Genomic DNA, 72,089 nt, shown 5'->3' with positions numbered 1-72,089 from the left:
CCGCTGCTGTGATGTCTATGGGACCCTCTTCTAGTGGGATTCCTCTGATGACTCCTTTGGCCGTCATGTCCGGCGCTGTCTCATAAGCATTTGTCTCGTAAAACTTGTCTTGAACTTTGATACGTGCTATTGCCTGATATTTGTTGACAGGCTCCTGATCCGGTGTACTGGCGGGGAGACTGCCATTGCCAACGAGATAAGGGAACTAAAACACGAGAACGCGCAGTTTAGGATTATGCTAGCACGCATGAGCGACGAAATCAGAAGTCTCAAGGAGGAAAAACGCCTAGTAAGTCAGGTAACTCCAGCTCCACATGCGAGCACGAAAGAGCCCATTGAAATCCCGGACAACAAGACAGACGAAGGGAATGATCCCCCTCCACTCAAACGCAAGGCCCAAGCCAGAAATGTTACACAAGATAACGTGACGGTAAATAAAGCGTTAGCGGATATACAAAAGTGCCTTGTGGAGATACAAAAATCAAATGAAAAAAAACATGGCTGATCCCTCCGTCATAGGAGTCGGTATAACACGAAAGTGAAACGTGTCTTCACAGAAGTAGTGCTTCTTGTGTAGCCATATATGAGAGCTTGTACAATGTGCATTCGTGTTTGGCAGCTATAACACCGTTTGACGTGGATGCACCCATGCTGACAGCATGTCTCTATCGCAACGACTAACGCCCATGATCATGATTAAGCCGTTGTGGTAGCTGATGGTGTGAACATATATTTGGACACAGCGAATCGGGAATCCCGCGTAAGGATGATATCAACAAGCTCATAATCAACACTGGCACCCGGTATGCACTTCTTCAAAGCGTCGTCAATTAAGGAGAGAAACGGCACGGTGTGCGCTTTTTAGTAATGGGTAGCCGACGCCTGTGCTCATGCATACATGACACACACTGCGCTTCAGCAACACGGGAGGTAGAGGTTCGTAGCCTGAGCCGCAAACGCGTGCGTCCCGCTGGCCTCTGTCTCGTAGGCGCTGCTCTCGCTCCACCAAGGCACGACATTCGCCCGTCGAAATCACGTCCTTTCTGCAACTCATATTGCCGCAGTTTTGTTAGTCGGTGCTCTCGCAATTGAAGCAGTCGGTGGCGGACAAATCCCGTTGGTGCACGTGGAAGCTGCACTACTCCGATGAGCCGACGCACGCTAACACGAAGCCAAAGGCAAAGAACGCAACTGCGTCAAGGGTGCCTCGGCGACGCCAGCGCGGCCATTCTACCTCTCTGGTATCGAGACGCTTTAACCATGACCTCCGATATCGCGTGCAATCTCGGAGTAAGCGCTAGTAAGTGTCGATCGTGAAGAATTACTGCTTTTCACATCTCACAGGCGGCAGCACCGCCCCGCTCCGCCCGCCGCGAAAGAGAATGTGTGAAAGATATAAGGCGCGTTCGCGCCGTGTCAGCATCCTCTGAGTTAGCTTAGTCGGTAGGATGTCCGGCGCTTGCCGTCGCGTCCGCAACGTCGTGGGTTCGATTCCCAGCGGGCTATCTTTTTCTTGGTTTTTTTCTTTCTCACCCGTTGGCGTGCTTTTTATCAACGTCATATCCGTGACTGATGTACTTGGTGGACCCCGGCATGAAACACTTTCGTGTTAAAAATCGACGAAATAATGAACAAAATGGCTAAGGCGATAGCAAAGATTGTGAATAGATTGGACGTCCTAGAAGCAAAGCAGTTGCCAGGCAGTGGACTCTCCTCTGGTGCAGAAGCACCACAATCTATACCAAATTCTCAACCACAGAGTTATATAAGATCAGCTTCTCTCCAACCTCCTGCTTCCACGCCATGGTCGCACCCGCAGCGACGCGGGCTAGCAGAGCGTTCAGAATGTGGCAATGGAACTGTAGAAGTTACGAAAACAAGAAAAGGCCTCCAGATCCCACGCATTGTGGGAATCGATGTAGTGCGAAGCAGCCAACAAAGAGCTGCATACATCGTCTTGTCTGTCATTGAGAAAAATGCGTGCCACTCATGTTAGTTATGTTCGTTACACAGTAACATCGTGCAATACCAATTTCGGGGTAGACCAAGCTAGCGAAATGGCCGCCTGCGCACCATGATCGTGGCACGTAAGTCATGCTGTACATAATTACATGCGTGTCATGATTTTCATATTAGTTAGTGTTATTTATTTTCGTCGCACAGTCACGTCGCAAGATACCAATTTTGGTTTATATCAAGCTAGCGAAGCGGCCGCCAGCGCACAATGAGCGCGGCACGTAAGTCACGCTGCACATGACATGCGTGTCACGATTTTCATGATAACTCACGTTATTTATGTTCGTTACACAGTAACGTCGCGCAGTACCAATTTTGGTATACATCGAGTTAACGAAACGGCCGTAAGAGTACCAAGACAGTGGCATGTATATCATGTCGTTCATGACATGCATGTCATGATTTTCATGTTATGACTCGTCATTCATGTTCGTCATACAGTCATATTATGCCATACCAATTTTGGTGTACATTCGATCAACGAAACGAGCAGGACAGCACAAAGTCGTAGGCGGATAGATAGATAGATAGATAGATAGATAGATAGATAAATAGATAGATAGATAGATAAATAGATAGATAGATAGATAGATAGATAGATAGATAGATAGATAGATAGATAGATAGATAGATAGATAGATAGATAGATAGATAGATAGATAGATAGATAGATAGATAGATAGATAGATAGATAGATAGATAGATAGATAGATAGATAGATAGCAGGATACAGATCATTTGGCTATGCCGAAGGGGAGACCAGGGCATTAACCACGCTGGTAAAAAGAAGCATCGCGTGCGTACAACACAACACAGGTATAGCGCACATAGACAACATTTTATTGGAACTCCTCCCACGAAAGAATACAGGGCGCAGCTTATTTATTCTGTACATTTATAGCAACCCCATGCAACATAAGCATACATTCAATAACCTATTCTAGAACGCACTTAGACTTGCTGGAGAAAGTCTGGTAGTTATAGCGGGAGATTTTAATGTACCGCACACCGCCTGGGAATATCTATATACGAGGCCAAAAGGAAGGGCCCTATGGAATGACTCGCAAGAATTAGGCCTAACGCTCGTCACCGACCCTGGCAGTCCAACTAGAATAGGCACGGCGCTAAACAGGGACACAACCCCAGACCTAACCTTCACCAAAAATATTGAACAGGCAACGTGACACAACACACTACAAGATTTGGGCAGCGATCACCGCATATCAGGGTTACACTTCGCAGATGGCCCAAGTAGCCCCAAAGAAAGAGAAATCAAATTAATAGACTGGCAACTGTTTCGTCGAAAGCGAGAGGCGACAGAGTAACGATCCATCACAGACATAGGACAATGCACTAAGGAGCTCAGTGATGACATCAAAGCTGCTACTAAAATAGTGCCGCCTGAATCTAACTTAAAGAAAGGTGACAGCAGACTTCTCCACATGTGGGAAGCTAAGCAGTCACTCCAACGTAGACTTAAAGGCCAGAAGCATAACAGGAAGCTGAGAAAGCGCATAGCGCTTCTTAACAAAGAAATAGAACAATATGCTAAGCAACCCAGCAAAACAACAGTGGGATGAGATTTGTAATTCTAAGAGCGGGAAATTAAGCACCGGTAGGACCTGGCACTTGCTCAGGTTTCTACTTGACCCTGACAATAACAAGAAAAACATTCAGGCCATTACTAAGCTAATACACGCTTAATTATGATGGCACAGAAAAGGAATTTCTCAAAGCATTAGAGCATAAATACATCACAGAGACACCCCCTTGCAACCATCCTAGCTACAACGGCAATGCAAATTCAAAACTAGACGACGAAACTACGGAGGCCGAAATCCGCACGGCCCTACAAAACTTAAACACCAAATCAGCCCCAGGACCAGACGGTAAACCTAACAAGACACTTAGAAACCTCGATGATGAATCAATTACCAAATTAACAGAATACATCAACGAGTACTGGATAAAAGGACAGGTACCAGCCCAGTGGCAGAAAGCGACGATAACGCTCATTCCAAAGCCTGGTAAGAAGCTTGAGATCGACAACATCCGACCGATCTCCCTAACGTCCTGCGTCCGAAAAAACTAGAACATGTAATTTTACACAGACTCATGTAAAAGCACTTATCTCTGTGTACGTATCGTTACATCGTTACAATATCTTTGTGCAGCTTTCAAGGCAGAGCCTGGTCCCCATGGCAGCGAGCTGCTATGCTCACTGTGCAAGGATTTTTTTACGAGCCACGTCCTTCTTTCGGCTGAAGCAGCAAAGGCAGTCTTCGAACATAGCCAAGGCAGTACTGAGTGGTTCCGTGAAAGATCCCTGGGGATCACAGCTAGGGAAGCGAGGAGCATCCCAGTGAGGGCACATCCTCAAAAGTGGGTTGAGCGACGCATTCACCCAACCTTCCGTGGCAGCACAAGCACACGGTAAAGTACATGCTATGTAAATGCATTTCATATTCTCCACTTTTCCCACTCAGACGCTTGAAGTGACATTTTAGTAATGCAATTCAAGCTAAATACGGCACAAACTAAATACGCCATCATCTCTCCTGTGACTCATACTTCTTGTTTAATTTTGTATGTTACAATTTACGTAAGCACTTTACTTGTTTCATTTCTTCGGCGTACAGGGCGTGTTGGTAAAGTAGCACGGTGACGTAAATTGACAAGCGCTAAAAAAAACACCATACAAGGAAGGTAGAAGGGGAAAGGGATGACTTTAAAGCAACATGTATTCATAACCACACATAATATACGCTCTTGCAATCCAACCTATGTGACAGGCACGCTATCTACAACCTCATCAAGCTGCTGAAGGCATGGGGGCATTGTAGTGTTTAACTTTAACGTAGCAATTATGACACGAACAGGAGGGAATTGAAGTGCACAAAAAAAGAAGAAATAAACAACTTGCTGCTTGTCACGACCGAACCTACAACCTTCGGATTATGCATTCGATTCTCTACCAGTTTATTCAACAGCGGTCATTGCCCCTCCCCTTTATTGGGTTTTCTGCATTCGTAATCCTTGCAGTGTTGGCCAGTGCCCCTCGTAGCCATGGCAGCGAGCATGCAACATTACTTTTGAGCAGCCTGCATAACGTAGCACGTGATAATTTTAAGAGCTGGCAGCGGATCAATCATCCCTTACATGCCACCTGAAAGCATCCAGTCTGCCGGGCTGACGACCGGGATTACAGGTTCAGAAATAACCAATAAAGAGGATGGTGGAACAATCGCCATCACAGCTGTACTGGTAGTGCATCAGATGCATTATGCAAAGGCTGTAGGTTGTATTTCTACCGACGACAAAGTTGTTTTTTGCAGGGTTTATTTCATTTCCGGTTGTCATAATTACTACACTAAATTGACCTACAAACAATGTCCTCTAGGAAATCCTTGGCTTCATTAGGCTGTGTCTGAAAAAGATAACTACAACACCATCCTCTTCAATAAATGCTGAAAATGTACACCCTGGCATGTAAAATTGGTTAATAATCGGCAAAAAGATGAATGCACAGGAAAGAATACAGCAGCGCGAAAGGTATCAACCGAAGCGCAAGGCAGCTGCGCAGTGTTTTGTCAAGTTTTAAAAATAATTCACTTTGCAGGGAGCTTTCAGGTTGCTGCGACATAAAGTAGTATAGGATAAAGCTTTGATGTCTGCGAGAGTTTCAGTGTGCCGTAAAGAACATTCGCAATTTACACGCAGAAAGGACCATTTTTTTGTAAATTTCTGTTCCAGCATTGCTTTCAGAGTGCCATGCATCAGCCTGCCATCCATTTACAGAATATGCCTGCTGCAGTTGTTCTCTTTTCCTTTTATGCGATTATCTCTGACGTAGATTTGAAAATATAACTGTGGTGTTAAAATTACAAAACCCAGCTGCAGCAAAACATATCAATGCAAGAAGAAATTGGTGGCTAACATTAATGCCAAGTTCAAGCAATGGCTGCTGAATGTGGTTGTTGGTGTTGTTCGTGCTTCCTTGCAGCCTTGCTGCTTGAACTGTTTGCATAGTGCCTAAGTCATGGATCCTACCTATTGTAAAAATCGAGCTGAGATGATAATGGTTAACACAGTCTTTCGTGCATGTGATACTTGCATGGTATGTTTACTAGGTTGAGCCCTGCACTTTGTACTGGATGGTGATCTTTGCACATTGGTATCGCATTACTGCTTCAGTTTTTCTGTCTCTGTTTAATCAAACTCTTCTTCTATTGCTACAGTTAGCGTGCTTGTAGCAATACGTTGAAATAAAAATGTGCCCATGGCATGATTTTTTGTGCAGGTATGGACAACAGAATGAGCCGGTGGCCCGTGCCTGGTACCAGCAGAGTACTTGCTGTCAAGTCACCGAGTGTGGACTTGTTGTCCGGCCAGGGACATCATGGCTGGGTGCAAGCCCTGATGAACTGGTTGAGGGCTCCGATAAAATTGTGGAAATCAAGTGCCCAGCACCGCAAACAATGTCCAAGTATGCGGCCTCACAGGACTGTTTTTGAGTAACACAGTATGACGTCAGGTATCAGGATGATCAGCTCATCTTGAGCAAAACAGGCAAAAACAGGTACTTTCTGCAGGCTCAACTACAGCTTTATTGTTGCCAAAAAATCTGTGTGATTTAGCTGTATGGTCGCCTTCAGAGGCTCATGATATAGAGGCGCCGTGTGATGCAGAATACGTAAACTCAGTCATTCCGAAACTCGAAAGCATTTATTTTATGCGCTTGCTCCCGGCTATTGTTGATTCTAGATCAACCTACTAAGCAAACGTGTGAGCCACCGGCACAGGGTGCTCTTAATACCTGTCAGAATGTTTCGGTTTTGCAAATGTATATATGTATGCACACATACAAACGCATGCACGATCACACGTGAAGTACAGTTGCGTGATGCTGTTCAAACCTCTCAGAATGTTTTGGTTTTGCAAGTGTATATATGTACGCACACATGCCAAGACACATACGAGCATACATCAAGTACGGTAAACCTTCCCCTACGAAAACTTATGGCTATTTAGTGGTATGAGCAGTTCTTCTGTACTACAAATGTTTGATGTGCACGATTATGGGGCCCTGCAACAATTTTTGAACGGTCAAAAACACTACCGTTTTCAAAGCTTCTTTGAACACGCAAACCAGTTCTTGTCCTATTGAGGCGCAAATGATGTTTGATCGTCCGCAAATGTCATATTCACATAGCATAATTCTGAGGTACTGGGTGTTACATTTCAATAAAGTCAAGTAATGCGGTGTTTTGTGCTAGTTTTAGGGATTATACATTCGTGTGCAACTAAATATCTAAATCTGCAGTGAGTCGTGTTCCATTTTTTGCATAAAAAGGACTGAATAGTACGAAGAAATATGCATGCAGAATTTGGTTTTGATTTTGCTAAGTTACAGCAAAAAATAATACTGTTGATGATGGTGCTGGACTGCAGCGAGCCTTCTGAGCTGTCGAACATCATAGTGCCTTCACCCAAGTGGTTGGCTGCCGTTATACGCAGCACAGTGAAGTTAAGTAAACACAGTGCTTATGCAGATAGTTTCATTCATCCTACGTGCATTGTATCTTGCTCTATCTTATGTCACTGGACCAAAGACGTGGTTAACACACGTGTCCGCATGCGTGGACGTTGCGCCTCAAGGGGTTATAGCACTGAACAAAGTAGGCAAATTGCAATAGTGTTTCAGACGGCTGTAAGTTACTGGCTCTTCTCTCGCCAAACTAAGCAAATGATGGGAAAGACGTGGCCATCGATTGTTTTCATGATCGCGAAAATATCCTAGCAAACACGTATGTCGTTCTTTCTGAGTGCAATAAATATCATCTATCTTTTTTTTTTGGAAACACCTAAAACATGACGGAATTTGTGCTTGCGGTGACGAGCAGTGGTTGGCTGCTTTTTTTTTTACATTCATGTGCTGTAGCACGTGACGTACTACGCCCAGACATGCACTTTGTGCCCGACACAGTCACTTGTATCACAACAGCCACTTGTTTTGAACTGAGCACACTGCAACACTACTTACTAGTGCACATCGCATCTCCCAAAACCACCAGTACCTTTGCCAGTGCACATTTGCTCCGTTACGCGCCGTAGTTGTTTAGTCAAATGAAACCACTTAAGATGTGCTATCAGTAGCTTCTCTCTCTCAGTTGGTCACATTAACGCTGGACAAAAACTATGAATCACGTACTCACTGAGCTTGGCCATGCTTTTGCAAAATAGCACTTGCGTTACGGTGTTGTCATGGCTGCCACAAGATCCCGCCATGCACAATAATCCTGGCACGCTTCATGCCAGGATGCGCTCCGATGTAAGCGCTACCCCTTGTCATGCCCCTTGTGGCTTTCAGCATGCTCGTCGGGTAGAAAGGGGAGAAAAAGCACTTTTAGCCAGACATCAGTACGTGCGACTCAGCAGACTCGAAACATTATTTCAGCAAGAGATTCATGAGGCAAGGAACTCCCAGAGAGCGGTTTTTGATTATTTGAAAGGTGTTGCAGGACTCCTTTCAAAGCAAAAATGTAAAAAATGCACCTCATTTTCAAATGAAATGCGCACAATATTGGTGCGGCTCAGCACCCGAGTGTTTTTTCATGTCTCCATCGATATTTCACCGCCGTGGCCTGGGCGGAACCTGATGCCATGTTGGCCACGAAGCCTCATCATCAGCGGCAGAGTACATTAGTCAGCAGAACAATTCAGGTAGCGTATTTGCAAAGTTCGCCTTTCTTGTCTCTGAAGCATGCTTCCATTATTGCCGCAAGCAGTGCGGTACATCTGGTATTGCTGTGCCACACAATTTTTATACTCTGCACAAATTGTAATGAATGCTGGAAACAAGCTGCATGTACTGCAGCTTGACTTGTCCGACCTCTCCTTCCACCCAAAAGAGGGTTAGGGACATAACTTCCTGAAACAACCACGCTACTACGTAAAGAGAATTCCAGTTAATGTTTAATGACCTTGAGTTATTACAATGCAATGACTCGCGGTCGGCCAGCTTCAGTAACCAAACTGTTTGTGCACACATGGCATGTGTAGGTATTTACTATTTTGCGATGAGAAAAAAGGCTAAACCTTGCCTAACGCTAACGAGAATTAATGTGCTAGTGACAGAAATACTTGTAAAGGAAAGCAAGTTTCATGTAAGCATCACTAGAATGAACTTCTGACAAACAGTGGCAAAAAGTAAGACAAAATGTCCACACTCCTACACACCATTCGGCGCAGTGACATGGAGAACTTTAGCTGTATTGTGGGTTTTATAGTGACTGAATGACCTGCTTTTGCGAAGCAGGTTGCCTGGCCTCTCAATAAATACTATAAAGCAATCGATTATGCAAGTAGCTGACGGAAAATCACTGAAGCTTTCAGAAAGAGTGTGCTGAATCACACCTCTGGGCAGCCAAAAGACAAGGTACTTGCGAGCAAATTTTGCTAGTTCTGACACCATGAAGCAGAAAATTTTGCTAACTGCAGATGTTTCGATACAAAATCGAAGGCTTAGATCAAAAAGCAAAAGTCCCAACCTCAGTCGCATCAATGTCAGCAGCAACTGATCTTCGAACACCATAGCAAATAGGGATTTCACAACTAGGCTGAGGGCCCTTTCCAGCTCATCAAACACATGTTTCGACACACCGGTGAAAAAAACGGTAGGAATGTGGTGCGAAACTTGAACAAACAGTGAATTCAGTCTGGCTAGCACTGTGTTGCGGACACAGATGACGCTGCATGTGAACCTTTGACTCTTCATAGTATGTGGTCCTGGTAAATTTCAGGTTGAGCTTCAATGGCCTTGTCCATTTTCCTGATGGCTTTGCAACTGCAGCCACACGATAAGCACTTTGGTGAAACCACGGCTCCTTTGTTGCCCTTGAGAAACAACAAAAAGCAGGCATAAGGGCCGCAGCTTCTATATATTGTTTTGGCCAGAATAATTTATGTGCACGTTATTCAAATTTGTTGACACTTTCACTTCTGAATGTAAGATTCAGACATTGTCGACTATTGCCATGCCAAATGCACAGTCGTGCATGGAAAACCTATATGAGAAAAACTTGGAAACATATGGGTACTGTGCGAGTGAAATTCTAAAATAGAGTAGACATCTGTTATCTTTCGACATTAAAACTAGATGAATGAATGTGATAACAACCTAAATGTAAGAGAAGTGGTTAATGAACGAAAACGGTAACTGGGGCAGTCATGCTGGAAAATGTTTTTTGCATCACACTCAAACCGCTTCAATACATACCTGCCATGTTGCTTAACTTAAACTTTACCATCCTTTAAATCATAGCAATTTCTTAAACAACTGTCTAGAGAAAGGGTATCTAGCTACAGGACCCACGCTTAGCGCTCCTACCTTTTTGAGGCAGGCACAGTACCACATTGTCGTAGTGGCTGTCGATGCTCATTTCGTGAACCCTTTCGCTCTTATTCCATTGTATTATTAGTTTGATTACATGCTAGCAATAGCTACTTTACCTTGTGAGCTAGCCGCCAGTCCTACACAATAACAAACCTGTCCTCACTGGTCAACCTTTTGAGCTGTCCAGGAAGCCTAGTGGCTGTTCTTTGTTGAAATTCTCTAAATCTGGCTGAATATCTGTTTTTTAATCAAATGAACATTTATTTCTTCTTGCCTCGCAGATGCGCTCGAGTGCTTGACAAGGACAAGTTCGGTGATAATCCACCAGGGAGGAGAAATTTGTTACTGTGTGTGTTCCTGTGCACCTTATGAGTTTTGAAGTCCCGAAGCAACTCCACATCGTAGAGACATCAAAGTGTAATGCTCCAAATAGTTTCGACCACCTGGCGTTGCTTGACGTGGAATGAAATCGCACAGCACACAGGCCTACACCATCGCCCCTACATTGAAATATGACAACCACGGCGATTGCCCTTAGGTGTTCTACATGAGTATTAAATTGTATTATTACATAATGTAGCATCAGTGATAACTGAAATGGGAGCCGCAGTGCAAAATAATAAACAACCTAGCATAAGGGCAAATTTAGCAGTCTCTTTTCTTAGCGAATCACACCCATTTCTAGCATGCTCGCAATGCCCACCTTTGAGGAACCCAAGCTATTACGCGAAAAGTAATAGCAAAGTAAGAAAAGGGAGGCGTTGTACAAAAAAACCTTATTTACTGTCAAAGTTGTACCGCTAAGCACCACACATCTGCCAATAAAACTAATTTGCATGGAACAAATACTGCAAAACAGACGCGTAAATCACAATCAATAGTGCTCACTGGATCACTTTCAGCTGTTCATTATTCACACATTCATGAGGTATTGAATCCTTGTGAGATAATGTAACCCATATTGAAGCAGCTCTCCTGCAGCAGTGATTGTGTTGTGATCTGTGAAGTCTCATCCTTGTTTGAGCATACCTGGAAGAATAGTAATTGAGGGTAACTGATCAAGGGTTCGCCACATGAGTGTAATCGCGTTAATTGTTTCATATGCAGTGTACAGTGTCGAGTTGGGCTTGTTGGTACATAATTCTGGCACACTGCAGCAGAAAAAATGCCAGGCCTGCGCTGAAACCGCAGCACAGTCACAGCGAAAGCTGGAAGAGCGGCGTTTCTAGAGCCCGTTAAGCTCTCTTGGGGCTACAATACAAGTACACTAGAAAGGCACCCACTACGCCATAAATCACAATTTTTGTAAATTTGGGAAGCACCTAGTAAGCCATTATTCGTCATTCTGCGGAGAAGCCAGGCACCAGCTACACGTCTGTAAGGAATTATGTGCACTTTGTTGACGCGACGACTGATGACGATGAAGAATTATGGCTCAGCCTTTTGTAATGGGTTGCAATCTTTAAACGGCCCACCAGTTATGTAATTTGCATTGGGTGAAACCCGGTCGCTATTTCCCGCTCCCGTCATGATGTATACCATACGTTGACGTGGAAGAGAGACGGAAGGGGGGGGGCGAAGAACTTTACTGAGGCCCCGAGGAAATGGTTCATGCGCTTATGGGCTCCTTTGGCAACCAATACAAGTGCACTTGCGAGGAACCCACTACGCTATAAATCATTGCAATTTTTTAGAAGTAGGGCAGCAGGCACTGTGCCATTTTTCGTCATTCTACGGAGAGCGTTGGTACCTGCTAAACGCATGTAAGGCATTATGCGCACTTTGTTGATCCTGTGTCTGATGACGATGAAGAATTATGGCAGAGCCCCTTGTAATGCGTTGGAAGCATTCAACAACCTACTCGTTGCGCAATTCGCATTGTGTGACGCCTAGTTACAGAATTCGCGTTCTGCGACGCTTGGTGCTTATTTTACTCTTCTACCACGCTACATTGCATATTCTAATGTGGTTCCTTCCCGAGATGATCCCTGTATAGGACCCTTTTGCAAAGCATGTTCAAGCACCGGCATGGCTCAGAGGTTGAATACTGGGCTTCCACGCAGAGGGCCCAGGTTCGAACCTCGTTCCATCCTGGAATTTTTGTCTTATTTCGTTTTTTTTCTTATTTCGAGCGATACTGGTTACGGACACAGGGTCTCAATAAAGTTCTTCCCTCTTCTCTCTGTGTCTCTTTCTCACGTCAATGTATGTTATATTGCATGGTGGGAGAGTTAAAGAGCGACCGGGCGTCACAAAATGCGAATTACGTAACTGGCGAGCCGTTTAAAGCTTCCAGCCCATTACAAAGGGCTGAGCCACAATTCTTCATCGTCATCAGTCGTCACGTAAACAAAGTGCACATAATGCCTTACATATGTGTAGCTGGAACCTCGCTTCTGCGCACAATTACGAATAATGGCGTTGTAGGTGCTTCCCAATTTCACAAATATTGTGATTTATGGCGTAGTGGGGACCTTGCTAGTGTACTTGTATTAGTAGCCCCAAGAGAGTTTACAAGGGCTCTAGAAATGCCGCTCTTCCAGCTTTCGTTGTGACTGTGCTGCGCTTTCCGCGCAGGCCTGCGCTGAAACCGCAGCACAGTCACAGCGAAAGCTGGAAGAGCGGCGTTTCAAGAGCCCGTTAAGCTCTCTTGGGGCTACAATACGAGTGCACTAGAAAGGTACCCACTACGCCATAAATCACAATTTTTGTGACGTTGGGAAGCACCTACTAAGCCATTATTCGTCATTTTGCGGATAAGCGAGGCACCAGCTACACGTCTATAAGGCATTATGTGCACTTTGTTGACGTGACGACCGATGACGATGAAGAATTATGGCTCAGCCCTTTGTAATGGGTTGGAATCTTTAAACGGCCCACCAGTTATGTAATTTGCATTGGGTGACGTCCGGTCACTATTTCCCTCTCCCGTCATGCTGTATAACATACGTTGACGTGGGAGAGAGACGGGGGGGGGGAAGAACTTTACTGAGACCCCAAGGAAGTGGATCACGCGCTTATGGGCTTCCTTGGCAACCAATACAAGTGCACTTGCGAGGAACCCACTACGCTATAAATCATTGTAATTTTACTGAGACCCCGAGGAAGTGGATCATGCACTTATGGGCTTCCTTGGCAACCAATACAAGTGCACTTGCGATGAACCCACTACGCTACAAACCACTGTAATTTTTGAGAAGTTGTGCAGCAGGCACTGTGCCATTTTTCGTCATTCTACGGAGAGCGTTGGTACCTGCTAAACGCATGTAAGGCATTATGCCCACTTTGTTGATGCTGTGCCTGATGACGATGAAGAATTATGGCAGAGCCCTTTGTAATGGGTTGGAAGCATTCAACAACCTACTCGTTGCGCAATTCGCATTGTGTGACGCCTGGTTACAGAATTCGCGTTGTGCGACGCTTGGTGCTTATTTTACTCTTCTACCACGCTATATCGCATATGCTAATGTGGTTCCTTCCCGACATGAAGCCTGTATAGGACCTTTTTGCAAAGCAGTTCCAAGCACCGGCATGGCTCAGAGGTTGAATACTGGGCTCCCACGCAGAGGGCCCAGGTTCGAACCTCGTTCCATCCTGGAATTTTTTTTCTTATTTCGTTTTTTTTCTTATTTCGAGCAATACTGGTTACGGACACCGGCGGCGGACAACTACGGCGCCAAAAATGGCCGGTGAAATGATCTCATAACAGCTTTCGCTGTAAAACACACAACGGGCGGAACACGAACGACGAAGACGAGCGCTGATAGTATTAGAAATGAACTTGAATAAAGTGTCGTGTTGGGCTTGTTGGTACATAAATCTGGCACACTGCAGCGCAAAAGAACACACAACGGACGGGACACGAATGACGAAGACGAGCGCTGATATTATTAGAGTGTTCTTGTCCGCCTTCTGGAGAGTCATGAATGGCTCGTAATATTTCTGATCGATAAGATTTAAGGACGACCAGCAAGTTAAGTTCTTCAGATCGGTCCTATTCGAGTGACGCCGGTACAATGCGGCATTGCGCATCACAAACATCGAGTCGTTTTTTTATCAGCAATACATGCAATAATTGATGCCAAGACTTTCTCCTCCTGTGGAGCTTTGGAGATGTCCAGCTTGGCAAAAAAAAATGTGGTTTTGCCTGGTTTGCGGCACGCAGTCAAGGAGGTTCCTTGAGAGGGCTTCAGCGACGTAATTTTAGCCCCACGGCGCGACGGCGCACGTCGAAATCGTATTCTTGCAGCGTGATTAGCCAACGGGCAAATTTGTGCTTTAGTTTGCTGCTTGGAGAACATCCATGCTATCGCAGCATTATCATTCACCACCGGAAATTCGCGCCCGAAAAGATAATGTCGGAATTTATCATCGACAACAGCTATATATATATATATATATATATATATATATATATATATATATATATATATATATATATATATATATATATATATATATATATATATATATATATAATACTGAGCTCTTTTCGAAACTATGGTTCCCAACACCTTACACATCACACTCAATTCAACTTCGCGATTCTCTACAGAAGAAACAAAAATTGAGTGCTGCTTCGTTGCCTTTGGTTGGCGCGTGCGCAAAAGGAGAAACACTGAACTGAGGAGCTGCTAACCATGATCGATTGGGTTTTCGCGAAAAGTGTTTCAAACACTTTTCGCCTCTCTTCTTTTGTCGCTGAACTTGGGGCCCGTAGAACAAGGGGCGAATGCCCAGGGCACTACTTGGCTACTTTTTATTTTCTGCTCTCCTCACGTAAGCGCTTCCGTCCAGGGAGCTCAGCCATGAATGCGTCCAAACAGGGCGCCCGTCCCCGAGCGGCATTTCCGCGGGACGGGGCGCCAGCCGGCCGCTCGTCTCGAGGGATTCCGAAGCAGGGCGAACGAGACCTCGGCGGCAAAAGCTTGAACCAATCAACCAAGTCTGCGAACGCGAGGGGAAGCGGCGCCCCACTGGCTCAGACCGTTGCAGTACATTCTGGCGAGCATCGGTAATAAAATGGACCGCGTTGTTTTCTGACCCGTAAAGATCAGAGAAGGCATCTTCTGAGCGTTTACCGTTTCTTGTAGCCTTTATACGTTCGCCCTCTTTCATCGTTCGCGCACCGATATGTGTCCGTCCAACAGTTCCTTTCGTTTGTCTTTCATACGACGACACATGTGGTCTTTTTGTGAAGAATTAGGGCTTATGACGAATGCACTTCGCGTCACTTTCTGACTTTTCGGCTTTTCACGAGATGATAACGGCGGGTGCATTTCGCTTTCCACTAAGACTCTGATTTCCATACTTCGGTTTTTGGGCCAGCTATCCTGCATGGAGCCGCAACGGGCCGTAAAAGCTCGGGGTGGACGCGATATGGAGAGGCAACCTAAGTTTCAGAAGTCAGGCGAAGTGCATTTCGGTCCTGTTTGTACTGATCAGCTCAGCCAGAGAGGATACGACAAATAAAATGGTGCCCCCTAACATGCGTTTCATTCTTTGCTCGGAAGTGTTTCCGTTTTGTCTACATCGGAAGAAATAACACTAGCTAAATATGGAAATATAAAAATATATGAAAATATATACCAATGAAATATGGAAGCAAGAAACATAGAAATAATGAAATACATCACTTTAAAGCTAACAAAGGATTACATGCAATTTGTATTGCAAAAGTGAAAAAGACGAAGCAGTCTACTCGTGGACCGATATTTTAGCGAGGCTTTCTCAACCAATAATCTTTCTTCAATTTTCATACGCATTCGACGGCTAGGAACAAATCTCAACGCTGCTGTCCTTTATGCCAACATACTGCGTAGGAGAAGCTTCGCACCAGCCGCGTACTGAGAATGACTGCAGCAGAATTAGTCACTGGGATAGGCTTGTGGAAATACCAAGAAGTGAGGAGAATTTATATTGATAAAGGCGAGAAACGGCCACTGGCAAGAAAATATACATGTTTACTCATTTCCTCTCAGTTAGATGCTTAAATTGTAAAGCAGCAGGCAGCATATGCATAACTAAGCTACAGTCACTGCACATAGTGCGTAAAACAAGGCCAATAAGCATACTGTTGAGCGAGAGTATGAAGTTAACTTCACACATAGAAAGGCATTGAACCGAAGCAAAGCTGAAACTATTGCTGTGTTATACGCACACTCCAGGCGCTATTTTACGGTCGCCATCGCCGCGAGGTCCCGTGTAATGTGCAAGGTCGATAGCAGCCCGTGCGAATGCTTTATTGCTTCAGGAGAAAATATTGTCACGTGGTCGTGACGTCGACGAAGACAGCAGTCAGCACGTCCGAGATGAAACCGTTTATTTGGCCGAACTTGTGGCCGGGAAACTGAAAATCAAACTACACCAATACACTGATGGCATCGAACAGAGCGTCGACCGTCGATCAACTGACGAGTGGTCAAGTGCGTCGGCTTTTATACAGGCGCTATCGAACTTTCCAGCGATATCGCTGCTGGCGGCGTTATCTCTCGATAAAGCTGGAACATTCGCGTACGGCGCGAAATCTTAACAAAACGATCTACTACAATCGAGAAGCTTCTCGAGCACTGCTTCGCGGACAGCCTCGAGCGTTGATAACCGTCCTTGCAGGTCAAACCCAAAAAAACATAAAATAAAACAAGAAATGGGCGTGGCATTGCCCCCTCTCAAGAAGCATCGTCCCGATGCTTGTGAAAGATCAAAGAAGAGAGAAAGAAAAAAAAAACAAGTGCATACATAAATAAATTACAATAAGAAATGTAAAAGTAGAGTCCCCAGGTTCGCTAACGTGCAAAAAACGGCTTAAGGCGCACGACATGAACGACTTCAGGTCGTGCGCGGCGTCGCTGGGAGTTCGTAATGCCGTCCGGGATGACCTCGTAGTCAAGAGCGCCGAGACGTCGAAGAACCTTGTATGGTCTGAAGTATCGCCGAAGGAGTTTTTCGCTAGCCCACGTCGGCGTATCGGCATCCAGACCCAGACACGGTCACCGGGCTGGTATTCCACGAAGCGTCGTCGAAGATTGTAGCGACGGCTGTCGGTGTGCTGCTGGGTCTTGATGCGCAGGCGGGCGAGCTCTCGAGCTTCCTCGGCACGTTGTAAGTAAGCGGGGGCGTCGAGGTTTTCTTCGTCGGTGACGTTCGGTAGCATGGCGTCGAGCGTCGTCGCCGGGCTCCTTCCGTAGACCAACTTCTACGGCCTCATCTGCGTCGTTTCTTGGACGGCCGTGTTGTAAGCGAAGGTCACGTACGGAAGGACGGCGTCCCACGTCTTGTGCTCAACGTCGACGTAGATGGCCAGCATGTCGGCGATGGTCTTATTTAGACGCTCGGGGAGGCCATTGGTCTGCGGGTGGTAGGCGGTGGTGCGGCGGGGGCTCGTCTCGCTGTATTTTAAGATCGCCTGAGTTAGGTCCGCAGTAAAGGCGGTACCTCTGTCTGTGATGAGGACCTCTGGGGCGCCATGACGCAAGACGATGTTCTCCACGAAGAACTTCGCTACCTCGGCGGCACTGCCTTGGGGCAAGACCTTTGTCTCGGCGTAGCGGGTGAGGTAGTCAGTTGCTACGACGATCCACTTGTTGCCGGAAGTCGACGTCGGGAACGGCCCCAGTAGGTCCATCCCGATTTGCTGGAACGGCCGGTGAGGTGGTTCAATTGGCTGCAGTAGTCCCGCTGGCCTAGTCGGCGGTGTCTTCCGTCGCTGGCAATCTCGGCAAGTCTTGACGTAGTGGGCGACGTCGGCAGCAAAGCGTGGCCAGTAGTATTTTTCCTGTATTCTGGCGAGCGTGCGGGAAACACCAAGGTGCCCAGCCGTCGGGTCGTCGTGTAGGACCTGGGGGACCTCTGGTCGCAATGATGAGGGAACGACAAGAAGGTAGTCGGTTCGAAGTGCCGAAAAGTTCTTCATGAGAACGCCGTTCCGTAAGAAAAACGACGGCAGTGCTCGCTTGAATACCTTCGGAACAACGGCGGTCTTGCACTCGAGGTACTCCATAAGGCCCCCCAGTTCCGCGTCGGCTCGTTGCCTTTCGGCGAAGTCGTCGGCACTTATAGTTCCGAGGAAGCAGTCGTCGTCGTCCTCTTGCGGCGGCGCGTCGACGGGGGCTCGGGACAGGCAGTCGGCGTCAGAGTGTTTTCGTCCGGACTTGTACACGACGGTAATGTCAAATTCTTGAAGCCTCAGACTCCATCGTGCGACACGACCTGAAGGGTCCTTCAAGTTAGCTAGCCAACATAAGGCGTGATGGCCACTGACAACTTTGAAGGGCCTGCCATAGAGGTAGGGGCGAAACTTTGACGTAGCCCAGATGATGGCAAGGCGTTCCTTTTCTGTTGTGGGATAGTTGGCTTCTGCATTGGATAGTGACCGGCTAGCATAACTGATAACCCTTTCAAGCCCGTCAGCCTTTTGCACATGGACGCCACCGAGTCCTACGCTGCTTGCGTCGGTGTGTATTTCCGTATCGGCGCAATCGTCGAAATGCGCAAGTATGGGTGGCGTCTGCAGGCGTCGTTTAAGTTCTTGAAATGCTTGCACTTGCGGCGTTTCCCACCTGAATTCCACGTTAGCATTCGTGAGAAGCGTCAGTGGTTCGGCGATCCGTGAAAAGTTTTTGACGAAGCGTCTGTAATAGGCGCATAAGCCGAGAAATCGGCGCACGGCCTTCTTGTCGGTGGGTGGCGCAAAGTCGGCGATGGCAGCTGTTTTCCGCGGGTCTGGGCGCACTCCAGACTTGCTGATCACATGACCCAGAAACAGGAGCTCGTCGTATGCGAATCGGCACTTTTCTGGCTTCAGGGTCAGTCCAGAGGTCTTTATTGCTTGAAGTACTGCCTCAAGCCGCCGGAGATGCTCGTCGAAGGTCGAGGAAAACACGACGACGTCGTCCAAATACACAAGGCACGTCTGCCACTTCAATCCGGCCAGTACGGTGTCCATGACGCGCTGGAACGTCGCAGGTGCCGAGTAAAGACCGAAAGGCATGACCTTGAGCTCAAAGAGGCCGTCGCGCGTTATAAAAGCGGTCTTTTCTCGGTCTCTTTCGTCTACTTCGATCTGCCAATAGCCGGTCTTGAGGTCCATCGACGAAAAGTACGTCGCGTTGTGAAGTCGATCCAGGGTGTCGTCTATCCGTGGGAGGGGGTACACGTCCTTCTTCGTGATTTTATTCAGGCGCCGATAATCAACGCAGAAGCGCAGTGTCCCGTCCTTCTTCTTCACTAATACCACGGGTGACGCCCACGGACTCTTTGATGGCTGGATGATGTCGTCGCGAAGCATTTCGTCCACTTGTTTCTTATGGCCTCACGTTCTCGCGTCGAAACTCTGTAGGGGCTCTGTCGGAGTGCTCGAGAATTTTCTTCTGTTTTAATGCGGTGCTTAGCAAGGGGCGTTTGTCGGACCCGCGATGACGACGAGAAACGGTCCTTGTATTGCAGGAGCAGGGTTTTGAGCTGGTCTTGCTTGACCTTCGGAAGGCTCGGGTTGACGTCAAAATCCGGTTCGGGACCTCTATTCGTCGAAGCAGGTTCGGCAGCATTGAAGAGGGCGAAAGCATCGCTGGCGGCTACACACTCGTCGATGTAGGCAACCGTCGCACCCATGTTGAGGTGCCTATATTCGTGGCTGAAGTTTGTCAGCAGTACCTTTGCTTTACCGTCATGCAGCTCGGCGATACCTCTTGCGACGCAAATTTGACGGTTCAGGAGTAGTTGCTGATTGCCGTCGATGACGCCTTCAAGGTTCGCAGGTTTTTCGGTGCCGACGGAAATAATGACGCTGGAGTGCGGCGGAACGGTCACCTGCTCTTCTATCAGCTTCAGTGCATGGTTCCCTGGCGTCGCGTGGGGTGTGAGCGCTTTGTCTGAGGTTAGTGTTATCGACTCAGACCTCAGGTCGATAACGGCGCCGTGGTCACTTAGGAAGTCCATTCCGAGTATCACATCCCTGGAGCAGTTTTGTAGGATTACAAAGCTCGCAGGATAAGTCCGGTTATTGATGGTGACTCTCGCCGTGCAGGCACCAATCGGCGTTATCAGGTGGCCTCCAGCTGTCCGGATTTCGGGTCCACTCCAAGCGGTCTTTACTTTGTTCAGCTTGGTGGCGAATGGCCCACTGATGACGGAATAGTCGGCTCCGGTGTCGACGTGAGCTGTGACGCTGTGGCCGTCGATAAGAACATCGAGGTCGCTAGTCCGTCGTCTTGCGTTGCGGTTAGGTCGTGGCGTTGGATCACGGCTTCGTCGATTCGTCCCGCTGTTTCGACGTTGCGTCGTCAGGTTTTCTTTGGGCCGCAAAATTTCGTCGTGAGGGCTCCGTCCAGTTTGCGTCGTGTTCTGAAGCTCTCGTCGCGTTGTCGTCGTCAGCGGCCGCGGAGGATCTTCGGCATTTCGTCGTACAGCAACCGCACCTCCATCGTTTGCTGCCCTTAGTTTCCCGGAAACGGGCTAAGCGACCGGCCCCGGTTTGGGCCAGTGTACTGCCGGCGGTGCGGTGACATGTAGCGGCCGGGCGACGGCGACTGGGAAGGTCGTCGTTCTTGCCACTGTGTTCTGGTGAGGTAGTCGTCAATGTCGCGAGGCCGTTCGCCTGGCTGCGGGCACGGCGCGTTGATGGCGAATCCGCGTAGCCCCATCTGTCGGTATTGGCAGTGGTGGCACGTGTGGCCGGCCTCCCCGCAGTGGTAACAGAGCGGGCGGTTGTCAGGGGCACGCCAAACGTCGGTCTTTCGGGGGGCGCATCCTTGTCCTGTCGGCGGGCGGTATGGCGTCGTTGGTGGTGGCGGTGGTGCCTGGCGGCGGAACTGCTGTGGCGGCGCGGCGTCTTGACGCGGGCGAGGAGGGGGGGGGCGTTGCGTCGGGGGGGCGTTGCAGCAGCATAGTTCATTGCTTTCAGCTGCGGCTGCGCTGCATAGGGGGTGCCCAGCGACTGCTGGATTTCCTCGCGGACCATGTCGGCGATCGAATCCACTTGAGGCTGCGCTGAAGGCAACAGCTTGCGCAGCCAGGCGGAAAAGTGGCGTCATCTCTTCCGTGTAGGTAGTGACAGTCTCATTCGGTAGCTGTGCTCTTGTCTCCAGCAAAGCAGCGGTCTTTTCCTTGCGGACGATGCTCGCGAAGGTATTGAGGAACGTCGTCCGAAAGAGGTCCCAGGATGGAAGGCTCGATTCATGGTTTTCGAACCACGTCTTCGCGGCGTCTTCTAAGTAGAAGTAGACATGGCGCAGCTTCTCTTCAGTGTCCCAGTGGTTGAAGGCGGCGACTCGCTCGTACGTCTCCAGCCAGCTCTCCGTGTCTTCAAACGACGATCCACGGAAAGTTGGTGGCTCCCTTGGCTGTTGCATCACTACCGTTGTAGGTGGCAGGGTGTCTGTCATCGTATCGGAGGTCGATGTGACGGTCTTCGGCTGCCTGGCGTTTTCGGGAATGAGCCCGTACTCTGGTTGTAGTGCCTTCTGTCGGCGGCTGGTTCGAGGATCCGGGTTCTCCTTAGAGTCGTCTTCTTCGCGGCTTGGGCTTGGGTCAGCGCTCCGCGGTGGCGTCCGGATCATGAAGCAGCACCTCCACCAGATGTCACGTGGTCGTGACGTCGACGAAGACAGCAGTCAGCACGTCCGAGATGAAACTGTTTATTTGGTCGAACTTGTGGCCGGGAAACTGAAAGTCAAACTACAGCAATACACTGATAGCGTCGAACAGAGCGTCGACCGTCGATCAATTGACGAGCGGTCAAGTGCGTCGGCTTTTATACAGGCGCTACCGAACTTCCAGCGATATCGCTGGTGGCGGCGTTATCTCTCGATAAAGCTGGAACATTCGCGTGCGGCGCGAAATCTTAACAAAACGATCTACTACAATCGAGAAGCTTCTCAAACACTGCTTCGCGGACAGCCTCGAGCGTTGATAACCGTCCTTGCTGGTCAAACGCAAAAGACATAAAATAAAACAAGAAGTGGGCGTGGCAATATATACCTATCTTGAACCTCACATATTACCCGCCAACTAGCTCGCCTTTCCGTTTTGCTTCAGATGGTCAGTATTGTGATGCATTACCTTAACAATGAAGTGGCATGTACATTGAAGTACATTGAAGCTCACCAGCGCATTGTTATTTGGTGTTTAACTTTATTTTTATGTTCTGTAGTTGAAAAACCGTTCAGAAATTTGCGACACAAATGTTAGTCATGTTGTGACCATAGGTCGGCAAAAAACGTGGAGCTCACTCAGACTCACTCAGCAAACATATCTTGTTCTTGGGGCTCACTTGGACTCAGACTCGCCAAAATTTTCCTCGTCTGGACTCACTCGGACTCAGACTTGCTATAATTTTTCTCAACCGGACTCACTCGGACTCAGACTCGCAAAGATATAATTCACTCGGTCTCACTCAGACTCAAATTGAGCCGTGAGTCGGAGTGAGTTAACTCATGAGTCCGTTAGCCTATAAATAGTTTTTTTCTACCATAGTGTCAGCTCGTTAACACCAATATCTCGCATAATCGGTGTTCTGCTTAGAACCTTTTGATCACGTACCTTCAAGCACGAGTGATCAGAGCTTGCAATTAAAAAGGACCGTTTTGTTGGAAGAGATGACTCACACGAAATATTTTTATCACTAACTTCCCGTGAAAAAGTTTGCGGGGGGGAGGTGAAGGCACCTCCTCCCCCTCTCCCTCCGCAAGTCATGCCTCTGATCAATAAATGTAGAGCTGATGTATGAATGGTAGCGCGTTGAAGTTGGTGGGGGTATACATGAGTATAAACGTAAGTGATAGTAATACTGAAGTTCACTATATAGGACCATAGCTCGGCAAAAAATGTGGAGCTCACTCCAACTCACTCATGCAATATATTTTGCCCTAAGGACTCGCCCGGACTCAGACTCACCAAAATTTTCCTCAACCGGACTCACTCAGAGTCACTATCATTTTTCTCCATCGAATTCACTCAGACTCAGACTCACAAAAGCTTTACTCACTCAGACTCACTCAGACTCACGTCTCGATATGAGTCTGAGTGAGTTTGCCGACCTGAGGTTGTGACTACTTGAAATGAGGCTTTAGCCCTGAACTATGAAATTTGTAAGTTTTAAATGTGTAAGTTTTAATTCACAGTGGCAGATATTGTTGGCTATCGTGCTTATTCAAAACCTTGTCTTAAGAAAGCCAATTTGAAAGGTAATGCACAGCCTCCATGCTCTGATTTCTATCTTGAAATCACAAGATTCAACCAGCTTGTGGCGAGTTTCTTAGACTTTCCAAATGAGCAAATGTGCTGAACGGAGGTGAACAGTACACAAGTTGGGCTGCATACGCCTCGTTATTTAGGTTATCACGGTTAGGAAATTTTTTACGTTAATTTACACTTGATAGTTGTATTAATGCTTGTCTAGTTTCGTTGGGTAGGGGACATTTAAGGTAATAGCAAGCAGTAAGCAGCATAGCAAATTTTCAGTGCGCACGCATTTCGTAGTTGGCAGAAGCAGGATGGCGCAGTGCTTATAGGCAGGTGCTATGTACACCGCTGGTTTAGTCAGAAGTGCAGTGAGAAAGACAACGTCTAGATGCTGCTTTGGCATCAGCAGAATTTTATATTAGATGCGAAGTATCTCTTGCTCGGGGGTATGTAACGCGGGTCGTAATCCGCACGCGGCGTAGTAGTCCGCACTCACACTACGCATGCGCGACTCTCCTCCTTCCCTCTCTCCAACAGCTGCGCGTTACTCTCTCCACTTCTCTACCAGCACCTGCTTGCTTTTCTCCTGCGTTCTCGCTTCTGCTCTCGCGGCGCATACGCTACTCTCCTCCTCTAGTCTTCTCTCCTTCAAGTGGTAGAGCGCTGCGCGCGTTCAGTCCAGCGCTTGCCTCGGTTGGCTCCTCTGAAATGCGGGCTCGACATGCCGAAATTCTCTCCTGCGCAGCGCCGCGATGAGGGCCAGCGCATGCGCGCCCCCTCCCCCCTCTCTCTCCTCTCCTACGCTGCTTCTCTCTCGCGCGCCTGTCGACCGCGTTCCCCGCACGCCCTGTGAAAATTAACGGCCAGGCTAGAGGGAAGACACGACGCGCGTAGTGTACCTCTTCGCGTTTCACGACGCGAGGTCGGCAGCATGCCCAGCGAACGCGAACGGAACGCGATCGTGCAAGTGCTCCAGCTTCGCATCGCGTCATGGTCCCCTTTAGCGGGAGATGGTGCAATTTTTTTTAAATGTAAATTAAAAGATCGAGGCTGTGTACTGTGGCATGTCTCATAAGAATATATCTCTATTTTGTCCCATGTAGCCTAGGATTTTAAGTAATTTATTTCGGAGAACTTGCATTAAGTTTTGAGGATAAATGAATTATTTTTCTAATAGGAGTTGCCTCCATGAAATAACAAGCAACACTGCACACTAGCTATTTCACCTTGTTCTTTTGCTACGTGTATAAAAACATGGCAGCAAAACATAGACAAGCAAGTGAGCCCCGTCTTTCTGGATCATAAAGCAGTGTCTTTCTAGATATTACAAGAATAAAAGTGTGCTGCACACTGATTGCATATCTCGCAACAAAATACTCCGCAGCTTCTTAATTTTGTATTTTTATGTTTTTTTAGAAAACTCTGCAGTAAAAGATGTCAAGTTGGTATTTTGTATGAATGCACAAAGCTTAACGGACTTCTTTACTTCTATATTTTTCAGGAAGACTGAACACTTTTGGCAAAGCAGCAGCAGTTCTGGCCCACCTGTTTGTCTACAAGACGGTCTATTCTGCGAACACTCCTGTGCCTTACAGTATACTATACTGATGATCTTGTACATCTCTCAGTATTTAGAATTGTCAGCACTTGAACTGCTGCACTGTGTTACGCACGGTACTGAGTCCAAACTTTCCAATAACAGTGTGCATTTGAAAATTTCGCATGGCTTGAAAAGATGCTGAATGTAAACTCATTTAGTTTACTAAGCATGATTCTTGACTGTTTTTCAGCCGTTATTTATTGCCTGTTCAATTTTTATTCAACCTCATGGCATGTCCAGTGCATGGCTCTAATGTGCCAAGCCACCACCAGTATTGATAAGCAGTTTCGAATTCAAAGCATGTTATTGCCTAAGTCCGAAGTAACTTTCCTGTCATGGTATTAGGATTCATTTTCAATGTGGCACTTTTGCATCAGCAATAAAAATTGAGGCAGTGAAGGTGACGAGAAACTACTTTTGCGGTCGCATTTGATGGCACTAGCTGGCGTGTAGATATTCTAACCATTGGTCTAATGCTTATACATAATAACACGGGTGAATAGGGTGTGTGAAATAATGCCATGTTCCCAATCTTAAGTTTATAAATTTACATTATTTCTTAAAAAAATATGTGAATAAAGGCAACTGTGTTTACAAACCTTAGCAGGTGGATCCATGGTCGACAACACACGTCTTTATACAAAAAAGTGAACTGCACAATCATGTAACATGTTTTAACGCCTGAGGGCAACCTAATGCAATATAAAGAAAAATCCTACACCAACATGCCCTGTGCACAGTCACATTTCTCAGAAGTGTTGCAAGCCCTTATTGACTTATCGAGTGGCCTTCATGTGTAAGCAGACACCAAGTTCTCTGTGCATCAGGGGCATAGGCAGAAATTTGAATTGGTGGCCGGTCAGGCAGATGTGGTCAAGTGTCATTTCGGGCTCTGTATGCAATGGCAAAAAGAAAATTCAGATGGGGAGGGGGGGGGCGGTGTGCCCTCCTGGCTACGCCACTGCTGTGCATGCCATCTCTTTGGATTGTATTTGCATACTGGCATTGCCAAGTGTATGTGTGTGTTGTGCTTTGCGATGAATTTTAGAACTATACTTTCATATTATTTTACTGCTGTGAATTAGTGCTCACGTTGCATTGTGTATGTTGTTTCATCTGTTCAATAATGAGCATAGGTCCTGTGGTAGATTAAAATGTATATATTGACAGCCATTGACATTGTGGATGTTATCGTTTTGTTTCCAATAAAGTACTACAACCAGCATTTATTGTGTCATTTGAAGTTTAAGAACTTGTAATGCATTCAAATAAATAGTCCTTGTGCATGTAAAAGAAATTGTTCACGCTCTGACGTATAGGTCAGTGGTTTTCAGCCATGTGTATTTCGGGGACCCCTTGTGGACTGGTGGAAGTGATGAGGGACCCCTTGCAGAGAGAAATAAGGGGGGGGGGGCTTCTAAATTACCACAACATGCCGCTTGAAATAGGTGTCTTGTGTTTCTCCGTGGCAAAGAATGGTCAAACTAAACTTTTACGCCAATTCAATCTCAACAGCTTGTCAATAAGTTGTGCGGTCTGCCGCCACATTTTAGCTGTTTCTTGCGATGCTTTCTCTTCAAATATGGAAACCTGGAAAAGCATATGTCGTAGAAAATTGCAGTAAAATCTTTACAGCCATGTCATGGAGAAGGAAAAGCATAAGTCAGCACCGCCGCAACGCAAAACCGTTATGCGGTGAAACATCAAAAAAAAAAAAGATGATCAGAAGGGGCTCCTGTCATTGGACATATTGTTTCTTCAAAAAAGGCGCGTTTTATTTCTTGTTCGAAGATGCGTTTCGCGGACCCCCAAAAATGGCTAAGCTGACCCCCCCCCTTGAGGACCACTGTATACTACAGATAATGGTTGTGTTCTACCAGATGGGTTGAACCGATGATTCTTGCAAAGCATCGTGCAAATAAGCGACAGGCAGTAAACGGAAACAGATCAACTGTGATCGAACATTGATGGGTTGATCATTTATCAATGGTCGCATAATTTGTATGATAGATTTGTACATCAGGTACACGGGGTAGTAGGAGTGCACATGGCACCCACTTTTTCCAGTTTTAATTTATCTGCTGCACTCATGTTCGTGCTATGTGTAATCCTGAATCACGAAAAAGCCAAGTTGTGTTCTGCCGTGACAAAAATATCCTACCAATTAAAATAAAACCTTATTTCTTGAAGAAGAGCTGTTTCACTGAAGCATACAATAATGCCACTTTTAACACGAAAGTGTTTTATGCCGGGGCCTACCAAGTACATCCGTCACGGATATGACGTTGATAAAATGGACGCCAACGGGTGAGAAAGAGAAAAGCCAAGAAAAAGATACCCCGCTGGGAATCGAACCCACGACGTTGCGCCCGCGACGGCAAGCACCCGACGTCCTACCGACTAATCTAACTCGGGAGATGCTAGACACGGCGCCAACACGCCTTATATCTTTCACACATTCGCTTTCGCGGCGGGCGGAGCGGGGCGGTGCCGCCGTCTGTGAGATATGAAAAGAAGTAATGCTTCACGATCGACACTTACTAGCGCTTACTCCGAGATTGCGCGCGATATCGGAGGTCATGGTTAAAGCGTCTCGGTACCAGCGAGGTAGACTGGCCGCGCTGGCGTCGCCGAGGCACCCTTGACACAGTTACGTTCTTTGCCTTTGGCTTCGTGTTAGCGTCCGTCGGCTCATCGGAGTAGTGCAGCTTCCACGTGCACCAACGGGATTTCTCCGCCGCCGACTGCTTCTATTGCGAGAGCACCGACTAACAAAACTGCTGCAATACGCGTTGCAGAAAGGACGCGATTTCGACGGGCGAATGTCGGGACTTGGTGGAGCGAGAGCAGCGCCTGGAAGACAGAGGCCAGCGGGACGCACGCGATTGCGGCACAGGCTACGAACCTCTACCTCCCGTGTTGCTGAAGCGCAGTGTGTGTTAGTGTATGCATGAGCACAGGCTTCGGCTACCCACTACTAGAAAGCGCACACCGTGCCGTTTCTCTCTTTAATTGACGACGCTTTGAAGAAGTGCATACCGGGTACCAGTGTTGATTATGAGCTTGTTGATATCATCCTTACGCGGCATTCACGATTCGCTGTGTCCAAATATATGTTCACACAGTCAGCTACCACAACGGTTTAATCATGATCATGGGCGTTAGTCGTCGCGATAGAGACATGCTGTCAACATGGGTGCATCCACGTCAAACAGTGCTATAGCTGCCAAACACGAATAGACATTGTACAAGCTCTCATATATCACTACACAATAAGCACTACTTCTGTGAAGACACGTTTCACTTTCGTGTTATACCGATTCCTATAACGGAGGGATCAGTCATGTTTTTTTTTAATACGTACGCACAATCTCTTCAGGAGTAGTGCCAACTACACGCGAACGTTCGCATTACAGAAGTGCAACAGTAAAATCTTTTCTATTTTAAGGGAGACATGTCACTCGCGAAGTGGTAGACATCGTGCTTAACCTTGGCGAACGCCTTCGACGTTGATTTTAACGGCGGCGTGATACGGAAGAGTAGAGGTTATTTAGTAAAAGGGTAGCTAGTCTCCGAGTATAAAAGCAGTTAAATACTGTCTATGACTAATTCGGAAGCACTGTGTGTCGTGCCTCAGCGCGCGTAAGTGCTCATTACGCAAATATTCGTCTAACTGCTCAGAGGTGCTGCTTACCCTGCGTGCAGTTCGCAACAGCACCTACACGCGCAATAAATGCACATGCTTGTATAGGTGCACGCTAGAATGCCCTTGGAACTCTTTGACATTGACGAATGTAACAAAAATATGGGACAGATGATGGTCTTCGAACAGCTGAGAACTCACTGCAGACACTTGCAGCTCGCGGCAAACTGCTCAACAGCACACGCTCGTAGAATACACATACGTGAGGTTCGCTACCCAGAGGTACTTTTCACGCTGGTATCAGCAAATTTTTGGCCAAGTGAGATATCCACGATGTATGGTGAACACACAAAAAACACACGTTTATCATTTCTCTTGCGGCACGACAAACGATGAACGGAAGTCGGAGCTGAAGGTGCTAACGGTGGCCTTCGTGAGTTCATGGCGCCGCGCTAACTATTTACTAACCTAATGCACGCGCAAACACACGCCGGTGATGCAAAAAAAGAAGTAGCAAGCTCCGCCCTCTCGTTGCAAAACACTTTGCAAATATATAAGGCTGTGAAAATTCAACGAAGCACGCGGCGGCTCGGTGGCGTAGTGGTTAGAGTGCCTGCTTTCGGTACTTGTGGTCATGATTTCGATTCCTGTGTCGTGTGCGATTTGTATGTGTTGTCATATGTGCGTGGTTACATTGATGTTCATTTTCTAATTACCCGTAGAGATAAGTATACTTATCTCTACGGGTAATTAGAAAGAAGTTATTCCGTAAAACGCTGTTCGAGTGCTTGTGCAGCTTTTTTAGGGCTGCCTATTGACATGACGCCACACGTAAACGCTGCAGACCATACCTAGTCGGGAAAAATATAAACTAAAATTCTGCAAAAGCCACGCCAAAGCTATTGCGTTGCTTTGACCGCCTACGGAGTCGCAGAATGAAAGGACTATCAGCGGCCGTAATTTGAACGGATTTCCTGCTTGCAGGTGTGGATTTGAATAACAGTGTTCACTAACATCGCTAACGCTCACTAACATCGCACCTGCGTTCATAACTCTCCCTAAGAGAGCGGGAGGTTCTACTTTAATGTAAGCGTTTTGGTTGCGAGCGCTCTACGTGTTTTGGTTGCGTATGAATGTGCCATTTTCTGTGCTCAATTAATTTTATTTCAAAGCTGTTTCAACGTCATAGCTTTACTCCTTCGGAAGGAGCGCTTTCACTCTATTGAGACGGAGTACTGTACTCCATGAGGAGGCGTTGAATCACTCCCTGTCTAGAGGGAGTTGTTTCGCCCCGGAAAAGGGAGTGCCCAGCGGGACAAGCCAAAACTCTCGTAAAAGGGCGTCGGGGCACTCCCTTTGTTCTAAGAGTGCAGGAGTCTTAGCCAGCGCCGCACGTAGCCCAGGCTGAGGGTGGGGAACATTCATTTTTGCCAGCATCACGTGGCACGAGATTTTAGCACCAGGTGGCAGCTGACCAGTAAACACTCGCATGATAACTTGAGGCAATAATTCTGGCGGACTGAGGCCGTCGCTGAATCTACAAAAGAACGGGATTTTGCCATTCATTTGCTTGTGTTTCACAAAGAAACGAGGCCCTCCAAAATTCCCATTCTTTCATTCATTCATAGCAAGGGCCTGGCCCCGGTTTCTAGCCACCAGACACACAGGGACCGACAACTGATTTTTCTCGACCCAATTTTCTGACGGTGCGACAGAAAGCTCACCCTTCGCAGTGTTTACAGCTGCAGTAGTACTCCTAGTTTTTTACAGGAAGTATTTTTCGATCTGAGAGGCTCTAAACACGGACGTACATTTCCTCCATGCAACGCTGAGAATTGATAGCGATGCCGCCAGCCCTTCTTGCGATTTGTGAAAGCTATCTTTAATTTGTTCTGCTCTCGCAGGAGTTCCTGCAACTATGCTAAGCCACCTTTATTTAGAGTTTTTGAAGTATTTTTTGAAAATAGCAAGCTGTTACAATGAGATGATGTGGCAGTATACACCTTCCCTGTATTTGTACCGTGTTGTGCGCGCATGCGTCCACGGTTGCCTGCGCCTGTGTCATGGATGGCTTGTCCCGGCGTCGTTGCTCTCCCGATGCACGAGCCAAGTCAAGTAATCGAAAACTTCACTACGCATATGGGCGGCCGCGCCTTGTAGCAGGGTGCGTCATTTTTGAGACGAAGCGTATGTAGCAAAACTATGTCGCGCCAAAACCTTAGCGACCTGGAAACTGCGTGCATGGTTGCATCAGCACGCTGAAAAGTTGCTCAAGACGCGCTGACGAGCATGGGGTCAATACGTCACGCGAACGAAGTGCCACTTTAATGGGTACTACTAACGTTGGCCTATATGTACATTTTTATGACGTAATAGCTTTTAAAGTGGCCCTGCAACACCTTTCTTAGTTATATTGGAAAAGTCTCATTATTGACGTATGACTCTTCACGAGTCATATGCCGCAAAAATTTTTCGAATCCGTCAAGTCTAAGTGGTGTTACCAAATTATAGAGATCACGTTCCGCAGCTTTCTTCCTCCACTCAACGCCGCGAGCGCGCGGAAAGCTGTGCGGGGCGTGAAGGGAGGGAAGACGGAGGTGCGAGGAGGCGCCAAAGAGTTACGTCAGCGCCGGCGGCATTTTTCTTCTTCATTTTTTTCTCTCTGGCGTCTAGGCGCAACCACGTGGTCTGTGGCGCCACTTCCGGTCGTCGTCGAGTGGAGCCCATCATAGGAGGCTATGGCCCACCGCACCGTGTATCGCGCGTGCTTGAAAACTGCGAGTCGGTTTGGTAATGTTGGGTGTGCACCTCGAACTGCCGTAGTGTTTTCATCGCTCTGCCAACCATGGACGCAAACCTGCGTGCGCGTTTGGAACGAATGACAGCTGAGATGGGTTTCGACCCACACTCCGATACACCGCCTCGTCGCACTGCTCGCGCTTGAATCGTATTCAACACGGCAAAGCTACGTGCACCCTTCTCCCAGTGGCAGTACTTCGTTGCTGTTTGCTCTTCGAATGCGGGCGCACAGCGAGTGCGGGCTGACAACAAAGAACTAAAAACTAGAAGAAAGGATCGTGGGGCATCGGGCCGGCGCGGACCCATCCCCCGGCTGTCTGCAGCTACCGTGAAAATGCGAGTCTGGTTGCTGTGTCGCGGTTTCTCGGGAACGTGAGCCTACGGGGAGGATACGCCGAGGTACGGCTCGATGACATACTGGACAGCGAACGGGACTCTCGCCATAAAGCGAACACAGGTATCCTAAACTAGCCGGCGCCAGCATTGTTATCGGAGAAATGCTGCACCGCTGCCTCAGTCGGTCGTGAGAACGTGCCGACGATGCAGTTTCCAGATGACGAGGCAACACTCGAACGGCTGCCGCTCTCAACGGCAACCGGCGATTGTCAAAAGCACGGAAATATTCACGATTTCGGCACTGCGCATGGTGAAGAAAACGCAACCACGCAACTACGAGCTGTTGGTGAGACCGGAAGTGCTAATATTAATGTTTGTTCGGTGTTTTAACGGCATAACACAATATAACCATAAATATTGTCTACTTATTGAACTCAAATTTGACAACGAAGGTAATAATGAGGGTGTTATCGTGATTATAACATCAGCCAATGGTGAAACTGCCGACAATCGCGTCATATATTGCGGACTAATACATCATTTGTCGAGAGAAGAGGGAGCGATTTTCAGCTGACTGAGAATTTATTGTGAATTCCAGGCTGCTCGCTACGCTACAATATTTGGCTCGCGTGTTCTCGGGAGCCTCGACTACCGATTGGCAGAGCTTTTTGATCCTGCTCAAAAAGTGTTGCAGGGCCCCTTTAATATAAAGAAACAAACAATATTTCAATACTAACCAAAAAATGGTCGACCGCGTACAGCAATCAGCGGTCGCGTGGTTGGGTACATCGGATCGTTCTTGTTTTCGCCGCCAGAGGCACCACAAGTCATTTTTCGCGACTTTTAATTAAGAAATATAAATATAAATCCGCCTCTCACGAAAAAACAGGATTGGTTTGAGTCAATGCGACGGACAATCATTCCATCAGTGGAGTCATCTCATTTCATGTTCTGGGCACTTGTCGGTCCCTTTAATGCCTCAAGTTCGCATGCGACGGTTTATTGATCAGCTGCCACCTTGTGGAAAGATCATGCGCCACGTGACGCTCTCTGGCAAAAAAGAGTGCTCCACACTAACCTTCTTGACTCCGAGTCGCACTGCCTAACACTCCCAGGTTTTGCACATATGTAAATACCCAACGAAGTGCACGGGGAAGCGTTTTCCGTCGTAGCTCAACCGGTAGGGCATCGGACGTTCAGATACCATTGACGGAAAGGGTGATCGTTCGTTCACTTTAATCCAGTTCAAATTAGATCGTTATTACTACGGGCGGGTTGACGACCGGCAGGACGCTCACTAGCTTTACTGGGGGCACGTGGGTCCTCCAGAGGCCATGGTAGGTGGTAACAAAGAAAACAACGAGGGGGACCTTTTGACAGGTAGCACTGCGAAGAAGCGGAAAAAATTAAAAAGAAAAACGAAGAGGGAGCGTGTTGCTATGCTACATAAACATGCATGGTGGTAGAGAATATGCAAAATGGTTAGAAATTGAGGAGCAGGCAAAGAAACAACAGATAGGTGTTTAGGCCGGTCACAGAAACACACCTTAGAGATTTGGAAGAGCCGTCACGTGTAGGAAATTATGTCTGGGAAGGGCGCAACGGCACAAAAACCGAAAGGAAAGGTGGCTGTGTCGGAATGCTAATTCATCGCGGAGTCAAATGGGATAGAGTGCAACAGACGTGTTCAGGGCACCTCTGGGTTTTGAACACAGTAGGTGGAAGGAAAACGTAGCTAGGGGTAGCCTACTTCTGGACAGGGAATAACTGCAGAGAAGAGAATCAGGAGATAGTGAATTGAATGAGTGCGGATATTAAGGAATTTGGCAATGGGACCGAAATAACCCTTCTAGGGGACGTGAATGCCCACATACATGACCTTGACGGATATTCAGACACCAACGGGAAGTTATTGCTAGATCTCTGCGAGCAACATAATCTGGAGATAGTTGGCACGGAGCCTAAATGTGGTGCGCAGATCACGTGGGAAGTTGGAAATAGGCAATCGAACATTGATTACATGACTGAAGTAATTTATCACAAACTGAGAGAATAGACGGGAAGGGATTAACCGCTTGGGTCACAAACGCATAACATTACAAGTGGGATATAAGACTGAAAATGAGACCAGCTTTGGCCGTTCGTATTTAAACGACAAACAAATAAAAAAAATATAGTCGCAACAGTAGAGGAAGAAATAGGTGAAACGCCAGGCGTTGACTGGGGGTATAGTACAGGTAATTACGAAAGAATTAAGGAAACAGATGAAACTATTTGCTGGAAAGGAAAGCCTAGGAGTAAGTGGAACAAGAAAATCCAGGAAGCGACGTAAAGGATCACAGGAGCACAGACAGGCAAGAAAGGAGAAGCGGCCGCAGGACGAAATCAACAAAATATGAGAAATATATTTAGAGAAAAAGAACCCATTGTACAGATATTGATCGAAGCAAAACTTAAAGGTGAAAGCGAACACTGGGTGACAGAGAATCACGAAAAACAAATAAGGGCGCGCCTAGGGTATTTTGGAGCCACATAAAAGCGCTAGGAACCAAGTCTGTCACAATGCAACAACATACCGTAGATGAGGGTTAAATTGATTAGAAGGGTACCAAGCGCGAGATTACATCCGAAAGGTAACAGCCCATTCCTTTAAAAAGATAGTCCAGGTGGTTTCCCCGGTGAGTAAATGTATGCAGCTGAGCGCAACTGACGAAGAGCTAGTACTTGAGAATTTCAACTATATGAATGTTGACGGAAAAATTCCAAACCGCACGACCCCGGGATTAGATGGGATTCCCGTCAGCCTCATTAGCGAACTAGGACTATCACTAAAGAAGCACTTACAAGACAGGCAAATACCGGGCAGTTGGCGAAAAAGTAGAATGAAATTAATATATAAAGTCAAGGGAGAAAAAGGATAACATTCACTCGTATAGACCGCTAACCATTACATCGGTAGCATACAGGTTGGCGATGCAGGCAGTGAAATTAAAAGTAGAAACTTGGGCAGAACATAACGATATTTTGGGAGAACTTCAGAATAGATTTAGAATCGGCAGCTTGTTAGACGGTAACGTATTTGTTCTTACTCAGTCTATAGAATATCTAAAATAGAAAAGAGGTCCTTGTACGTGGCTTTTCTAGACATCACTGGGGCGTATGACAACGTTAATCAGGAAATGTTGCGGGGCATATTCAAAGAAGTGGGCATAGGCGATGGCTGTATACAGATTTTGAGGTAGACATGTAGTCTGAATAGAATGGGAAGGAATAAGTAGCAAAGAGAACGTTCAATAAAACTTTTTGTTGGGCTAGTTGGTTATTCGACATAGTGTAGGATGATCAGCGCAAACTTGACTCCCGCAAACACTCACACAAACACTCACTCATCCACCCGAGGAACACACACGACACTCAGCGCTCACTACCAACTGTTTATTGCACCTGAATGACCCTCTTATATACGTACAGAAAAATGCGCAAAACCAATGAAGAAGAGAGTTGCGCATGTGGAAAGCAACACACAAGCGAAGTATGAGCGCCCCCACCCCACCAGGCAAAAAAATTTAAACAAATTGAAAAAGAAATATGAAAAAGCAGATAAACCAGCAGATCACTAAATCCTTGCCTCGAGAAAAGATATCTCCTGTTGATGTAGCACCAACGACGGCTCGCTAACACAATTGCCCTTATTTTTTCCAATAAAATATGCTTCCAACGTCAGAAGTGCAGATGATTCTGGTCTTTTCGGCGCCAGAAAAGCTAGCCAAGTTGTGTCCGCGCATTTGCGATAGCAAGAGACGCGGTTGCCTGAAGAAACATGAGAAAGCCTACGTCAAATGTTCCACGGGAGTTGTATACTCTATTCCATTATCCTGCGGAAAACAGTACATCGGGATGACCGAGAGATGCCTAAATGACCGGCTTAGGGAGCATGCGCTAAAGGTTAATAAAAACGAGGATAAGTACGCGCATCTTGTGGCGCATACTTCCGCATGTGGGTGTGAACCACGATTTACAGACACGCAGCTTCTTGGAAGAAGCTTGAAATCATCTGCACTTCTGACGTTGGAAGCATATTTTATTGGAAAAAATAAGGGCAATTGTGTTAGCGAGCCGTCGTTGGTGCTACATCAACAGGAGATATCTTTTCTCGAGGCAAGGATTTAGTGATCTGCTGGTTATCTGCTTTTTCATATTTCTTTTTCAATTTGTTTAAATTTTTTTGCCTGGTGGGGTGGGGGCGCTCATACTTCGCTTGTGTGTTGCTTTCCACATGCGCAACTCTCTTCTTCATTGGTTTTGCGCATTTTTCTGTACGTATATAAGAGGGTCATTCAGGTGCAATAAACAGTTGGTAGTGAGCGCTGAGTGTCGTGTGTGTTCCTCGGGTGGATGAGTGAGTGTTTGTGTGAGTGTTTGCGGGAGTCAAGTTTGCGCTGATCATCCTACACTATGTCGAATAACCAACTAGCCCAACAAAAAGTTTTATTGAGCTATATTTCTAGTACAATGGGCCCCTCTTTTTATGCACCTAATGTATCTGCGATGATTGACCTTCTTGTGGGCTACATTACTGAAGCCACCTGCAGAGCAAGGATTTACGCCTTCTGCATCCGGAAAGCCATCACACCAGATGAAGTAAGTGCCTTGTTTGGTTGTGTGAAACCTTCTTGGGGACACGTTAAAAGAGTAATGAAAATTCTTAAAGCGGGATTGTGGCGCCAAGTAAGGCTGCTCTACGACTGGCTACGTTTGATCCATCAGTGTGAATACCCCGACCTACTTGCAGCTTATAAATTCGGGAAAGTCAAGCGTCTTGTAGCTCAGCTAACTGAATCAAGGTGGAGGGGTGTGTTGACCCCCCTACTAAGGCTTCAAGGGAAACGAAGAACAGAAAAAAGTCAGGACATCGTTGTTCTCGGGGGAGCTGTGCTACCTGAAGACATCGAAAAGCTACTGCGAAAGGGACCAAAGTATGCGTGCGCACCAAGTGTTTCCGCCCATGATGTGGTCGGTCTGAACAGGGATCTCTCAGCCAAGGCCAACCAGGGTCAAGAAAGATGCCTGCTAGACGGTATGGACTGCATCTCTAAATGTACAACCCAAGTTCCGGACCATAGCTGTAGGAAAAGACTGAATAGTGTGGTGTCATTTTTTAAGAAGCAGCATTTGATGTTAGTACAAGCCGACAAGGAGGGCGGTTTTGTTGTTTTGCCTGAGGGTTTGTACAATGAGAAGGCGCTTAGCGCTGTTAACAAAAATTTCATGCCTGTTAAAAGGAGTGCTGTGCGCGTTAAATCAAAATTCACCGCGTTCTGTAGAGAAGTAGGTCTACCCACGCTAGCGAGGACCCTAGCTGGCAGCAAAAGCAAAAACCTGAATGTGTTTTTTTCCGCGAAAACCCACAAAGTGGACATACCCTTCAGAACAATTGTTAGTGAAAGTGGTTCGTGGCAGGTGAACGTTAGCAAATTCCTTTTAAGCAAACTAAATACGCTTTATGTCAATGACCCTTTCCGCACCAAAAGTTCTAGTGATGTCTGTGATTTCATTCGGACTAACCAGCAGATTTCCTTTGCTTTTTCAGTAGATGTTGAAGACCTGTTCTATTCTGTTCCTCACGATAAGCTTTTGGCCTCGGTCCGAAAGTGCATAGAAGATAATGGTGACGTTTCTTTTATGAACAACGCGGGCGTGACCGTTGAGAACTTTTTAGCGCTTTTAGAATTTTATCTTAACGTTACTTTTATTACCTTTGACGACAAGCCCTATCTGCAGCGACAAGGAATCTGTATAGGTTCGTGTGTCGCCCCAGTTCTGTGTGACATTTTTTAGCTGACGTAGATAGGGCGTTGGATAACTTTTTAAGTGGGGGGAAGGTTTTAAAGATTTTTAGATATGTTGACGATTTCTTAATTCTTTTAGACAAACGGGCGCCCTATACACCCCCCGATCACATTTTAGATTCTCAAGAGGATGGTTTTACTTCGATAAGTGTGTGTATCAAGGATGCCTTTTATGAAGTTGAGCGTGCTTATTGTGATGTTGTACTAAGTGCTTTTAAAGAATTTGGACGCGGATTTAGTTTCACTTCCGAGGTACCCACAGAGACCTGCCTACAGTTTTTAGACCTCAAGCTACTGTGGGACCGTGAACACTTTTGTTGGTATTACCATCCTCGTGTGAAAAAGGGGCTGTTACCGTATGATTCTGCGCACTCTAAGATTGTTAAAAGAGGAATTGCTTCACTTTGCCTGGAATCTTCGTTGACAAAGTCGTGTCCACACCAGATGCACAGTAGTTTTTATGATCAGATCCACCGGTTAACGGCTGCGCGCTTCCCTTCGTCGGTCATAAACACGGTCGCCGAGGCACTCATGCAGAAGATGAAACGTGGAACGCAAAGGGATGGAGCTGCTTGGGACCCATTGGGTTCTAAGCTTCATGTGATGCCGTATGTGCACAAGCTCTCCCATAACCTGAAAAAGGTTGCTGCTAGGCATGGAGTGGCTCTGGTCTTTTCGGCGCCAGAAAAGCTAGCCAAGTTGTGTCCGCGCATTTGCGATAGCAAGAGACGCGGTTGCCTGAAGAAACATGAGAAAGCCTACGTCAAATGTTCCACGGGAGTTGTATACTCTATTCCATTATCCTGCGGAAAACAGTACATCGGGATGACCGAGAGATGCCTAAATGACCGGCTTAGGGAGCATGCGCTAAAGGTTAATAAAAACGAGGATAAGTACGCGCATCTTGTGGCGCATACTTCCGCATGTGGGTGTGAACCACGATTTACAGACACGCAGGTTCTTGGAAGAAGCTTGAAATCATCTGCACTTCTGACGTTGGAAGCATATTTTATTGGAAAAAATAAGGGCAATTGTGTTAGCGAGCCGTCGTTGGTGCTACATCAACAGGAGATATCTTTTCTCGAGGCAAGGATTTAGTGATCTGCTGGTTTATCTGCTTTTTCATATTTCTTTTTCAATTTGTTTAAATTTTTTTGCCTGGTGGGGTGGGGGCGCTCATACTTCGCTTGTGTGTTGCTTTCCACATGCGCAACTCTCTTCTTCATTGGTTTTGCGCATTTTTCTGTACGTATATAAGAGGGTCATTCAGGTGCAATAAACAGTTGGTAGTGAGCGCTGAGTGTCGTGTGTGTTCCTCGGGTGGATGAGTGAGTGTTTGTGTGAGTGTTTGCGGGAGTCAAGTTTGCGCTGATCATCCTACACTATAAAGAGAACGTTGTTATTAGCAAAAGGCTGAGACAGGGATGTCCCTTGTACTCGCTGTTATTCATGCTCTACATGGTGAGGGTAGAAAAAGCGTTAGAATGTAGCAGCATTGCTTTTAATCTGCCACAGAAACAGGCCGGCATGATGATTGAGCGGCAGCCTCCAGGTTTCTTTTATGCTGTCGATATTGTCTTACTTGCGGACATCCGAAATGATATACAGCGGCTGACGGATATATGCGGAAGGGAAGGTGAAGCTCTAGGACTAGGATTTACTGCAACAAAATGTGGATTGATGGTATTCAATGATCCCAATGATCAGGCGGTGTCAATAGAGGGCCAAGAAATACCGAGGGTAAGCGCATACAAGAAACCTCGGAGCATGGGTAAATGAGGGTGACAGAGAAATGGAGATCGAGGAAAAACCCTCGGCAGCAAAGGGAAAGAGGAATGCTGCAATAATGAAGCACAGAGCGTTGTGGGGATACAATAGGTACGGGGTGCTTCGAAGATTGTGGAAAGGAGTAATGGCTTACATTTGGGAACTCAGTGGTGTGCATGGGGTCAGAAGTGCACAATCAGTAATGGATGTGAATCAAAGGACTGTGGGTCGCGTCGCGTTGGGTACTCACGGGAAGAATAATGAGTCTCTCAAGGTAGATATGGGCTGGACATGTATTGAGGTGACGGGAGCTCACAACAAAATGAGGTTCGAAGAGAGGCTAAGTGATATGAAAGAGAGTAGATGGGCAGAGAAGGTGTTTCGATATTTGTATAGGAAAAACGTTGACTCACAGTGGAGAAAAATAACTAGGAGACTCACTAGCAAGTATACGGCTGGCAGGGTGAGCGATATGACAACAAAGGGCGTTAGGCGAGAGGATTTATTGGGTAGTAGCGATCGAAAAGAAAGCGGGCTCTGAGGAACTACCGAAAGGGCAAAAACGAAATGAGGAGGGAGACATTTTATGATAATGCGAGGGGAAGCACTTCACTCTTTGAAGCGAGGTCGGGTTGCCTTAGAATGCGCAGTTATAAAGCGACATTCAGTGAAGAAGACGAACAATGTATATGCTGTGGGGAAGCTAAGGAAACGACGGAGCATGTTCTGATTGACTGTGGAGATATATTTGGGCACGAGCCTAGATGAAGCCTTGGGTTTTAGGCACAACAATGGAAAGCTGAAACGTCCGCGACAAGAATAGGTAAGAGATTTATTTATTTATTTATTTATTCATTTATTTATTTATTTATTTATTTATTTATTCGGTGCCCACAGCGCCAAAGGCATTACCATGGGAGGAGGTACTTACAATCAGTTTGGACAGTTCACGTTTTTTGTTTATACCGACACAAAGCCTGTGAACGAGAAAAAGAAACTGTAAAGGCTGGTTCACACCGGCGACTAGCAACGGTCGCGCGACTAGGTTAGTCGCAAAGCGACTGGTCGCAAACGGTCGCAAATGGCCGCTTTGGTCGCAAAGCGACTGCTTTGGCTCAGTCGCTCGCTGCTCGATTTTTCAGTCGCGCGACTGCAGTCGCAGAACGGCTAGAACCAATCAGCGAAGCCCAGAAGTGACGTCAGCATTTCTTTACATCCGGGCTCATTGCTTTTTTTTTAGTTTTTATTGCGCTGGCCCACTGCCGCCAGATACAAACGAGCGCGTTCCACTGTGCCACCATGGCCACCGCGGAGTACTCTGCCGAACTTTTGATAAACGCGATCAAAATGTACCCCTTCATATACGACAAGCGGCACCCGTGCTTCAAAGACCGCACGAAGAAGGACCAAGCATGGGCCGAGATCGGAAAGATGTTCGGCATGTCGCGTAAGTACCGAAATTTCGTGTTTGAATTGATAGACAAACAAAAAAATCCGGCAGATCCCACGCATTGTGGGAATCGATGTAATGCGAAGCAGCCAGCAAAGAGCTGCATACATCGTCTTGTATGTCATTGAGGAAAATGCGTGTCATGGTTTTCATGTTAACTCCTATTATTTATGTTCGTCACACAGTAACGTCGCGCAATACCAACTTGGGGGTCGATCAACCTAAAGAAACGGCCGCCAGGGCACCATGAGCGTGGCACGTAAGTCATGCTGTACACGACATGTGTGTCATGATTTTCATGATAACTCGTGTTATTTATGTTCGTCACACGGTCACGTCGCAAGATACCAATTTCGGTGCATATCAATCTAGCGAAATGGCCGCCAGCGCCCCATGAGCGTGGCACGTAAGTCATGCTGTACATGACACGCGTGTCATGATTTTCATGTTAACTCGTGTTTTTATGTTTTTCACACAGTCATGTCGCGCAAGACCAATTCCGGGGTAGATCAAGCTAGCGAAACGGCCGCCAGCGCCCCATGAGCGTGGCACGTAAGTCATGCTGTACATGACATGCGTGTCATGATTTTCATGATAACTCGTGTTATTTATGTTCGTCACACGGTCACGTCGCAAAATACCAATTTTGGTGTATATCAATCTAGCGAAACGGCCGCCAGCGCCCCATGAGCGTGGCACGTAAGTCATGCTGTACATGACATGCGTGTCATGATTTTCATGATAACTCGTGTTATTTATGTTCGTCACACGGTCACGTCGGAAGAGACCAATATTGGTGCATATCAAGCTAGCGAAACGGCCGCCAGCGCCCCATGAGCGAGGCACGTAAGTCATGCTGTACATGACATGCGTGTCATGATTTTCATGATAACTCGTGTTATTTATGTTCGTCACACGGTCACGTAGGAAGAGACCAATATTGGTGCATATCAATCTAGCGAAACGGCCGCCAGCGCCCCATGAGCGTCGCACGGAAGTCATGCTGTACATGACATGCGTGTCATGATTTTCATGATAACTCGTGTTATTTATGTTCGTCACAAGGTCACATCGCAAGATGCCAATTTTGGTGTATATAAAGCTAGCGAAACGGCCGCCAGCGCACCATGAGCGTGGCACGTAAGTCATGCTGTACATGACATGCGTGTCATGATTTTCATGTTAACTCGTGTTATTTATGTTCGTCACACAGTCACGTCACAAGATACCAATTTTGGTGTATATCAAGCTAGCGAAACGGCCGCCAGCGCACCATGAGCGTAGCATGTAAATCATGCTGTACATGACATTCGTGTCATGATTTTCATGTTATGACTTGTCATTTATGTTCGTCATACAGTCATGTTACGCCATACCAATTTTGGTGCACATTCGATTAACCAAGCGACCAGGAGAGCACGAAGTCGTAGGCGGCTAGATAGATAGATAGATAGATAGATAGATAGATAGATAGATAGATAGATAGATAGATAGATAGATAGATAGATAGATAGATAGATAGATAGATAGATAGATAGATAGATAGATAGATAGATAGATAGATAGATAGATAGATAGATAGATAGATAGATAGATACGGTCAAAGTCGCAGAAGTTCGCTAAGAAATGCTTCGCATTTAAAAACGGTTGGTGTAGTTCGTCGCTGGTGTTTCAAGTAATAGAGAGAAAAGAGAGCAAGATCGGTATTGTACTGCTAAGCGACATGGTTAGTTTGCAAATTTGATTTTTAACGGTGTGTTGATTGTGATGAATGCGATCGCGGTCGTTGTGCACGTTCATTCTCGCGACTTCTGTGTGCCCGCAACATCGAAACCTACGTGACAGCACATTGCATGGTTGATGTGAAAGTACGGAAGCACAGTATTTTTAAGAATACAAAAGTTAGTAACAACGGATGCGCAGACGTACTACGTGAGCTTCGTTATGTCGCCTTGCATATTGTTGGCGTACTGAAACGGCGCCGTGATAACCGTCGCTGTCGTGAAAATGCAGCATCCTAAAGATTATTGTATGCTACATAGCGTCTTCACAAAGGTTCCGACGTACGAAATGTTGCTCGCGGTTCCTCATTTGCCTCGCGCATCTTTCCTGCTGTGATTTTGCGCTCTCATCTAGCCAAGGCAATGTGTGCTTTTGCGGGAGTGCAGCCTTTGCAATGCGTAATATCAAGTGGTCGTCGACGGCGCGTCGAGTCTGTTGTTTCAGTGGGAGGAGAGAGGGGGGGGAACTGTTTTGTGCGGAGCTTGTGTACAATGTGCCTCTCATATTTCCGTGAGCACTCCACGGAAGTGCGTGTAATTAAGACATGCAAAACATGTTTATTAGCACTTGCAAGGTGTCAGGATTTGTGAGTCGGGCAGGCTCTTGAGGCCAAGGCGTGTGCAATCGGAAAAAAAAATTATGGCAGTATTGCACTGGTCGTGCCAAGGCTGAAGGGGAAGCGCCGCTGTGGGAAGGGCCCCTTTCTTCTGATTATTCTATCTGTATACTTATTTCTTTCTCTCTCTGGATCCTTGCATCTTTATTCCTCTTTCTTCCCTGTGATTTTTTCACTCTGTGCTTCTTTCTCTCTCGTTTCTTGTTTTTCTTTTTATGATCTTACTGTGCTTTTTAAAATCAATTTCTCGTGTCTGTATCTATGTGTTTCTATCTTTTCATGTTTGTGTTCCCTTTGTTTCTCTCAAAATTTCTCATCTTGCTCTCTCTCTCTCTCTTTAAATTTTTTCTTTCTTTTCCTCTTTTTTACACGTTCTTTTTTGTTTGACGACACACACTCGCTCCTGCTGTATACGGTAGTGGGGCTTGCGCAGTACCTGCGACACATAGCCACCTGAGGAGTTTTGCACAATGGAGAACAAGTTAGTGATTGCTTAAACAGCTTCACTGTGAAGATAATGAATGGATTACATGCCGGTTCATGAAGATGAGTTTTTTTACGACAGAACACTAGTTGCCGACAGCATAAACAGCCTCTCCGTTAGAACAGCCTGGCAGACACCCTTAACACCAAGAACACTGTACATCACGTAGCTCTCAGTGTACTTCATTGCGTCAGCCGTGATGGTATGTAGATTTAGGTGCACGGTAAAGAACCCTAGGTGGTTGAAATTTATGGAGCTTTCCACTGCGGCGTCTCTCAATCATGTCGTGGTTTTGGGATGTTAAACGCCAACCATTACTATTAGTTGAGATGGCATGTGGTTGATTTGCATGCCCAATATTCAGATTTCCAGGGTGCTGCAACTGAAGCCACATCTCTTAAATGTTCTGGTCAAAAAATAGTTCATAACTCTGCAGTGATACTGTCGAAAATTCCAACAGTGAGAGAGAGAGTGCAGAAGGCATCATTGTAGCACGTGCTTTATTTTCAGGCATTCTCGTTGAGAAACGGTTCAAGAATCTGCGAGACATCTTTAAAAGAAAACAGCAGGAGGTACGTGACAAGCAGCGAAGCGGAGCCGGAGCAGCCGACATTCCTACCATAAAATGGCCCCATTTTGAAGCCATGCTCGAACTCACCGAAATTGAGTCTGAGCCTGTGGTGTAAGTTTCAATGTTTCTTGACAATCAAGTACTGTAAGGCTAAATGTACCTTTTCATGTGACTAGAATGAATACACAAATACACACACACACATACAAATGCACATAAATACACTGGCCGCAAGAACTCATCCACAGTGGACATGCATGTGATCATGAATGTGGCGACAACATAGTATTTTGATGCAGAACAATTGGGGGTACAGCAGCAAAGTGTTAACTCTGTGCATCATTCTTTCAGGGTACTGTGCAACATGAGTGAGACTGACCAAAGGTAATGAACGAAGCTCACCCTTCATTGAACAGAGGATTGCATGTTTCAATTTCCGCAACACAATGCATGAAAATAATGCAAAATACACAATGCATGAAAATAACGCAAGAACATAGCACAACGTACAAGTGGCAGGTGCACAACTTCACAAAATAGGGCTTACGCGTGCAACTGCTGAAGAGAGCGCTGCATGTATTTCTGTGCTTGCCATAGGTCTTAGTAACCCAATGAGGGAAAGCTTAGTGCAAAATCTAAAAAGCTGGAGGGGAGATGGCAGGTTTACCTTCAATGTGTCCATGAGGCCGTTCATAGCAAGGCATTGCACATATACATTACAAAGAATGCAGCATAAGTGCACTTACATTGAAGCAAAACAGTAAAAAGTATTCGAAAATGTATGCACAAGCACTGAGAGACTTACGCAGTGCATCTTTTCTTGCAGCAGACACATCACTGCATAATGAAGGTAACGAGAGGTGAGCATGTACAAAAATTTATGGCACAATGAGCATGCACCTGTCCTGGCAGTTAAGCACGCATGGCCTTGGACTTCTAAGTGTGACTTTCCATTTTGTGGTGGTTTTGTAGTGTAAAATTATCACAAACATAAGCATGGTTTAAAGGTGTTTTGCAATCCGTTAGCTCGCCCCAGCCACTGCATTTTCAAAAAGAAATCCAGCGCTAAACATTGCACAGAAGTACACAGGAAGACATGACGGGACAGGTGCTGCGTTTGTGTGAATCTGGTTATTGGTCAACGCTAGATATTTTTTAAAAAGAAAAAATATGCATTAGCAACTAGCCCCAACACGCGTTTTCTCAAGTGAACCATGCATTTTCTGCACACATAGGAAACACATGCACGTGATTGTGTTCTTAACAAGTGTCCAGTTATAAACCAGTGCAGGCCCAGATTTGGTTGCATTACAAGCGAGGCAAATAATCTTAAGCATTAATGCATCTGTACCAGTGAAATGATGCTCACTAAGACACGCAGCATGTATTCAAGAAGCGTAACTGACACCGCACAGTTTTTGATCAGACCCAACGTTTATACAGCCATTTCAGAATGACTGCATAAATTTGATGCATGCAGCTAGTGAGATCTCTGTTGCAGATGTTCACATTTAAGTCCATACATAGTGTATGATGACAAACATAATAAAAACATTGAACTTGTGCTTCTGCACATCATTCATACAGTCATGTTATGAAAAGAAGTAATGCAAAAGACATGGTGTAATGGTAATAACCCCTTGAGTGCACTCGTGTTTGCAGCTGCACGTAACACACACCTGATGCAAAGAATGCTAACAGTGCATGTACCACTAGCGTTGTCAAATACATGGAAAAGAGTTGTCATCACTACAGTTCAACGCCAGGGCCAAGTCATGCAGTGGACCCCGAAACCTCCGAGGACACGACTGAGGAGACCGTTGTGGACCCCTGCAGCAATGAGTAAAGAAATCTGTGAATTCTACTAATTATTCACAAACACAGCCCATTTCAAGTCATCCTATTACGTCTGATTAACACATTTTGTAACTTCCTTGATGTGCTTGTATATTTGGAAAATATGCCTGTTGTTTCTGCAACAGATTCTGCTCCATGCAATTGTAATGCTGCGTAAGTTGTATTGTAAAAGTGGTTTCTGTTGCAGTGACGTCATGGCAACCACCTCAGCAGAACAGCCACCCTTGAAGCGGTGTGTAAGCAATGTGTTTTACGTTCTCCTGGCGCGAGATCCCAATTAAAATTCCTCTGAAAAGGCTCCGTTTCTGCACATTTCAGCAGTATGTATAATTCACTGCAGGTCACGAACGTCAAGGCGGCAGAGGGGCTGTGAGGGTGCTCGGTGAGATATTCCATAAGTACTTGAGGATGAACTTGCAGAAATTTTTCTTACAACCCAACACATGCTACAAAACACAATGCTTTATCAAGTAATAGTGCAACTGCAGCATTCATACGAATGAATCACCGATCACACTTCCTGTACAGCACTGCAGGAGAGAGCACAAGCCAGGTGGCTGTTGCACAGGCGTGCATGGAGCACCTAGAACACATCAGGGAGAACAGGGGTGTCATCAAAAAAGATAGTATAGGTTTTTTTGCACTACGTACCGATGCCCGCCTCAGAGAGCTACCAGTGCAGGTTGCGCAAGACATCATGCATGCAGTTGAAGTAATGCTGTACGAGGCGGAAGTCAGTTTGCGTTGAAGCAATGTAGAAACTTGAAGGGCTCATATAACACCTACTTTATTTCGTGTACAGGGGAAGCTGTAGTTTTGCTTGACATTCAATCCACTACTCCCGTTTTCTTGTTACGTTTAACACAAGTATGACACGTACAAACTTTTTTGCACGCACGAACTTTTTAAGTAAATCCCCCCTCTTAAGTTACCTACAGACATCGCTTCCTCTCTAGAAGATTTCTTAATAATAATATCTGGGGTTTAACGTCCCAAAACCATGATATGATTATGAGAGACGCTCTAGAAGATTTCTGAACGAAGCTCAAAGGTTATTTCTGTGTAAATGAATTATGCGTCTGTGCATCCATTCGTTGTACACAGTAAAGTTTACATGTATGTTAACAATTAGTTCCGAAGAGTTTTTCTTCTTGCTTTTCTTTCTTTTTACTTTTTTCTTTTTTGTGGTGCTTTGCTTTCATTTATTCGCACCGTATTAGCTGGAGCACGATTGTACTATTATGAAATTGTATGTGCATATGGAGATGTATGTATGTATATGCGTATGGGTATATATACGTTTGTATTATTCGTATTACTTCTTGTTCCGACTAAATATATGCTCTGTTGCTGAGCTACCAGTTTGCGTACATGTATTACATTTTCTTTTTTTGTTATTGTGTTCTGGTCTTACCTGTTCGAATGTGTGCTCTGTAACTGAAAACGATTCATTGTAACTCCCCTATGTAATACCTGCTTAGGCCTTAGGGTACTTGAATAAAAAAAATGCAACAACACTTGTAAGCACAATTATCATTAATAATCTGAAACATATGCTTACACAGTAGATTCTCATTAAACGGAAATATCATAAACAAATCGCTGCCTAAATGAACAACTGTCTTTTGACCGATTGGTATTACAGTCGAATTCTGCACCCCCGTACATTTCTCAGTGGACAAAACTCCTGTTAAACGGATCACATTTTCCTGGTCCCTCCAGGTTTCATTTAATAAGAGTCTACTGTATTTGCAGATGAGAGTAGTGATTTCTAAGTCAAAGGTTGTATATGTCATCCATAATTTCGTAGATGAAATGTACGTAAACTAAGAACGTGGAAGGTGGTGACACTGCTAATAGTAGCAATGCACACAAAAGATCTCCGATGGTTAGTGAGAGCGACAGAATGTATACCAAAGTGTAGGAACCAATAAAGAGGAGTGCAGAATAGTTTATGGGGGTAATCAAGCTGACATATTTGCAAGCATTAAATGTCATGAGCTCACTCAATTCAGGGTAAATTGCAGATCACTGGCAGAGGCCTTTGCCCTGCAGTGGACAATGATGACGACTATCGCAATACCCTATAAACAGTGAAGTAATTTGTGTAATGTGGAAGGCACCATTTTTGCCACTTTGTATTGTGTTAATTTGTGAAAGCTTCGGACGTGTGAGAGAATTTTTCTGGTGTACCAGTGCGCCAAGATGAACATAAAGAAAAACAATGGCGTTTTTTCTCTTTTTAGTGTTGCGAAACTTGCATAAAGTTTGGGGCTGTTAGTGAAACTTTTACCTGTAATTACAGTGTGATACATATTCATGAGTCAAGTGCAAGAATGTTCGTACGTGTGGGATCAGCTGACTATAAAGTGGAGGTGCAGTAAGTGCACTTGACATGTTTATAAGTAGGAAAGTGGCATGCATGTTACTAAGAGAAGAGTTCTTTTGAAGATTTGTGCCCACGTTCTTAGAATTTTAAGACAAGCTTGTCTACTGCTCATTGCGAAGGCAACTTTTAGGTTACAAGAAGAAATGTTCATTATGAATGTTCATAGGCCAGTTAGTGTAACCATATCTAGCATTGTGAACCATATCTAGCATTGTGAGCAGCATTGTTTTAAATGCCATCGAGTTGGAGTGCACTCCTGGTGGTTCCTGGTGGTGGTAGGATTTTGTAAATGTCACTTGGACACATTCCTTGCAAGCACCATAATGTCATTAGGACATTTCACAATAACATCCATGCATGTTGCACATGGGTGGCATAATTGTTCTTTTGCTGTCCACTTTGTCTCCACTACATTTAATTGACCTGTTAGCCATCATGATGTCATCATAAGAAATCTAAGTTACAAGGTTTGTTCCAAACCAAGGTTCACAATCGATTTTATATGCGTCAAGTAGACTTGAGGGATTCTCTTCAAACTATATGCATTTGCATATGATGACGCTGTGACGTTTGACGGAATTCATCTGAACAAGTGGCAAAAGACGGCCCAGTTCACACATGCCTCAAAGAAGGCATTGACAGCTCAAACATGGGACGAGGAGAAGAAAGGTGGCTTCCAATAAAACTTTGACTTGGGCGAGTTGGTACATACTCGGAAAAATGCAGCGCGACTTGGACGAAGACAGGAGACACATAAAACACAGACGAGCGCCGACTTACAACTGAGTTTATTTGCACTTCGACAGGCCTTTTTGTATGCACCAACCCAGCCTGTATCAACCATCACACAGAAGCAGATAAACGAGGATAAAACGATAAAGGACTTAATGATGCTGTAAGCAAAAAAAATATCACATGCCTATAACAAGACGAAAAGCCACCGTTTATGCGCACCTATATCACACAAGCGAACTAATTTTTTGATGACAAGACAGCGCAAAGAATTACACATTCCAAAAAACGCGCCAACAAAAACCAAGCCGAACACACGCACAGCGCGAAATATCTTGTCCTGGTGACGAGTGAAGTAGGCATCTAAAAGAACAATGACCAAAAACCACGGAAAAGCATGAGAGGATGAAACACTCAAAGACAACATAGAGATCAGAAATCGGCGTCAGGTAGTGAAACCAACAGACTGCTTGCGCTCTTACCGAAAAAAAAAAAAACGAGCAATACAACCTTATGGTTCTTCTTGATGATAAAGAAGGTGGGTTCTCGGTGCTTTCGAAACCCTTGTTCAAAGAAAAGGCTGCTATCGCAATCGGCAAGAATTTCAAGCAAGTTGATTTCAATCCCCAGAAACAAAAAAGAAAGGCACTGAAAATCCTGGAAGGACTAAACCTAGATAGTGTCGAAAAACAAGCAAAGAAGCAGCCGACGGGATCTCTTGAAGTTTTCTTCACGATCAAGACACACAAGGATGGAGCACCTCTTCGAGCCATTGTCTCCGAAAATGGTACGTGGCAACGCCTGGTCGCAAGATACCTACAAAAGCATCTTCATGTGTTGGTGAGCGGGGATCCTTTCCTAGTTAGAAGTTCATCGGACGTTGTAAAGTGTTTAGGAGGTTTGCCTCCAGGTCTGTACACTGGATTTTCCATTGACATTGAAGAGCTGTATTATTCTGTTCCGCATCAGGAATTACTAAGCGCTTTAAAGGAAAAGATATCAGACTTCGGAGAAACTGAATTCCAGAACGCAGCAGGAATACGCAGTGAGGACTTCTTAGACTTGTTAGAATTCTACCTGAAGTCAACAGCTATAAAGTTTGAAGAGAACTTCTTTATTCAAAAACGCGGTATTTGCATTGGGTCGTCAGTTGCTCCGGTTCTTTGCGATATTTTCTTGTCAGTCATAGGAATGCGCATTCAAACCCACATTCAGGGCTCACGCGTGGTAGAAATTCATAGGTATGTAGACGACTTCCTTGTAATTCTAAAAGATGTATGCAGCGAAGAGATAGAAGGTGTTGCGAAGAACATTGTAGATATTTTCACAAAACATGGCGCAGGTCTTAACTTCACGTGGGAGCTGCGAGAACACAACAGGCTTCAATTTCTGGACTTAAGCCTGCTGTTCAGTTCTGAAAGAATCTGCTGGAAATTCAGTCCGAGGTCAAAGAAAGGCCTACTTCCCTTCGAAAGTGCTCATTCGAAACTCGTTAAGAGAGGAATAGTAACGAATTGTCTCCAGTCCGCGCTAACAAAATCTTGTGAACATTGCATGTCTGAAAGCTTCAAAGATCAGGTAACACGTTTGAGGAGCGCAGGGTACCCGTCTTTCCTGGTATCTGAGGTGTCCGAGTCGTTGCTTCAAAAGATTAAGCGTTCTGACGGGGGAAAAGAACGGGAGAATCAAAAGAAGCAGGTACAAGTGATTCCCTACATTCATAGAATATCACACAATATCAAGAGGGTGGCATCAAAACACGATGTTCAGATAGTATTCTCAGCCCCTTGTAAGTTGTCGAAATTGTGCAGCATGATCAATCGGCAAGGGTTACCCCAGTGCACGACTAAGCACAAAAACAGGTTCACAGAATGTGTCGCAAATGTCGTTTACGACATTCCCCTCAGCTGTGGCCGCCGGTACATAGGGCAAACGGGCAGATGTTTTAATGAGCGAGCAAAAGAGCACAACCTTAATGTACGCAATAACGCTGGTGGCTTCCTAGCTGAGCACTGCAAGCGTTGCGGCTGCACACCAAATTTCAACAGTACAAAGTTTTTGAAAAGAGCCAAAGACAGGACAGAACGAGAACTTGTTGAAGCGTTTTTTATTAGGAAAGCTGCCGATCAATGTGTAAGCACGCCTTCAGTCACATTAACGGACGCTGAGGTTGACTTTTTAGATGGTTTTGTGTGACGTGTCCTTTCGCCCTCACCTGCTTTTCCGTGTTTTTTGTTGGTCATTTGTTCATCTTTACACTTGTTATCCATGACACAAATGAGGTGAATAATTCGTTTTTCACAGTGCGTGGTTGTCACCCCGGCGCCGGGTTGTTTTTGAATTTTCTTGATCCGTTCACAGTTAATTGTATTGATTTTGTCTGCTTTTGGTTTTGTATTGCTCGTTTTTTTTTTTCGGTAAGAGCGCAAGCAGTCTGTTGGTTTCACTACCTGACGCCGATTTCTGATCTCTAGGTTGTCTTTGAGTGTTTCATCCTCTCATGCTTTTCCGTGGTTTTTGGTCATTGTTCTTTTAGATGCCTACTTCACTCGTCACCAGGACAAGATATTTCACGCTGTGCGTGTGTTCGGCTTGGTTTTGTTGGCGCGTTTTTTGGAATGTGTAATTCTTTGCGCTGTCTTGTCATCAAAAAATTAGTTCGCTTGTGTGATATAGGTGCGCATAAACGGTGGCTTTTCGTCTTGTTATAGGCATGTGATATTTTTTTGCTTACAGCATCATTAAGTCCTTTATCGTTTTATCCTCGTTTATCTGCTTCTGTGTGATGGGTGATACAGGCTGGGTTGGTGCATACAAAAAGGCCTGTCGAAGTGCAAATAAACTCAGTTGTAAGTCGGCGCTCGTCTGTGTTTTATGTGTCTCCTGTCTTCGTCCAAGTCGCGCTGCATTTTTCCGAAAGGTGGCTTGCCCTCGTGCTTTCTTTGTCCTGTGCTTGCACGTTTAATCCCTACTTTAAGGCAATTTCTGTGATAACTGAAGAGATAAAGATGCAATAAGTCACATGTGTGTATTTTAAAATGAATCATGTATGTGTTTTATGCATATATTTGTAGATGAATAGTTTTTGTTGCAAAATTAATCTGTTGTTGCACTGGTGTGACTTTTCTCTTGTTGTTATGTGGTTTGCTCAAAAAGAGGCCTTGTAGGAGAAGTTCTATAAGCAATAAAATGCATTTACAACACACCTTGAACTTGTATACTTCAAGCGCTGTTCACCACTTTGTCTTGCCAGGGAACTTGACCGTCTGTGACGAAGTGGTGCGCCAGTTTGTCTCACACTTGCTTCGCATACCTGCCAGGCATAATGCCCTCATTTAATGCAGCAGGATCATGATGGAGGACACACACAGCAAGAGAAGCACGCTAACCTTCCAAACCCAACATATAGTTGGAGTTTAGTGCCGTAACCATGACACTATACTGCCAAAGTCTGCCTAGCTTTTGATGTAATAATGAGCGTTACCTTTCTTGTGCGTTTTCTACGGTACCTTCACAGTTTGTGGTGGAATGCATTTTTGCTGATTAGCACAACTTTCGAAATGTCAACTTCTATTTATGTCAAAGCTCGGCAGCTGTTTCCTTTCAAACAAAGCCACTGTTGTACACTTTTCAGAGCACTGTTACCCTATACATGTGTTTCTCATTTTACTAGATGTTCACTGCTCAGCAACGGATAGAATGGAGAAGAAATGAAATGCCTTCACTACAATACGTCCACTTTGGTACCCCACATATTGGGCGAGAAAGAAGAATTGCAAGAAGGATGTGTGTTCAGCAATGACATGAGAAACTCCATGCAAACAAGGAATTGCTTTGTTACACATCCAAACGTTACAAGGAGTGTAGATTACAACGAAATCATTTTCTTTAGCCATTGTGTGTACATTTCACTAAATTCCTTCAGTGCATACATTTAATAGTAATGCAGACATTCATTACACTGACATGCAACCATAGGCATGCACAAGTGGGGGGTAAGGGAGGCGGCTTCTCCCACTAATCATCTCAGGGGGACGACAAGTCTGCCCCACACCTTCACTCAGTCGTACCTGTGTCATCATTAAAAATACAAGGTTATGGCCAAGGCTGTTTTTGCTGGTAATAGTGGTCGAGGACCACTGATGTTGCATTCCAAGAGTTGTTTGCTTCCTATTTTTACCCCCCGGAAGCTGGGGCCCACAGGCAGGATGTTGTGGGAAGCACGTCATTGCTACATTTTCATTTTTGTATCCGCAATCGGTGGGGTGGTAGTGCGGTGATACCTGCGCCCCCAAATGGGGGGGAACATGGCGCATGGCTGTGCATGCTATTTCAGAACGAAGTTGTGGTCTACGTTCTCCCATTGTTTCTTTGGTAACACACTTTCATCTAAAAGAGGATAGCAGGGGAATCTTAAGGGCTCGTTTTTCTTTGTTAGACACAGCACTAATTAGATTTGACACACAAGAAAGCTAAGGAAAGTATACAGGATGTTGTTGTAGTAATTACGATGTAAATGTGAAGCAAGCAAAGTAGACGTAAGCATAACTTGCCGCTGGCAGGGACCAAACCTGTGCCCATAAATGTCCTTTAAAGTATGCTGGTGGGTAACTGCCACTGTAGCTCAGTTGGTAGAACATAGGATGCGACATTGGAACGTCGTAGGTTCACCCTGCCAGAGGCAAGTTATTTTTCACCACTGGACTTTCTTCACATTTACATTGTAATTGCTACCGACATCCCCTACGCTTTCCTTGGCTTTCTAGTCTGGTAGTTGTAATAAACTATAAACTACTGAAACTTAAAATTTGAAGTAGTAAGAATTCACTAGTTTGTCAGCAACACGGACAAGTTGTCATACACGAAGTTATCATTGTTGTACATGTTTTCTTTTAAAAAGTGCGTTTGAAAAACGTCAATGCAGAGCTGCACTTTTTCACGTGTGTTGACCTTGAGCTTGTATACAAAACCTACTGTCGGAGCACGGTTTCAGAGATAGTGCCATGTCCCATATGATAACACCAAATGAAACATATTCATTCACACATGTGTCAGAGACACAAGGCAGACACAAGGCAGAGGTATGCGTCCCACTGCATGGCATCAGTCAGTACACAGAATCAAAGCGTACCTCGCAGCATTGCAGCCAGTAGGTCTCGGTGGCAAGAGCGCTCCACCGACTGCTTCCTCGTCCCTCCAACTTCCAGGTGAAAGGCGGCCTTCCCAGTCCTCGCTGTCTGTGGCACCAGGTGGGCAATAGGCGGCGGAGGATGCTGCGGACTCTTTAAGAAGAAAGTTGTGCAACACTATGCACGCTCCAATGTATGCCTTTATGTTGCCTTCTTTCGCCTTAATGGGTCGTCGCAGCATCCTCCACCTTTGTGCCAGGATACCAAAGGTATTCTCAATGACGCGGCGTGCCCTGGTCATTCTGTAATTGAAGACGCGGCGCTCGTGGGCCTTGCTGTCGTCGTCATGGAGTGCTGAAAACGACAACACTGAGCACTGTAACAAAAACAACCTGCACAAGTCTTCTTTCAAGTAGAGCTATCACTATTAATTACAAATGAAAAATGCGGTCAGCCATGCACTGTCTCAAGTTTGATCAAGTAAAGCTAACTTGCCATCATAGGCGTTACTCTAGGGCACTTTGAAAGACCTCGATAAATCTCATTAGCTATTTAGATAGAGAAAAATCAGCGAAACTCAAAATGACGAGAGAAGAAGGCACATTCAAGCACGCGCTGCCGCCAGTGTGTGTTTCAATGTGCCTTCCTTCTTTCTCACTGTATTGAGCTTTGCCGGTTTTTCCCGCATGTAAATATGAAGTTTGTAAATATGAATATGTAAATATGAAGTTTTCCAGGCCTCTGATGTATTATTGGCTATTGAAACATTTTTCTTGTTACTGTTCTGACAACGTCTCACGAGTAAGTACTGAAGGCTGACCACTAATGTGTTGTATTTGCACCTATGCGTGTGACATTTTTGCACAACACCAAGGTATCCAATCAGGAGAGGAGTGTCCCGGCATTTTTTCCCCACAAATTGCAGTTTCTACATTTCTGCAGACAGCTCAAGTGTCACAATTTCATTGTAAAGTTAACATGAGATGGCAACAGAATATGTGTATGTGTGTAAAAGCACAGTGCAAGCCCATTGTAGTTTCTTTTCACTTTACTACATGGCAGCATGCGTCCAATGACATTTACTGCTAAGAATTCCTAAACAAGTCAATTAGGCATATAGGATTTCTTTCTATAAAAAGGTATGCCTTTCATCTTACTGGTCATTGCGTGTCTCTGTTAATTGCAAACTAACACTGAAAGGGCATTGGTGACCTACAGTACACTGCAACCTGCTTCCTTTTTGATGATGTTCCATAGAAAATGTGTGTTGGGCTTTCGAAATTCCTGGCATACCTTTCTGCCATAATGAGGATGTTTGTGTATGTATGGCATGGAGTACTTGTAACGTTAATCAGCTGAAGCTCTAGTGCGAACTTTTTGCGGGCTACAAGGAAACAAAATCGACGCAGAGAGAACAACATGGGGCAACTCTCTTCGTTGACTTCATTTCCTTGTAGCGCACAAAATGCTTACACTATGTACAACCAACTGGCCCCTACCCTGGCTCTTCTGAACCTGTAGCCTGAGGGTTAGAGTTGGTGGTAGTTAAATTCTTCGAAATTATTCATAATGTGTGTATGTAGATTCATATGAACATTAACAAACACGTTTGGGGAAAGGGCCAGCAAGTTACCCCCGCACAAACGCAAAATTTCGGCTGCACCCCTATTCATCAGCGGAATGCACGTTTCAAAAGACAAAGGCATTCTCTATGCCAAAATATATTATGTCTGTGTGCATCCGTTTCATTTTCCTTTCCGAGTGCAGACTAGAGTGCTTGTAATAAGCTTTGTTTTCCAGTGTGGCATCCTCAACTCTCCTCCTTTGTGCATGTTCGTAGTTATAAAATTCCATTCACTTATAACGACCATCATCCTTATTGTCCATAAGCAGCAGCTGAACATTCTATTGCAATTAGTATGTGTATAAGCACTGCTGTAAGCCCTGACAGCTTATGCTGCCTTTTACAAAAGAGCGAACACAGATATTGAGATCTTCAGCCACCTATGCTGCGTCGCAAGCCACAACGGCAGGGATTACAGTAGGATATTTCCTGCACAGCTCCTTTACATAAACTGAAAAGATCTAAGCATTTCATTCATACACTCTTAACTTACTCCGTCTTGGGTAGGGCCGCATCATGTACTCCTTCAGCGGGAAGGCCTCATCACCAACGAAGAAATATGGGAGAGGACCCTCGTTGCCAACAGGACTCATTGGCGGCAAGCCCAGTGCCCCCAGCAAAACATTCTTTTGAAGAGTGGAGCGAGAGAAAATCCCGCCATCACTCTCGCTTCCAGGGTGCCCAACTTCCACGTATAAGAACCCAGGTGAAAAATAGTGTTTCACTAAGACTTTGAATCAAGTATGTAACCGAAGGCCACGAATACTCAGTGCACTGAAACCAGCTGTTTCTACGAAGAATGTATTTTGGGAACGAACCATCGTTGCATACAATAATCACTCATTGTTAGATGAGTGGTGTGCAAAAGAACAAAACACTATTCTTCTTTTGCGCACCATCGATCTCCAGTGAGTTACCAAATCGCCCAGCAGTCCGTCCTTCTGAAGGGTGGATTGCTGTGTACCCTTGTGCTGTGCTGTGTACACTCGTGTACACACGGCCATGGCAAGTTATACACGGCACACACTTTGTTGCATATCACTTGCCACTTTGTGAGAGTCTCTAAATTAATGAAAATGCAAACATAAATTGCAAACTAACTGCGATAGCTTAAAATGTTGATCCAAGCACACATTGCAAAGTGAAAACCCAGAATCACCTGTATTGGGCATCACACACAGCAAGCAGCGACTTGCTGAAGGACCGTTTGTAATTGAAGTCCACAGACCCGGAGTTAGCAGGGCACTCTATGGTCACATGCTTTCCGTCAATAGCTCCAAGGCAGTGAGAGACATTCCACCTCTCGTGAAACCCCTGTGATATCTGCAGCAATAGAGGAAATCAAATGCTCTATATAAAGTGGAGAATGCTTTAAAATTTACATTCGGTTGCTTCAAATACTAAAACCACTCCCCGACATGCATACATACTGGGCTCTTGCATTTGTAGCCAAAAGTGAGTCTCTCTCGACTAATACCTTCAGGGGACTTCAACGTCAATATGAACATTGTAATTATGACAGAGATTACGACACTCATACTACGCCGAAGAGGCTGCATAACAGTTCATAATGAACTCTGACAGGCAGCCTGCAATTGCTACTGAAATGGAATATTTATTTCAAAACATATAACTTATTCAGTGCGAATGAACATAAAACCACGGGTGTTATTAATCTGGAATAGCGACCATCCTCATGTGTTCAAGTGTGTTGAGAGGGCCAGGATTAGGAGGCGCAAAACGAAATTGCATCATTCCCAGTTGAGTTGACATACATTTTATCATTTCAGTGAAGCAGTGTTTCCAGTGTTTTGCCACGGCGTAGTTCGGTTAACCTAGGCTGATGGGGCTTGCAATGCATCTTTACATGCATACACATTCATTTTAATCTTATTTCACACATCAGCTATGTGAAAAAATTCGGCAGATCCCACGTATCGTGGGAGTCGATGTTATGCGAAGCATGCGGCGGGTAGGTCACTGCGCCGTATTTTTTTTACTGAACGACACGTTACAAAATGACGCTAAAGATTTGTATATATTTTATATGCACACATATATATGTTGAAGAGCGGCATATGTGTTATATAACCAGTCGTTTACGGTTGGGTAACGCTGCCAATGGCAACGTAGGTATTACCTACACCAGAAGCGGTAAGCTGATATGTAGTGCTTATATGTGTCCCGAGAACGCACGCACGTTTCACGAACCCGTGTGCATGTGTGCAAGAAGTTTTTGACAGTTCTTGAACAAGGTCATCATCACCGTGATCAGTGAGCACCAGCAGCTGGTCGTGACTTGTTATAGGATCCGGTCCTGATCGTGGTGACGAAGGGTCCATCTATAGTGAAGTATGTGGTATAGTAGAGCTGTTGGAAGTCGTGGAGGCCTCGGTCATTTCGTCGACAAATTGTCTGTCGACAGAGCCGGCGACATGTGGGAACCTGAAGCCACCGTTCGCGTTGGTGAGGCATAGGCCGTCGAGGCTGCTATAGGCCTGGATAGTGCTACGTAGACCAACATCAGTGGATCCTGTTTGTCATATTCGTAGACTACCTGGGCCTATGTGGCCTACGTAACCTAGTCTACAAAGCGACTGTCAATCAATCTGGCATCATTCTCTGTCAGCATGAGGCCATCGCCCAGCCTCGTAAGAAATGAAGAGGACACTGAGTCGTTCTGGTGGACGAAGTGCACTTTACGGTGCGGTGATGTGGGTATCATATGTAACTTTCGTTAATGTATTCCTCCGGGGTCGAGCAATCCCTACTGAAAAAACCTATATGGTTTCATACAGGATCCGTATGGTTTTATACAGGACTTACAGGACTAAATATAGGAATTGTATAGGACCGTGTGGGGGTATAAAGGATCCAAACAGGATCCAAATGGGACCTAAACAGGACCCATATGGCGGTATATAGGACGCAAGTAGGACCTACAGAGGACCCATATGGCGGTATATAGGACTCAAATAGGACCTCCAGAGGACCCATGTGGCGGTTATAGAATACAAATAGGGCCGCCCAGGACCTATATGGCGGCATATAGGATCAACACAGGAGTTGTTTTCTTTCATCCGCTCTCATTCAAACCTCTCACAATCTCTTCCTGATCAATAGTTCGCCTTTTTATCTTTATAAGTGGCAGGACAGCACTTAATTCTCAATGTTATCTTTCAAATTCCCTTTCATCTCAATCTAGCTCTCGAACCAGCTGGCTTTTTTTTATCTTGACAAGTGGCAGTGCAGCACATAATCATCCGCTTTTGTCTACACCTCTCACAACATCTTTTTGCACGCGCACCCCTTACAAAAATGCACTTTGCGTGTCAATTGACCCCGAACCGAGGCCTTTTTGACTCAGTAGCTGGTCAATTAAACGGCAGCTTCTAATGAGTGCCATCAATAAACATTGAATTGACATTAGGTTTGAAATATTCAGTTGACTCTCACTCATTTTATTTTTAATTGACATACATTAAGAAAGTTTTAATTAACCCACGGTCACTACACATTTAATTGACCTAGTATTGAGCGCTCTCAATGAGGGATGTTGACACCTACATTAGCTTCTGGGGTAGAATTCACAAAACTTGTGCGTGTGTGTGTGTGTGTGTGTGTGTGTGTGTGTGTGTGTGTGTGTGTGTGTGTGTGTGTGTGTGTGTCTGTGTGTCACATGGCCAGCACCACTATTAGCTGCAGTTTTCTCTTACGCATATTTTTCCATTTTTCTGTAAGACACGTTCGTTAATAAGGGTCCTGAGCTAGGCATAAACCAAACTTGAGGATACAGTTACAGCACTCAGAGGAGCAGCATTGTATTACATAAAACTGCACGCAAGCATATGCTTTCAGGCACTGACTGTGCGGCGCACGTGTTTCTCAACTGTTAGACGGATCGTGTCGCGGTCAAGTGCGACACGTGCATTTGCTTCAATGATGCGCTAAAATGCTGCCTTCCAAAATTAGCAAAAATACCCTTGATTCGATGTTTATCGGAATGTGTATCCATTACTTTGACAGGCAGTGTCTTTATTATTATTTTATTACTATCTATTCATAAGAAGTACGATAAAAATGGGGATAAAACACGTCGTGGTAGCCGGCTTACGCGAAAAGAATGCGGATTCGACAAACGCGTCTTTCAACGGTCGTGCATTTTTAAGCTGCTCTCTCGCGTGGGGGGAAAAAGCGCGCCCTATTGTTCCTAAATTCGCCTGTCTGGTAAGTCGCAGGCGGTAGTATTTGCACGTGGCGAGACCATGAGGGGGGAAGAATTCTGAGAACGCATGTCGCAAACTTTCGCTGCACAGGTGCAAGGAGGCCCGTCTACTGTTGCGATCAAGAAAATAACGCCAGAAAAGATCAATTTGTATTTTATAGGGTGCTAATATTGCGCCATGAAAACTTGATAGTTCACAAATAAGCTTCGCAGAATTTATTCGCAGTTACACCAGTGTAAATTTCTGACGGTCACTTTAGTTCTTGTTGTGTATCCCTCCGCGCCGCACTTTCTTCTTCAGAATTGCTCACCAGCGTCACGAGTGCGGATCGTGTTCGTCACTTGCGATCTCTCTTGCTCTGATTTCGTGGACATCGAGTACCGCGATGTGCACAGGCTATCAGCGAAAGAGTGAAGAACATACTTCGCTCATGTGCTGCAATTATGGCCGTACATGGAAGTTTGTTTCGGCGGAACGGTTGTTCACCAGACCCAGCATCGCAACTTTCCTGCGGAAGAATGGACACCTCAGCCTACATGCAAGACTCCATCGCAGCTTCCCTTCTGCAAAGCTGCAGAGACAGATATCGTCACCATGATGTGCCATCAACATTTTCTTTATTTGCTGGATCTCCAAACAACGCGCCTCTGTTGATTATCTTTGAAGGTAAGTTTATCATTTTCACTGCCTTCGTACGTTTACTCGAAAGTCATGAAAACTGAAAAAAAGTATTGTGCTTTGGATGTTGTATGAGTATGCAAATACGTAACTATTGTGGTTTACATTATTAAACCGTCCTCTTCTAGCTATTTTATTTTTTATGACAAGATCTTCTCTCTTTTTTTGTATTTCTTACAGACAGGCCTTGCCCTGGTTATTCGGAAACAGGCGCTACGCCAACTAAATGACGGCATTCGTCCCTATTGGAGTTTTCGTAAAAATAAATATAGATGTTATCAGACCTGTGTTTTCCATTTTGACTTGAACACATTACAGAACACCGAAGGTCCGCTGCAGCTTACACAATGAAGAAATCACAGCATCTGCATCACTGTGCATGTGCGTGTATGATGCCGTTTTATTGCGGAGATGCTTAAAGATTTAAATAAATAATCAGGTAACAAATATTCTTGCCTGATCGTTTTTCTTCAAGTATATATGTAAGTGCAACAGTGAATTCTTATATTCTTATAATTAGACTGCTGCGAGATATCATTACAGCTTGAATTGCTGTATACATTTGCTTTTATTACACGCTTCATAAACTGGCATGTCTTTATCAATATGTTCCTTTGCTGCACGTCATTTGTGACCCAAATCGCTGATTCGGCCCATGTTACCCATATCACCTGTAACACCCATATAATCAACCTACCTGTATCACCTATACGACCTATATCACCTATACAACCTATATCACCTATAAACCTGTATCACCTATAAACCTGTATCACCTATAAAGCCGTATCCCCTATACGACCTGTATCCAATAACATCATATGCATGGGTCCTGTATATATAGGATTTTTCAGTAGGGTTGCTTCAATATAGCTTGCTCAATCATAGGAAAACAAACGTAATGTTCATTAGACTGCTACAAAAGCGGAGCCAACTCTGGAACTACAGACGTTAATCTGATATGACGCCTGTATCGTAGGAGTACACACCGTAGGAGTATCATGTAGTGTTTATTGCTTTCTTGTAAAATTAGACAGCCAGCACCACAAACACAATGGACGTTGCACCGATATTACTCCTGCGTAGGCTGTTTTTCCAAACAAGTTTATAGACTTGGCGTGGCTCAATGGTAGAATGCCTGATTGCCACACAGAATGCTTGGGTTCGATTCCTGCTGGGATCACAATTTTCATTCTTTCCATTCGTTGAGTCAATGCTGCCGATGTTGGTTTTCCTTAACGCTGTAGCATTTAAGTTAGCAATGTCTGTTCTCGCCGTTCCTGGGTAGATACAAACTGTCAATCACCTGTGGCGCATACCCGTACACCGCGGCCCGTGGTAAACGGGTATGTGCCACACGTGTCTGGTGGAAAGGGTTTGACGACGTACGTGACAGGATTTTAACGTTATTCATATCGTGACCCGGCAATCATATTTGTCAAATCCTCTTACCCTCCCATGCAAATTTTGGTCTACACCAAGTTAAGGAGGCGATCATGAGAGCACCCAGACGTAGGCGGCTAGATAGATAGATAGATAGATAGATAGATAGATAGATAGATAGATAGATAGATAGATAGATAGATAGATAGATAGATAGATAGAAACGCTCAAAGTGCCAGAGGTTCGCTAAGAAATGCTTCGCATTTAAAATGTGGAAAACCTTAAGAGCAAATCTCACGTCACATACTCCTCTGATGACTGGGTTGCCTTTAAGTAGTGTCGGATCAAGTTTTCCAGTAAAGCTGCTATTGTCTGTGGACAGCCTTCACTATGAACACTTGAGAACTTGTCTGATGAATGCGCACACAAATTGCTCAAATAGCCGTTTCATGTCTCTAAGGACCAATCTATTACGCAGTGCCTGAAGGTAGTGTCGTGAAGCCTGTGCCTATTTGGTAATGTCCTAACTACATTTTAATTACGCCACACAAAGCAGTACAAGCAAGCAATGTGTCTTGTTTGGCTGCTACAAGCCTGCTGGAAAAACAAGCATGGCATACCTTCATCCACTCATCTGCCGTTCAAGGGTGCTGGAGGTACAGTGGCTCGAGTACAAGCCAAAGGGCCTGAGTAACCTCCGCCACTATAGAGCTGGCTGTGGACCTTCCTGCAAGAAAGTTAAAGGCCACGTCCCTCTGCGTCTCGCCTGTGGCCAGAAACCTGTCAAGGCAATAAGATACAGCATTAAGGAAATCAATACACTGAAATTGGCATGTGCTAGGGGCACTGCTCAGCCCTTATGATGGCAATCCTTTCTGAGATAGCATTCTTTATTAAGTCAGGTACCTTCACAAATTATTTCACTTTACATGTGACTGGTCACTTAACATTTACTGCTTTCTCAGCGCACTGCTTGCGCGTTCTGCAAGCAGCTGCATATGCAGTGAATATTCCTGTGTGTACTACTATGAAACAAGTGCTTCACTTATATCACGTATAAATACGTGCCTGCTTCAGTTATACACATTTTGTGGAATCATAAGCATATATCAGACTCTTCAGGGATCAGCGTATGCGCTCACATTCCTAGTCAAGTTCAAAAAGGGCTTCCAACACATGCTCGTAGCCATGTTCAAGGGATGCATTTCTGAAAAGTTGTAGCTGCAAGGTGAATCTATTTCTTGCGACACACATCGCTGTAGACTATTGTTTAAAATAACTCTTACATGGTGCACTGCTGCCTACAATACATTGCGTCACTGCCAATTTAACAGAACACAAGCATTGATGTAGCAAGGGGGGGTTAGACTCTCCCCATGTTTTTTTTTAAATTTCGCATGTGTACATGTGCAAGCACGCGCAGACACACACGCACACACATACATAAAGGGTGGGTGGTTGAACGCCCTCCCTCCCCCATTTTGAAAAATATTTCTGGCATAGGTATTCTTTGAGTGCCTCAGGCAGGAAAGTGATTTGTCGTGAATTTAATGCCTGCATCCTTGCACATGCTACCTTCATTGTAGTAACTATCTGCTTCAAATGATTCCTGTTGTAATAGGCAATTGCGCGTTACATAGTATCTGCACGTCAGGAAAACAGAAAATGGGAACTGAAAGGTTCACAACTGGTATGTGCACACTTTCTCTAGGTCCACACGAAAACGACGAACATCATGCCTTTGTGTAGCGCATGATAACATTTTCTGGCGCTTTACGTGCGGAAATCCCGTACTGATTATGCGGAAAGCCAAAATGGAGGGTTTCGAAAATTTAGACCACCTGGGATTCTTGAGCGTACAAGGTGCTCCAAAAGTTAAACGGAACACGCGAGCTGTGGTCAAGCTATGCAAAAGTGAATGTCAGCACGCTCCATCAGAGAAGCGGTTCTTAATTTTTATGCGGCAATGTGCCAGACGATAGTGCCATCATTTCCGTATACAAAATAATGAACCACTTCTCTGATGGAGCGCGCTGGCATTCACTTTTGCGTAGCTTGACTACATCTCGCGTGCTCCGTTTAACTTTTGGAGCCCCTGTACGTGCGCTGACAACGCGCTAACATGTCCCTCTAGCATTTGGCCTCCACCTAAGTGCGATCGCTGCTGCCGGGATCGAATCCGCGACCTTCGGGTCAACAGCTGACCACCGTAACGACTGCACCACCGAGGTCACCTACGTCAAACATGCACTAACACCTCATTCCACTCAAGCAAACTTGCTTACAAGCGAAGCGCATCCACAAGTCGCAGCATATTATTCTTCAGACCACAAGCTCTTACCTAATGGTCATGGCCAGGCGATCGTGCGCCGAAATTGCAGGCCGGTAGTTAGTGTCTTGCTTCGAGATGGCGGGACGCAGCAGCTCTAGCAATGTGTCAAAAGTTCTTGGCGGCATTCGCAGAAAGCTAAACATCATCAAAAAAAGAAAAAATGGATTACGCACTAGCTTACAGGGACGCAAAACAACGAGAAACTTACTCTCGGAAATATTCTTCGTCGTGCGAGCGCAGGTCGGGAAGCAGGCGGCTTGCGTGGCCAGCAACCTCTCGCGAGCGAAGGGACGGTCGCACCCACCACCGCCTCTTCTTCTTTGAAGGCTTCCGCTCTGCCAGCGCTGACACGATGGCTGAGCACATCAGCACAGTGACGATCTCTTCTTCTTCACTAGAATCGTAGTCCATGACGCCCAAAGAAAACAATAAACCCGGCGCGCTCAGTTGGCGGCGATCAGCTGACTGGCGGCGGTCTCCAAAGTTCTCGCTGATAACGAGATCCGGACGTGACTCTCTGGATTTGCGACTTCCGGTCGCTCGCATGCAGACTCTGCCGGTGTGAACATCGGTCGCTTTCAGTCGCTTTTTGGTCGCCAGTCGCAAACGGTCGCGCGACCGGTGCTAGTCGCCGGTGTGAACGAGCCCTAAGAACTACAACAGCTACAGCAGATTCACATCACGATAAGGTACACAAGGGATGCGCAATAAATATGCCGAAGACCACTAGGGGGAGGGTTAGAGTATTGGTGGCAGAAAAGCAGACAGAAAGGATAAAAATAAGTAGTGGGAAAAATAAGGTCACTGCCGTAATGGGGCAGAGAGCTGGTCTAGGAGTTTATGTTTCTTTATATAGCAAGATTGACCTCATCGAAGTGAACAAGGCATTGGGGCGGCAATTAAAAAAAAGTATTTTTTTTTCTTGTCTTCTTGTTGAGCCTGATGGCGCCATGTGACCGCCCCGCTATAAAGGGACACTCCGACCATGCATCCATCTTCAACCTCGTACTAATTGGTCTTGTGGAACGACTACCGAGTGTGGTGAAGCTATCAATGTATGCTGACGACATCTGCGTCTGGGCATCTGGCGTGACACGGCCTGAGATACGCGCGAGGTTTCAGAAAGCTGCGACGTTGGCGTCGGTGTACCTCCATGAACAATGTCTCAAGATCTCGCTAGCGGAATGTGCGTTGATTGCTTTTAACCGAACACCAATGAGACCATACGCTATATTTATCGACGGCTAAGTCACACCAAGTCACACCTTATGTCAGGACACACAGATTTTTAGGCGTAATCATCGATAGGGACCTCTGCTGTGGTCCTCACGTGGCCTCCCTGAAGAGGCGCCTGACAGACATTGCTGATTTGTTCAAGTACCTTGTAGGAAAAAAAATGGGGGGACCTCAGTGCATATAATGATTCTACTGTACAAGACGCTTTTTCTTGGGTATTTGCGATACGCTTGTCTGTGCTGACCAATGCCTGCAGAACCAATATCCGCACACTCGAAAGCGTTCAGCGTATGGCTCTCCAAGGGCCCCTCAGCAGGTCTGACCATTTTGAGCTGATGAGCACAATGCATACAATGGGCGTTCACGATCACGTCTGCCAAAATTTACAATGCTACGCATCGAATTTCAAGCTGAATGCCGCTCGCTCCTCGTCTCGCGGGCGCGCGCCTCAAGACGGAGGGGATGACGTACTGCAAGGAAGGGCCCTACGTAGTTGTCTGTGCTTTCGTAGTTGTCGTCGCTCCACTACGTAGAGATCCGTGTGCTGACGTCGCCCACAGTAGCACGTGAAACGGGGATAATTATTTCACGCGATATGTGTAGTTTGTGCAATGTGTTGCTTGAGTAGATGAATGAAACTTGGGAGAAATAACACGGCACACAAATGGAATGTGTGCGTGTTTTTCTTTTCTGCGAATCGCAGCGAGATGCGGGACTAATCTGCCTCCCTTTCACGTGCGTTCGTGTTCTCGCGGTTTACGCGTCGAGCAGGCGGCAGCCTTGACAACGAAACTGTGTAATTTTCTACCTCGCGCCAGCGCTCATTAGGCTCATTTATCCTCCTGCGCCTACCTAAATGTTCATACGGCCCTGGCTCTTGATACCGCTAGTCTCGTGCTCGTACAAATCTCGTGGCTTTCATGCCCGTCCAGCAGTAACAGGCAGTACACCACAGAAAACGCCGACACAGCGCCGCTCGCGTGCTCGGGCTGGCTCGGCCACGTCATACGCACGTGACCTTGTATGCGCATGGCATGATGTGCTGATGCGTATGCGTCATGTGATCTGACCCTGCGGCTCCGACGCCGAAGAGGGCAGGGAAGGGAATTGGCTTGCGAAGGCTACACGGGGCGAGTGGCAAGGGTTTCAAGTTCGCCTCCTCGCATCATGGTTTCGCGCCGCAACAAAGTATTATTATCGACACTCTAGGCAGATTTTTGCAGTCGCCGTCATGTCCCGGATATGTATATGCATGTATGTATAAATAAAAGCCACAAATAAAAGTTATTCAGAAGAAAGAAGTTCCAAAGTACTCGACCGAGGTTTCGAACCTGCGACCCCTCGCTCCGCAGCTCGCTGCCTTAGGCAATTATGCCACGCCTCATTCGTTCTTTATGATACTAACGGCAGAATACAAACGCACGCCGCCTTGGGTGAAACGCATGGGACGCCACACGTGATGAAATTAAAATTACGCGAGACGCAGGCCATGCTGCATCGTTGCCCGCGCTGCGTTTGCGTCGTATCCCTGGTGATCCACTCTAGTTTTCCATTCTGGCGTTAGGGTGCCTTGATGCGCCTTTCGCACACATCGAGGCACACTATTTGGGGTTGTAGCGTCACGCCACTCGTGGCCAGTTGGTCAGGGAAACACAGCATATCCACGGAGGGAATGATGATGAGTGGGCGAAGCTGCGGAGGTTCATCGGTAAACCGTGAATCTTCCGTGAATTCTGCCCAGTACATCATCACCGACGTGAGATCGGGCGCGTTTATACTAAAGGTTCGATGAGAGTTATGACGACTTGCAGCTCACTTTAATTTTACATGTACGCTGTGAATTTTCATTGTTTAGAAAACCATTGCTTTAGAAAACATCTGGCGTCTTTCGTTAAGCAGCTGGAGTCTTTTCGTTTTGCTTTAGAAACATCTGGCGTCTTTTCGTTTTGCTTTTAGAAAACATCTGGCGTCTTTCGTTGGTTTATTTCATCAATCAACGGCGTTTTGAACAAAATTTTTATTGTTTAATCACGCACAGGAGAAATCTCACCAGGCACTACCTTGGAGGTAAAGAATGGCTGCTAATGGGAATGAGAGACAGAAGAAGTCGGCTTTTAGCTAACACTTACACTTCTACTTCTACTAACGTTTCCTACTGGAACATGCCAATGGCTGCTAATGGGGAATGAGATACAGAAGAATTCGGCTTTTAGTTAACGCGCACGCTGCGAATTTTTTATTGTTCAACAACGCACAGGAGAAATCTCCCACCGGCACCACCTTGGAGGTCAAGATCTGGTACTAGCGTTAAGACTGGTTACGCACTACGAGAGACGAACGGGTGCCACTTTAAGGAGCTTCGCCCCTAAAAGAAGAGCGTCCCGTGGCTCGTGGTGGCACGAGCTAGTGGGTACGCTTTGGCTACTGTAGACTTACGCCACTGGAGGGAAGAAACGAGACAGGTGAACCAGAATCACAGTATATATGTTACAGCCCGACCAGAATACTGAGGATAAAGTTACAGCGCAAACGCACAAGACACCTACGAAGAAAAGAAATCTACGACACAAGAGCGCTGGCTAACAACTGCTTTATTCTTTCATACGCCAGTGCATATATAAGCCCAAGGCAAACTTACCGCATATGTGCACACACCAATAGTTCTAAAGCAAAACGTGCAACAAGAATGATAATGTATTAGATAAGCGAAGGCATAAAAGTATATTCAGATCGGTGCAGGGAAAAAGAGGTAAAGAAGTAAGAAGGACAAAGAAGGGCGTTTGCGCTGTAATTTTAGCCTTAGGAATATGTGCCAACTAGAGCCAAATGAAGTTTTATTTTAGCGACCAGAATCAACGCCCGCAGGGAACGCGAGCCGTGGCTTCACGTGGCATTGCCAATAGCCCTCTGTGTGTTCTCTTGAGGTCGGGCACTCTGCGGTTTTGTTTACCGCCCAAAGGAAGGCGCTGCAGGGTCCTGGGATAACGCGAGCGCAAGAGCCCGAGAGTGGCTTGCGTTCTGTGGATGCGTCCTGGCGGCTCGTAAATTTCTTAGGTCCCCAATTCTAAAACGGTCTAGTGTTTCACCGGAATTGGGATGTGCGCCTTCTACTCTTACTTTGACATACAGGGCGCGATAATCTCTTGAGGAGGAGTTTTGTACGTCTTGTGCTTTCACCGCAAAGTTTGCGTTGAAGCTGTAGACCACACAAAGGTTACTTTGCTCGCTGTAGCGGCCGCGTTTGTGAAAGGAGTGATCTGCTAGCTAGAAGAGCCAAAGTAGGGGTTAATTGAAGTAACAACTCTGACATATTGCAAATCAGTTCTGCGGAATGCCACAAGGTGGCGGAAGGGTTAAGAAAGGGAAAATAGACAACCACCCGTTTGTAGCACGAAGCCACAAGGAAATCCATACGGATTTCTCAGAAATAAATTTCCTCTTAGTTGCCGAAAAATTCGTCCTGGTCCGGGGATCGAACCCGGGACCAACGCCGTTGTTGGTCCCGGGTTCGATCCCCGGACCAGGACGAATTTTTCGGCGACTAAGAGGCTTTATTTGTGAGAAATCCGTATGGATTTCCTTGTGGCTTCGTGCTACAAACGGGTGGTTGTCTATTTTCCCTTTCTTAACAACTCTGACAGTTGACTCTCGTCCTGTGTATACCTGTGCGTTCTTTTCGTGCCTCCTTCTTTGTCATCAATGCCTACGGAGCCATCGTGGAAAATTCCTTCGTGGTCAATAATCACTTTTGTGCCTGGGTTCAAGAACAAGAGACGTACACCCGGACCAGCACTAACATATTTCACCCTACAGCACGTGGAAAATAATTACAGGGCTCACCGTCATATTTACACTGATGGCTCTGTTACACCTACATCGTCTGCAATTGGTGTCTGGATTCCATCTGCCAATGTCACCATCTCTGCCACTCTTAGTCACCGTACTTCATCTACAGCGACTGAACTGGCTGCACTACGGGCTGCTTTTAATTACATTGTAGATCAGACAGCTGAGTCTCGGGTCATCTTCACCGACTCAAGCGCGGCGCTGCAGTCTCTGAAGTCTCCACGCACGCAAGACCAACTCGTCATGGACATCAAATATCTATGCAACAAAGCCTGTGACCTCCATCACCGCATTGCTCTGCAGTGGATACCTGCCCACTGTGGAATACAAGGCAACGTCCAGGCTGATGACGCTGCCAAAGCTGGACATGACGCCTCGAGAGAAATCATCGAGATACCTTTCTCGAGAAAAGATGCCGCGACAATCGTATCGGCACACGCTTGGCGGCTCCAGCGATCCCTCTGGACAGATGCTAATCACTAGTATGGACCACTTTACAAGATTGACCCATCGTGTAACTTTGATATGCCGCGAGACCTAAACAGGCAAGATGAAACATGCTTGCACCGCATCAGACTGAACGTCGCATATCGCATACACCAACTACTTCAGGAGCAAGATTAAGCTGTCGGACTCACCAATGTGCCTCCAATGCAACGTCCAAGAAGATCTACATCATGTTCTTTGTGAATGCAAGCGATACGCATCAGAGAGACAGTCTCTGAAGGCAGCCTTGCATCTTCAACGGGGATCGTGCTTAGAGTTGCGACATGTTCTGGGCCTGTGGCAAAGCAGCACCTGTGCGATACGTGCCACGAAAGCGCTGTTGAATTTCTTGCGGGCCACGAGCCTGAACAAAACTTTGTAAACTTGTGTGACTGTATGTGTTATGTGGTTATCACTGTATATATCATAATCGTCACCCAGCACCTGGAGTAGCATGTCAGGCGAACAGCCAGGCAAACATCTCCAGCTACATTAAAATGTTTATCTCTCTCTCTCCTTCTTTGTGTTTGAGCAGCGCGCTGCAAATGTCGAGCTGTGACAGTTAGTTCGCTTGTGTGTTTTCTTTTCCTGCGCCCTTTGTGCTTGAGCTGCGAGCAGTAAGTTTCTAGCTGCTTGCCGTTCTTCCTGTGACATTTTAGATGCGAAGTATCTTATGGCGGAGTTCAATCCGGTGGTGGTGGTGGTGGTGTGCGGCGTGATCACCCTTACTGCGCATGCGCATACCCTCTCCCCTCCTCCTCTCCACTTTCCCTTCCCTCTTCTCCACTTCTCCTCTCCCATTTCTCTCTCTCCCATTTCCCTCTATCCACATCCCCTCTCCACTTCCCCTTTCCACTCTTCCTCTGAAACGCGCGGGCTAGACATGCCGAAATTCTCTCCTGCGCAACGCCGCGATGAGCATCAGCTCATGCGCGTTCCCTCCCCCTCTCTCTCCTCTCCTACGCTGTCCTCCTCTCGCACGCCTGCCGACCGCGTTCCCCGCTCGCCCTGTGAGAATTAACGGCCAGGCGAGAGGGAAGACAAGACGAGCGTAGCGTTTTTCTTGCTATCGCATTCATTACTCGCCTTTAAGGCGAAACTGTGACTTTTTTTTTATTTTCTCTGCTCGTAATGAACAGATTTGAAAAATTCTTGCGGCATAATGCTCTTCATTCGGCACGCAACAACTTGCAGCGTCTAAATAAAGTTTGTTCTGCGGCTTGGTGACGGGCCTTCTAAGAGTTTGTCTGGGGCTACCGCGATGTTCGTCAACAGCTGAGGCCATTGCGATTGCAAACGACTAGCCACCAAGACGCATATCTTAATGGAAGCGCTCAGAGCACAAGTGAGGCATCTTGCTCGCGCCCCTACGTATAATTTAGCCTCAGTGCCAGAAGATCGACCTCGTGCCCTTTTATATCAGACAGTCTGGTCCTGCCATACGTGCCTACCAACAGGATATACAGCTCCAGCGAGAGCTCCAACTCCGCCATGGTGTATGACTCAGCCACCACACGTTTGACTCATGGTTCCAGGAATACGGTCAAAAGCACACTTCACGTCTCCAGTGCTCAAGCAGCTTTCTCATGCTCTTGTTTTTTGAGACGTACAGCGAGCATACCCTACTGAAAAACCTATATGGTTTCATACAGGATCCGTATGGTTTTATACAGGACTTACAGGA

The 72,089-nt window shown here is 45.9% G+C and overlaps 1 protein-coding gene across 1 annotated transcript; it reads right to left on the bottom strand.

Moving 5' to 3' along the window:
* Positions 1 to 46,027: 46,027 nt before the first annotated feature.
* On the bottom strand, positions 46,028 to 56,909 carry LOC119393136 (uncharacterized). The gene is made up of 4 exons (XM_037659956.2): positions 56,712 to 56,909; positions 54,597 to 54,948; positions 52,672 to 52,778; positions 46,028 to 46,317 (listed from the first exon to the last, which is right to left on the bottom strand). Exons 1-3 carry the CDS (start codon positions 56,809 to 56,811, stop codon positions 52,760 to 52,762), a joined length of 471 nt encoding a protein of 156 aa, XP_037515884.1. The 5' UTR covers positions 56,812 to 56,909; the 3' UTR covers positions 46,028 to 46,317; positions 52,672 to 52,759.
* Positions 56,910 to 72,089: the final 15,180 nt, after the last annotated feature.

Source organism: Rhipicephalus sanguineus, chromosome 5 (assembly GCF_013339695.2).
Source record: "Rhipicephalus sanguineus isolate Rsan-2018 chromosome 5, BIME_Rsan_1.4, whole genome shotgun sequence".
Classification (NCBI taxonomy): domain Eukaryota; kingdom Metazoa; phylum Arthropoda; class Arachnida; order Ixodida; family Ixodidae; genus Rhipicephalus; species Rhipicephalus sanguineus.
The sequence above is the reverse complement of the archived record's forward strand: the minus strand, read 5'-3'. Positions and strand labels throughout refer to the sequence as shown.

Excerpts from the sequence above, each read along its gene's own strand:
- LOC119393136 (XM_037659956.2), bottom strand. The coding sequence starts at position 56,811 with ATGAGTCCTGTTGGCAACGAGGGTCCTCTCCCATATTTCTTCGTTGGT. Across the intron at positions 54,949-56,711 it reads GCGGCCCTACCCAAGACGGA|CACTCCATGACGACGACAGC; the intron begins GTAAGTTAAGAG and ends TGTCGTTTTCAG.